Genomic DNA, 71,766 nt, shown 5'->3' with positions numbered 1-71,766 from the left:
GAATGTTCGGAATTCCGGAATGTTCAGAGTTCCGGAATGTTCAGAGTTCCGGAATGTACCAAGGTTCCGGAATGTTCAGAGTTCCGGAATGCACCAAGGTTCCGGAATGTTCGGAATTCCGGAATGTTCAGAGTTCCGGAATGCATCAAGGTTCCGGAATGTTCGGAATTCCGGAATGTTCAGAGTTCCGGAATGCACCAAGGTTCCGGAATGCACCAAGGTTCCGGAATGTTAAGAGTTCCGGAATGCACCAAGGTTCCGGAATGTTCAGAGTTCCGGAATGTTCAGAGTTCCGGAATGCACCAAGGTTCCGGAATGTTCAGAATTCCGGAATGCACCAAGGTTCTGGAATGTTCGGAATTCCGGAATGTTCAGAATTCCGGAATGCACCAAGGTTCCGGAATGTTCGGAATTCCGGAATGTACCAAGGTTCCGGAATGTTCAGAATTCCGGAATGCACCAAGGTTCCGGAATGTTCGGAATTCCGGAATGTTCAGAGTTCCGGAATGCACCAAGGTTCCGGAATGCACAAAGGTTCCGGAATGTTCGGAATTTCGGAATGTTCAGAGTTCCGGAATGCACCAAGGTTCCGGAATGTTAAGAGTTCCGGAATGCACCAAGGTTCCGGAATGTTCAGAGTTCCGGAATGTTCAGAGTTCCGGAATGCACCAAGGTTCCGGAATGTTCAGAATTCCGGAATGCACCAAGGTTCTGGAATGTTCGGAATTCCGGAATGTTCAGAGTTCCGGAATGTTCAGAGTTCCGGAATGCACCAAGGTTCCGGAATGTTCAGAGTTCCGGAATGCACCAAGGTTCCGGAATGTTCGGAATTCCGGAATGTTCAGAGTTCCGGAATGCATCAAGGTTCCGGAATGTTCGGAATTCCGGAATGTTCAGAGTTCCGGAATGCACCAAGGTTCCGGAATGCACCAAGGTTCCGGAATGTTAAGAGTTCCGGAATGCACCAAGGTTCCGGAATGTTCAGAGTTCCGGAATGTTCAGAGTTCCGGAATGCACCAAGGTTCCGGAATGTTCAGAATTCCGGAATGCACCAAGGTTCTGGAATGTTCGGAATTCCGGAATGTTCAGAATTCCGGAATGCACCAAGGTTCCGGAATGTTCGGAATTCCGGAATGTACCAAGGTTCCGGAATGTTCAGAATTCCGGAATGCACCAAGGTTCCGGAATGTTCGGAATTCCGGAATGTTCAGAGTTCCGGAATGCACCAAGGTTCCGGAATGCACAAAGGTTCCGGAATGTTCGGAATTTCGGAATGTTCAGAGTTCCGGAATGCACCAAGGTTCCGGAATGTTAAGAGTTCCGGAATGCACCAAGGTTCCGGAATGTTCAGAGTTCCGGAATGTTCAGAGTTCCGGAATGCACCAAGGTTCCGGAATGTTCAGAATTCCGGAATGCACCAAGGTTCTGGAATGTTCGGAATTCCGGAATGTTCAGAGTTCCGGAATGTTCAGAGTTCCGGAATGCACCAAGGTTCCGGAATGTTCGGAGTTCCGGAATGTTCAGAGTTCCGGAATGCACCAAGGCTCCGGAATGTTCGGAATTCCGGAATGTTCAGAATTCCGGAATGCACCAAGGTTCCGGAATGTTCGGAATTCCGGAATGTTCAGAATTCCGGAATGCACCAAGGTTCCGGAAGGTTCGGAATTCCGGAATGTTCAGAGTTCCGGAATGTTCAGAGTTCCGGAATGCACCAAGGTTCCGGAATGTTCGGAATTCCGGAATGTACCAAGGTTCCGGAATGTTCAGAGTTCCGGAATGCACCAAGGTTCCGGAATGTTCGGTATTCCGGAATGTTCAGAGTTCCGGAATGCACCAAGGTTCCGGAATGTTCGGAATTCCGGAATGTTCAGAGTTCCGGAATGCATCAAGGTTCCGGAATGTTCGGAATTCCGGAATGTTCAGAGTTCCGGAATGCACCAAGGTTCCGGAATGCACAAAGGTTCCGGAATGTTCGGAATTCCGGAATGTACCAAGGTTCCGGAATGTTCAGAGTTCCGGAATGCACCAAGGTTCCGGAATGTTCGGTATTCCGGAATGTTCAGAGTTCCGGAATGCACCAAGGTTCCGGAATGTTCGGAATTCCGGAATGTTCAGAGTTCCGGAATGCATCAAGGTTCCGGAATGTTCGGAATTCCGGAATGTTCAGAGTTCCGGAATGCACCAAGGTTCCGGAATGCACAAAGGTTCCGGAATGTTCGGAATTCCAGAATGTTCAGAGTTCCGGAATGCACCAAGGTTCCGTAATGTTAAGAGTTCCGGAATGCACCAAGGTTCCGGAATGTTCAGAGTTCCGGAATGTTCAGAGTTCCGGAATGCACCAAGGTTCCGGAATGTTCAGAATTCCGGAATGCACCAAGGTTCCGGAATGTTCAGAATTCCGGAATCCACCAAGGTTCTGGAATGTTCGGAATTCCGGAATGTTCAGAGTTCCGGAATGTTCAGAGTTCCGGAATGTACCAAGGTTCCGGAATGTTCAGAGTTCCGGAATGCACCAAGGTTCCGGAATGTTCGGAATTCCGGAATGTTCAGAGTTCCGGAATGCATCAAGGTTCCGGAATGTTCGGAATTCCGGAATGTTCAGAGTTCCGGAATGCACCAAGGTTCCGGAATGCACAAAAGTTCCGGAATGTTCGGAATTCCGGAATGTTCAGAGTTCCGGAATGCACCAAGGTTACGGAATGTTAAGAGTTCCGGAATGCATCAAGGTTCCGGAATGTTTGGAATTCCGGAATGTTCAGAGTTCCGGAATGCACCAAGGTTCCGGAATGCACAAAGGTTCCGGAATGTTCGGAATTCCGGAATGTTCAGAGTTCCGGAATGCACCAAGGTTCCGGAATGTTCAGAATTCCGGAATGTTCAGAGTTCCGGAATGCACCAAGGTTCCGGAATGTTCGGAATTCCGGAATGTTCAGAGTTCCGGAATGCACCAAGGTTCCGGAATGTTCGGAATTCCGGAATGTTCAGAGTTCCGGAATGCATCAAGGTTCCGGAATGTTCAGAGTTCCGGAATGTTCAGAGTTCCGGAATGCACCAAGGTTCCGGAATGTTCAGAATTCCGGAATGCACCAAGGTTCCGGAATGTTCAGAATTCCGGAATGCACCAAGGTTCTGGAATGTTCGGAATTCCGGAATGTTCAGAGTTCCGGAATGTTCAGAGTTCCGGAATGTACCAAGGTTCCGGAATGTTCAGAGTTCCGGAATGCACCAAGGTTCCGGAATGTTCGGAATTCCGGAATGTTCAGAGTTCCGGAATGCATCAAGGTTCCGGAATGTTCGGAATTCCGGAATGTTCAGAGTTCCGGAATGCACCAAGGTTCCGGAATGCACCAAGGTTCCGGAATGTTAAGAGTTCCGGAATGCACCAAGGTTCCGGAATGTTCAGAGTTCCGGAATGTTCAGAGTTCCGGAATGCACCAAGGTTCCGGAATGTTCAGAATTCCGGAATGCACCAAGGTTCTGGAATGTTCGGAATTCCGGAATGTTCAGAATTCCGGAATGCACCAAGGTTCCGGAATGTTCGGAATTCCGGAATGTACCAAGGTTCCGGAATGTTCAGAATTCCGGAATGCACCAAGGTTCCGGAATGTTCAGAATTCCGGAATGCACCAAGGTTCTGGAATGTTCGGAATTCCGGAATGTTCAGAGTTCAGGAATGTTCAGAGTTCCGGAATGTACCAAGGTTCCGGAATGTTCAGAGTTCCGGAATGCATCAAGGTTCCGGAATGTTCGGAATTCCGGAATGTTCAGAGTTCCGGAATGCACCAAGGTTCCGGAATGCACAAAGGTTCCGGAATGTTCGGAATTCCAGAATGTTCAGAGTTCCGGAATGCACCAAGGTTCCGGAATGCACAAAGGTTCCGGAATGTTCGGAATTCCGGAATGTTCAGAGTTCTGGAATGCACCAAGGTTCCGGAATGTTAAGAGTTCCGGAATGCACCAAGGTTCCGGAATGTTCAGAGTTCCGGAATGCACCAAGGTTCCGGAATGTTCAGAATTCCGGAATGCACCAAGGTTCTGGAATGTTCGGAATTCCGGAATGTTCAGAGTTCCGGAATGTTCAGAGTTCCGGAATGCACCAAGGTTCCGGAATGTTCGGAGTTCCGGAATGCACCAAGGTTCCGGAATGTTCGGAATTCCTGAATGTTCAGAATTCCGGAATGCATCAAGGTTCCGGAATGTTCGGAATTCCGGAATGTTCAGAGTTCCGGAATGCACCAAGGTTCCGGAATGCACAAAAGTTCCGGAATGTTCGGAATTCCGGAATGTTCAGAGTTCCGGAATGCACCAAGGTTACGGAATGTTAAGAGTTCCGGAATGCATCAAGGTTCCGGAATGTTCGGAATTCCGGAATGTTCAGAGTTCCGGAATGCACCAAGGTTCCGGAATGCACAAAGGTTCCGGAATGTTCGGAATTCCGGAATGTTCAGAGTTCCGGAATGCACCAAGGTTCCGGAATGTTCAGAATTCCGGAATGTTCAGAGTTCCGGAATGCACCAAGGTTCCGGAATGTTCGGAATTCCGGAATGTTCAGAGTTCCGGAATGCATCAAGGTTCCGGAATGTTCAGAGTTCCGGAATGTTCAGAGTTCCGGAATGCACCAAGGTTCCGGAATGTTCAGAATTCCGGAATGCACCAAGGTTCCGGAATGTTCAGAATTCCGGAATGCACCAAGGTTCTGGAATGTTCGGAATTCCGGAATGTTCAGAGTTCCGGAATGTTCAGAGTTCCGGAATGTACCAAGGTTCCGGAATGTTCAGAGTTCCGGAATGCACCAAGGTTCCGGAATGTTCGGAATTCCGGAATGTTCAGAGTTCCGGAATGCATCAAGGTTCCGGAATGTTCGGAATTCCGGAATGTTCAGAGTTCCGGAATGCACCAAGGTTCCGGAATGCACCAAGGTTCCGGAATGTTAAGAGTTCCGGAATGCACCAAGGTTCCGGAATGTTCAGAGTTCCGGAATGTTCAGAGTTCCGGAATGCACCAAGGTTCCGGAATGTTCAGAATTCCGGAATGCACCAAGGTTCTGGAATGTTCGGAATTCCGGAATGTTCAGAATTCCGGAATGCACCAAGGTTCCGGAATGTTCGGAATTCCGGAATGTACCAAGGTTCCGGAATGTTCAGAATTCCGGAATGCACCAAGGTTCCGGAATGTTCGGAATTCCGGAATGTTCAGAGTTCCGGAATGCACCAAGGTTCCGGAATGCACAAAGGTTCCGGAATGTTCGGAATTTCGGAATGTTCAGAGTTCCGGAATGCACCAAGGTTCCGGAATGTTAAGAGTTCCGGAATGCACCAAGGTTCCGGAATGTTCAGAGTTCCGGAATGTTCAGAGTTCCGGAATGCACCAAGGTTCCGGAATGTTCAGAATTCCGGAATGCACCAAGGTTCTGGAATGTTCGGAATTCCGGAATGTTCAGAGTTCCGGAATGTTCAGAGTTCCGGAATGCACCAAGGTTCCGGAATGTTCGGAGTTCAGGAATGTTCAGAGTTCCGGAATGCACCAAGGCTCCGGAATGTTCGGAATTCCGGAATGTTCAGAATTCCGGAATGCACCAAGGTTCCGGAATGTTCGGAATTCCGGAATGTTCAGAATTCCGGAATGCACCAAGGTTCCGGAAGGTTCGGAATTCCGGAATGTTCAGAGTTCCGGAATGTTCAGAGTTCCGGAATGCACCAAGGTTCCGGAATGTTCGGAATTCCGGAATGTACCAAGGTTCCGGAATGTTCAGAGTTCCGGAATGCACCAAGGTTCCGGAATGTTCGGTATTCCGGAATGTTCAGAGTTCCGGAATGCACCAAGGTTCCGGAATGTTCGGAATTCCGGAATGTTCAGAGTTCCGGAATGCATCAAGGTTCCGGAATGTTCGGAATTCCGGAATGTTCAGAGTTCCGGAATGCACCAAGGTTCCGGAATGCACAAAGGTTCCGGAATGTTCGGAATTCCGGAATGTACCAAGGTTCCGGAATGTTCAGAGTTCCGGAATGCACCAAGGTTCCGGAATGTTCGGTATTCCGGAATGTTCAGAGTTCCGGAATGCACCAAGGTTCCGGAATGTTCGGAATTCCGGAATGTTCAGAGTTCCGGAATGCATCAAGGTTCCGGAATGTTCGGAATTCCGGAATGTTCAGAGTTCCGGAATGCACCAAGGTTCCGGAATGCACAAAGGTTCCGGAATGTTCGGAATTCCAGAATGTTCAGAGTTCCGGAATGCACCAAGGTTCCGTAATGTTAAGAGTTCCGGAATGCACCAAGGTTCCGGAATGTTCAGAGTTCCGGAATGTTCAGAGTTCCGGAATGCACCAAGGTTCCGGAATGTTCAGAATTCCGGAATGCACCAAGGTTCCGGAATGTTCAGAATTCCGGAATCCACCAAGGTTCTGGAATGTTCGGAATTCCGGAATGTTCAGAGTTCCGGAATGTTCAGAGTTCCGGAATGTACCAAGGTTCCGGAATGTTCAGAGTTCCGGAATGCACCAAGGTTCCGGAATGTTCGGAATTCCGGAATGTTCAGAGTTCCGGAATGCATCAAGGTTCCGGAATGTTCGGAATTCCGGAATGTTCAGAGTTCCGGAATGCACCAAGGTTCCGGAATGCACAAAAGTTCCGGAATGTTCGGAATTCCGGAATGTTCAGAGTTCCGGAATGCACCAAGGTTACGGAATGTTAAGAGTTCCGGAATGCATCAAGGTTCCGGAATGTTCGGAATTCCGGAATGTTCAGAGTTCCGGAATGCACCAAGGTTCCGGAATGCACAAAGGTTCCGGAATGTTCGGAATTCCGGAATGTTCAGAGTTCCGGAATGCACCAAGGTTCCGGAATGTTCAGAATTCCGGAATGTTCAGAGTTCCGGAATGCACCAAGGTTCCGGAATGTTCGGAATTCCGGAATGTTCAGAGTTCCGGAATGCACCAAGGTTCCGGAATGTTCGGAATTCCGGAATGTTCAGAGTTCCGGAATGCATCAAGGTTCCGGAATGTTCAGAGTTCCGGAATGTTCAGAGTTCCGGAATGCACCAAGGTTCCGGAATGTTCAGAATTCCGGAATGCACCAAGGTTCCGGAATGTTCAGAATTCCGGAATGCACCAAGGTTCTGGAATGTTCGGAATTCCGGAATGTTCAGAGTTCCGGAATGTTCAGAGTTCCGGAATGTACCAAGGTTCCGGAATGTTCAGAGTTCCGGAATGCACCAAGGTTCCGGAATGTTCGGAATTCCGGAATGTTCAGAGTTCCGGAATGCATCAAGGTTCCGGAATGTTCGGAATTCCGGAATGTTCAGAGTTCCGGAATGCATCAAGGTTCCGGAATGTTCGGAATTCCGGAATGTTCAGAGTTCCGGAATGCACCAAGGTTCCGGAATGCACCAAGGTTCCGGAATGTTAAGAGTTCCGGAATGCACCAAGGTTCCGGAATGTTCAGAGTTCCGGAATGTTCAGAGTTCCGGAATGCACCAAGGTTCCGGAATGTTCAGAATTCCGGAATGCACCAAGGTTCTGGAATGTTCGGAATTCCGGAATGTTCAGAATTCCGGAATGCACCAAGGTTCCGGAATGTTCGGAATTCCGGAATGTACCAAGGTTCCGGAATGTTCAGAATTCCGGAATGCACCAAGGTTCCGGAATGTTCAGAATTCCGGAATGCACCAAGGTTCTGGAATGTTCGGAATTCCGGAATGTTCAGAGTTCCGGAATGTTCAGAGTTCCGGAATGTACCAAGGTTCCGGAATGTTCAGAGTTCCGGAATGCATCAAGGTTCCGGAATGTTCGGAATTCCGGAATGTTCAGAGTTCCGGAATGCACCAAGGTTCCGGAATGCACAAAGGTTCCGGAATGTTCGGAATTCCAGAATGTTCAGAGTTCCGGAATGCACCAAGGTTCCGGAATGCACAAAGGTTCCGGAATGTTCGGAATTCCGGAATGTTCAGAGTTCTGGAATGCACCAAGGTTCCGGAATGTTAAGAGTTCCGGAATGCACCAAGGTTCCGGAATGTTCAGAGTTCCGGAATGCACCAAGGTTCCGGAATGTTCAGAATTCCGGAATGCACCAAGGTTCTGGAATGTTCGGAATTCCGGAATGTTCAGAGTTCCGGAATGTTCAGAGTTCCGGAATGCACCAAGGTTCCGGAATGTTCGGAGTTCCGGAATGCACCAAGGTTCCGGAATGTTCGGAATTCCTGAATGTTCAGAATTCCGGAATGCACCAAGGTTCCGGAATGTTCGGAATTCCGGAATGTACCAAGGTTCCGGAATGTTCAGAGTTCCGGAATGCACCAAGGTTCCGGAATGTTCGGTATTCCGGAATGTTCAGAGTTCCGGAATGCACAAAGGTTCCGGAATGTTCGGAATTCCGGAATGTTCAGAGTTCCGGAATGCACCAAGGTTCCGGAATGTTAAGAGTTCCGGAATGCACCAAGGTTCCGGAATGTTCAGAGTTCCGGAATGTTCAGAGTTCCGGAATGCACCAAGGTTCCGGAATGTTCAGAATTCCGGAATGCACCAAGGTTCCGGAATGTTCAGAGTTCCGGAATGTTCAGAGTTCCGGAATGCACCAAGGTTCCGGAATGTTCAGAATTCCGGAATGCACCAAGGTTCTGGAATGTTCGGAATTCCGGAATGTTCAGAGTTCCGGAATGTTCAGAGTTCCGGAATGTACCAAGGTTCCGGAATGTTCAGAGTTCCGGAATGCACCAAGGTTCCGGAATGTTCGGAATTCCGGAATGTTCAGAGTTCCGGAATGCATCAAGGTTCCGGAATGTTCGGAATTTCAGAATGTTCAGAGTTCCGGAATGCACCAAGGTTCCGGAATGCAGCAAGGTTCCGGAATGTTCGGAATTCCGGAATGTTCAGAGTTCCGGAATGCACCAAGGTTCCAGAATGTTCGGAATTCCGGAATGTTCAGACTTCCGGAATGCACCAAGGTTCCGGAATGTTCGGAATTCCGGAATGTTCAGAGTTCCGGAATGCATCAAGGTTCCGGAATGTTCGGAATTCCGGAATGTTCAGAGTTCCGGAATGCACCAAGGTTCCGGAATGCACAAAGGTTCCGGAATGTTCGGAATTCCAGAATGTTCAGAGTTCCGGAATGCACCAAGGTTCCGTAATGTTAAGAGTTCCGGAATGCACCAAGGTTCCGGAATGTTCAGAGTTCCGGAATGTTCAGAGTTCCGGAATGCACCAAGGTTCCGGAATGTTCAGAATTCCGGAATGCACCAAGGTTCCGGAATGTTCAGAATTCCGGAATGCACCAAGGTTCCGGAATGTTCGGAGTTCCGGAATGTTCAGAGTTCCGGAATGCACCAAGGTTCCGGAATGTTCGGAATTCCGGAATGTTCAGAGTTCCGGAATGCACCAAGGTTCCGGAATGTTCGGAATTCCAGAATGTTCAGAGTTCCGGAATGCACCAAGGTTCCGGAATGCACCAAGGTTCCGGAATGTTCAGAATTCCGGAATGTTCAGAGTTCCGGAATGCACCAAGGTTCCGGAATGTTCGGAATTCCGGAATGTTCAGAGTTCCGGAATGCACCAAGGTTCCGGAATGTTCGGAATTCCGGAATGTTCAGAGTTCCGGAATGCACCAAGGTTCCGGAATGCACAAAGGTTCCGGAATGTTCGGAATTCCAGAATGTTCAGAGTTCCGGAATGCACCAAGGTTCCGTAATGTTAAGAGTTCCGGAACGCACCAAGGTTCCGGAATGTTCAGAGTTCCGGAATGTTCAGAGTTCCGGAATGCACCAAGGTTCCGGAATGTTCAGAATTCCGGAATGCACCAAGGTTCCGGAATGTTCAGAATTCCGGAATCCACCAAGGTTCTGGAATGTTCGGAATTCCGGAATGTTCAGAGTTCCGGAATGTTCAGAGTTCCGGAATGTACCAAGGTTCCGGAATGTTCAGAGTTCCGGAATGCACCAAGGTTCCGGAATGTTCGGAATTCCGGAATGTTCAGAGTTCCGGAATGCATCAAGGTTCCGGAATGTTCGGAATTCCGGAATGTTCAGAGTTCCGGAATGCACCAAAGTTCCGGAATGCACAAAAGTTCCGGAATGTTCGGAATTCCGGAATGTTCAGAGTTCCGGAATGCACCAAGGTTACGGAATGTTAAGAGTTCCGGAATGCATCAAGGTTCCGGAATGTTCGGAATTCCGGAATGTTCAGAGTTCCGGAATGCACCAAGGTTCCGGAATGCACAAAGGTTCCGGAATGTTCGGAATTCCGGAATGTTCAGAGTTCCGGAATGCACCAAGGTTCCGGAATGTTCAGAATTCCGGAATGTTCAGAGTTCCGGAATGCACCAAGGTTCCGGAATGTTCGGAATTCCGGAATGTTCAGAGTTCCGGAATGCACCAAGGTTCCGGAATGTTCGGAATTCCGGAATGTTCAGAGTTCCGGAATGCATCAAGGTTCCGGAATGTTCAGAGTTCCGGAATGTTCAGAGTTCCGGAATGCACCAAGGTTCCGGAATGTTCAGAATTCCGGAATGCACCAAGGTTCCGGAATGTTCAGAATTCCGGAATGCACCAAGGTTCTGGAATGTTCGGAATTCCGGAATGTTCAGAGTTCCGGAATGTTCAGAGTTCCGGAATGTACCAAGGTTCCGGAATGTTCAGAGTTCCGGAATGCACCAAGGTTCCGGAATGTTCGGAATTCCGGAATGTTCAGAGTTCCGGAATGCATCAAGGTTCCGGAATGTTCGGAATTCCGGAATGTTCAGAGTTCCGGAATGCACCAAGGTTCCGGAATGCACCAAGGTTCCGGAATGTTAAGAGTTCCGGAATCCACCAAGGTTCCGGAATGTTCAGAGTTCCGGAATGTTCAGAGTTCCGGAATGCACCAAGGTTCCGGAATGTTCAGAATTCCGGAATGCACCAAGGTTCTGGAATGTTCGGAATTCCGGAATGTTCAGAATTCCGGAATGCACCAAGGTTCCGGAATGTTCGGAATTCCGGAATGTACCAAGGTTCCGGAATGTTCAGAATTCCGGAATGCACCAAGGTTCCGGAATGTTCAGAATTCCGGAATGCACCAAGGTTCTGGAATGTTCGGAATTCCGGAATGTTCAGAGTTCCGGAATGTTCAGAGTTCCGAAATGTACCAAGGTTCCGGAATGTTCAGAGTTCCGGAATGCACCAAGGTTCTGGAATGTTCGGAATTCCGGAATGTTCAGAGTTCCGGAATGCATCAAGGTTCCGGAATGTTCGGAATTCCGGAATGTTCAGAGTTCCGGAATGCACCAAGGTTCCGGAATGCACAAAGGTTCCGGAATGTTCGGAATTTCGGAATGTTCAGAGTTCCGGAATGCACCAAGGTTCCGGAATGTTAAGAGTTCCGGAATGCACCAAGGTTCCGGAATGTTCAGAGTTCCGGAATGTTCAGAGTTCCGGAATGCACCAAGGTTCCGGAATGTTCAGAATTCCGGAATGCACCAAGGTTCTGGAATGTTCGGAATTCCGGAATGTTCAGAGTTCCGGAATGTTCAGAGTTCCGGAATGCACCAAGGTTCCGGAATGTTCGGAGTTCCGGAATGTTCAGAGTTCCGGAATGCACCAAGGCTCCGGAATGTTCGGAATTCCGGAATGTTCAGAATTCCGGAATGCACCAAGGTTCCGGAATGTTCGGAATTCCGGAATGTTCAGAATTCCGGAATGCACCAAGGTTCCGGAAGGTTCGGAATTCCGGAATGTTCAGAGTTCCGGAATGTTCAGAGTTCCGGAATGCACCAAGGTTCCGGAATGTTCAGAGTTCCGGAATGCACAAAGGTTCCGGAATGTTCAGAGTTCCGGAATGCACAAAGGTTCCGGAATGTTCGGAATTCCGGAATGTTCAGAGTTCCGGAATGCACAAAGGTTCCGGAATGTTCGGAATTCCGGAATGTTCAGAGTTCCGGAATGCAAAAAAGGTTCCGGAATGTTCGGAATTCCGGAATGTTCAGAGTTCCGGAATGCACCAAGGTTCCGGAATGTTAAGAGTTCCGGAATGCACCAAGGTTCCGGAATGTTCGGAATTCCGGAATGTACCAAGGTTCCGGAATGTTCAGAGTTCCGGAATGTTCAGAGATCCGGAATGCACCAAGGTTCCGGAATGTTCGGAATTCCGGAATGTACCAAGGTTCCGGAATGTTCAGAGTTCCGGAATGTTCAGAGTTCCGGAATGCACCAAGGTTCCGGAATGTTCGGAATTCCGGAATGTACCAAGGTTCCGGAATGTTCAGAGTTCCGGAATGCACCAAGGTTCCGGAATGTTCGGTATTCCGGAATGTTCAGAGTTCCGGAATGCACCAAGGTTCCGGAATGTTCGGAATTCCGGAATGTTCAGAGTTCCGGAATGCATCAAGGTTCCGGAATGTTCGGAATTCCGGAATGTTCAGAGTTCCGGAATGCACCAAGGTTCCGGAATGCACAAAGGTTCCGGAATGTTCGGAATTCCGGAATGTTCAGAGTTCCGGAATGCACAAAGGTTCCGGAATGTTCAGAGTTCCGGAATGCACAAAGGTTCCGGAATGTTCGGAATTCCGGAATGTTCAGAGTTCCGGAATGCACCAAGGTTCCGGAATGTTCAGAGTTTCGGAATGCACCAGGGTTCCGGAATGTTAAGAGTTCCGGAATGCACCAAGGTTCCGGAATGTTAAGAGTTCCGGAATGCACCAAGGTTCCGGAATGTTCGGAATTCCGGAATGTACCAAGGTTCCGGAATGTTCAGAGTTCCGGAATGTTAAGAGTTCCGGAATGCACCAAGGTTCCGGAATGTTCGGAATTCCGGAATGTACCAAGGTTCCGGAATGTTCAGAGTTCCGGAATGTTCAGAGTTCCGGAATGCACCAAGGTTCCGGAATGTTCGGAATTCCGGAATGTACCAAGGTTCCGGAATGTTCAGAGTTCCGGAATGCACCAAGGTTCCGGAATGTTCGGAATTCCGGAATGTTCAGAGTTCCGGAATGTACCAAGGTTCCGGAATGTTCAGAGTTCCGGAATGCACAAAGGTTCCGGAATGTTCGGAATTCCGGAATGTACCAAGGTTCCGGAATGTTCAGAGTTCCGGAATGCACCAAGGTTCCGGAATGTTCGGAATTCCGGAATGTTCAGAGTTCCGGAGTGCACCAAGATTCCGGAATGTTCGGAATTCTGGAATGTTCAGAGTTCCGGAATGTACCAAGGTTCCGGAATGTTCAGAGTTCCGGAATGCACCAAGGTTCCGGAATGCACAAAGGTTCCGGAATGTTCGGAATTCCGGAATGCACCAAGGTTCCGGAATGTTAAGAGTTCCGGAATGCACCAAGGTTCCGGAATGTTCAGAGTTCTGGAATGCACCAAGGTTCCGGAATGCACCAAGGTTCCGGAATGTTAAGAGTTCCGGAATGCACCAAGGTTCCGGAATGTTCGGAATTCCGGAATGTTCAGAATTCCGGAATGCACCAAGGTTCCGGAATGCACCAAGGTTCCGGAATGTTCGGAATTCCGGAATGTTCAGAGTTCCGGAATGTACCAAGGTTCCGGAATGTTCAGAGTTCCGGAATGCACAAAGGTTCCGGAATATTCGGAATTCCGGAATGTACCAAGGTTCCGGAATGTTCAGAGTTCCGGAATGTTCAGAGTTCCGGAATGCACCAAGGTTCCGGAATGTTCGGAATTCCGGAATGTACCAAGGTTCCGGAATGTTCAGTGTTCCGGAATGCACAAAGGTTCCGGAATGTTCAGAGTTCCGGAATGCACAAAGGTTCCGGAATGTTCGGAATTCCGGAATGTTCAGAGTTCCGGAATGCAAAAAAGGTTCCGGAATGTTCGGAATTCCGGAATGTTCAGAGTTCCGGAATGCACCAAGGTTCCGGAATGTTCAGAGTTTCGGAATGCACCAAGGTTCCGGAATGTTAAGAGTTCCGGAATGTACCAAGGTTCCGGAATGTTCAGAGTTCCGGAATGTTCAGAGTTCCGGAATGCACCAAGGTTCCGGAATGTTCGGAATTCCGGAATGTACCAAGTTTCCGGAATGTTCAGAGTTCCGGAATGTTCAGAGTTCCGGAATGCACCAAGGTTCCGGAATGTTCGGAATTCCGGAATGTACCAAGGTTCCGGAATGTTCGGAATTCCGGAATGTTCAGAGTTCCGGAATGCAAAAAAGGTTCCGGAATGTTCAGAGTTTCGGAATGCACCAAGGTTCCGGAATGTTAAGAGTTCCGGAATGCATCAAGGTTCCGGAATGTTCGGAATTCCGGAATGTTCAGAGTTCCGGAATGCACCAAGGTTCCGGAATGCACCAAGGTTCCGGAATGTTAAGAGTTCCGGAATGCACCAAGGTTCCGGAATGTTCGGAATTCCGGAATGTACCAAGGTTCCGGAATGTTCAGAGTTCCGGAATGTTCAGAGTTCCGGAATGCACCAAGGTTCCGGAATGTTCGGAATTCCGGAATGTTCAGAGTTCCGGAATGCACAAAGGTTCCGGAATGTTCAGAGTTCCGGAATGCACAAAGGTTCCGGAATGTTCGGAATTCCGGAATGTTCAGAGTTCCGGAATGCACAAAGGTTCCGGAATGTTCGGAATTCCGGAATGTTCAGAGTTCCGGAATGCACCAAGGTTCCGGAATGTTCAGAGTTTCGGAATGCACAAAGGTTCCGGAATGTTCGGAATTCCGGAATGTTCAGAGTTCCGGAATGCAAAAAAGGTTCCGGAATGTTCGGAATTCTGGAATGTTCAGAGTTCCGGAATGCACCAAGGTTCCGGAATGTTCAGAGTTTCGGAATGCACCAAGGTTCCGGAATGTTAAGAGTTCCGGAATGTACCAAGGTTCCGGAATGTTCAGAGTTCCGGAATGTTCAGAGTTCCGGAATGCACCAAGGTTCCGGAATGTTCGGAATTCCGGAATGTACCAAGGTTCCGGAATGTTCAGAGTTCCGGAATGTTTAGAGTTCCGGAATGCACCAAGGTTCCGGAATGTTCGGAATTCCGGAATGTACCAAGGTTCCGGAATGTTCAGAGTTCCGGAATGTTCAGAGTTCCGGAATGCACCAAGGTTCCGGAATGTTCGGAATTCCGGAATGTTCAGAGTTCCGGAATGCACCAAGGTTCCGGAATGTTCGGAATTCCGGAATGTTCAGAGTTCCGGAATGCACCAAGGTTCCGGAATGTTCGGAATTCTGGAATGTTCAGAGTTCCGGAATGCACAAAGGTTCCGGAATGTTCAGAGTTCCGGAATGCACAAAGGTTCCGGAATGTTCGGAATTCCGGAATGTTCAGAGTTCCGGAATGCACAAAGGTTCCGGAATGTTCGGAATTCCGGAATGTTCAGAGTTCCGGAATGCACCAAGGTTCCGGAATGTTCAGAGTTTCGGAATGCACAAAGGTTCCGGAATGTTCGGAATTCCGGAATGTTCAGAGTTCCGGAATGCAAAAAAGGTTCCGGAATGTTCGGAATTCCGGAATGTTCAGAGTTCCGGAATGCACCAAGGTTCCGGAATGTTCAGAGTTTCGGAATGCACCAAGGTTCCGGAATGTTAAGAGTTCCGGAATGTACCAAGGTTCCGGAATGTTCAGAGTTCCGGAATGCACCAAGGTTCCGGAATGTTCGGAATTCCGGAATGTACCAAGGTTCCGGAATGTTCAGAGTTCCGGAATGTTTAGAGTTCCGGAATGCACCAAGGTTCCGGAATGTTCGGAATTCCGGAATGTACCAAGGTTCCGGAATGTTCAGAGTTCCGGAATGTTCAGAGTTCCGGAATGCACCAAGGTTCCGGAATGTTCGGAATTCCGGAATGTTCAGAGTTCCGGAATGTACCAAGGTTCCGGAATGTTCAGAGTTCCGGAATGTTCAGAGTTCCGGAATGCACCAAGGTTCCGGAATGTTCGGAATTCCGGAATGTACCAAGGTTCCGGAATGTTCAGAGTTCCGGAATGTTTAGAGTTCCGGAATGCACCAAGGTTCCGGAATGTTCGGAATTCCGGAATGTACCAAGGTTCCGGAATGTTCAGAGTTCCGGAATGTTCAGAGTTCCGGAATGCACCAAGGTTCCGGAATGTTCGGAATTCCGGAATGTTCAGAGTTCCGGAATGCACCAAGGTTCCGGAATGTTCGGAATTCCGGAATGTTCAGAGTTCCGGAATGCACCAAGGTTCCGGAATGTTCGGAATTCTGGAATGTTCAGAGTTCCGGAATGTACCAAGGTTCCGGAATGTTCAGAGTTCCGGAATGCACCAAGGTTCCGGAATGCACCAAGGTTCCGGAATGTTCAGAGTTCCGGAATGCACAAAGGTTCCGGAATGTTTGGAATTCCGGAATGTTCAGAGTTCCGGAATGCACCAAGGTTCCGGAATGCACCAAGGTTCCGGAATGTTAAGAGTTCCGGAATGCACCAAGGTTCCGGAATGTTCGGAATTCCGGAATGTTCACAGTTCCGGAATGCACCAAGGTTCCGGAATGCACCAAGGTTCCGGAATGTTCGGAATTCCGGAATGTTCAGAGTTCCGGAATGTACCAAGGTTCCGGAATGTTCGGAATTCCGGAATGTTCAGAGTTCCGGAATGCACCAAGGTTCCGGAATGTTCGGAATTCCGGAATGTACCAAGGTTCCGGAATGTTCAGAATTCCGGAATGTTCAGAGTTCCGGAATGCACCAAGGTTCCGGAATGTTCGGAATTCCGGAATGTACCAAGGTTCCGGAATGTTCAGAGTTCCGGAATGCACAAAGGTTCCGGAATGTTCGGAATTCCGGAATGTTCAGAGTTCCGGAATGCACCAAGGTTCCGGAATGCACCAAGGTTCCGGGATGTTAAGAGTTCCGGAATGCACCAAGGTTCCGGAATGTTCGAAATTCCGGAATGTTCAGAGTTCCGGAATGCACAAAGGTTCCGGAATGTTCAGAGTTCCGGAATGCACAAAGGTTCCGGAATGTTCGGAATTCCGGAATGTTCAGAGTTCCGGAATGCACAAAGGTTCCGGAATGTTCGGAATTCCGGAATGTTCAGAGTTCCGGAATGCAAAAAAGGTTCCGGAATGTTCGGAATTCCGGAATGTTCAGAGTTCCGGAATGCACCAAGGTTCCGGAATGTTCAGAGTTTCGGAATGCACCAGGGTTCCGGAATGTTAAGAGTTCCGGAATGCACCAAGGTTCCGGAATGTTAAGAGTTCCGGAATGCACCAAGGTTCCGGAATGTTCGGAATTCCGGAATGTACCAAGGTTCCGGAATGTTCAGAGTTCCGGAATGTTCAGAGTTCCGGAATGCACCAAGGTTCCGGAATGTTCGGAATTCCGGAATGTACCAAGGTTCCGGAATGTTCAGAGTTCCGGAATGTTCAGAGTTCCGGAATGCACCAAGGTTCCGGAATGTTCGGAATTCCGGAATGTACCAAGGTTCCGGAATGTTCAGAGTTCCGGAATGCACCAAGGTTCCGGAATGTTCGGAATTCCGGAATGTTCAGAGTTCCGGAATGTACCAAGGTTCCGGAATGTTCAGAGTTCCGGAATGCACAAAGGTTCCGGAATGTTCGGAATTCCGGAATGTACCAAGGTTCCGGAATGTTCAGAGTTCCGGAATGCACCAAGGTTCCGGAATGTTCGGAATTCCGGAATGTTCAGAGTTCCGGAGTGCACCAAGGTTCCGGAATGTTCGGAATTCTGGAATGTTCAGAGTTCCGGAATGTACCAAGGTTCCGGAATGTTCAGAGTTCCGGAATGCACCAAGGTTCCGGAATGCACAAAGGTTCCGGAATGTTCGGAATTCCGGAATGCACCAAGGTTCCGGAATGTTAAGAGTTCCGGAATGCACCAAGGTTCCGGAATGTTCAGAGTTCCGGAATGCACCAAGGTTCCGGAATGCACCAAGGTTCCGGAATGTTAAGAGTTCCGGAATGCACCAAGGTTCCGGAATGTTCGGAATTCCGGAATGTTCAGAATTCCGGAATGCACCAAGGTTCCGGAATGCACCAAGGTTCCGGAATGTTCGGAATTCCGGAATGTTCAGAGTTCCGGAATGTACCAAGGTTCCGGAATGTTCAGAGTTCCGGAATGCACAAAGGTTCCGGAATGTTCGGAATTCCGGAATGTACCAAGGTTCCGGAATGTTCAGAGTTCCGGAATGTTCAGAGTTCCGGAATGCACCAAGGTTCCGGAATGTTCGGAATTCCGGAATGTACCAAGGTTCCGGAATGTTCAGTGTTCCGGAATGCACAAAGGTTCCGGAATGTTCAGAGTTCCGGAATGCACAAAGGTTCCGGAATGTTCGGAATTCCGGAATGTTCAGAGTTCCGGAATGCAAAAAAGGTTCCGGAATGTTCGGAATTCCGGAATGTACCAAGGTTCCGGAATGTTCAGAATTCCGGAATGTTCAGAGTTCCGGAATGCACCAAGGTTCCGGAATGTTCGGAATTCCGGAATGTACCAAGGTTCCGGAATGTTCAGAGTTCCGGAATGCACAAAGGTTCCGGAATGTTCGGAATTCCGGAATGTTCAGAGTTCCGGAATGCACCAAGGTTCCGGAATGCACCAAGGTTCCGGGATGTTAAGAGTTCCGGAATGCACCAAGGTTCCGGAATGTTCGAAATTCCGGAATGTTCAGAGTTCCGGAATGCACAAAGGTTCCGGAATGTTCAGAGTTCCGGAATGCACAAAGGTTCCGGAATGTTCGGAATTCCGGAATGTTCAGAGTTCCGGAATGCACAAAGGTTCCGGAATGTTCGGAATTCCGGAATGTTCAGAGTTCCGGAATGCAAAAAAGGTTCCGGAATGTTCGGAATTCCGGAATGTTCAGAGTTCCGGAATGCACCAAGGTTCCGGAATGTTCAGAGTTTCGGAATGCACCAGGGTTCCGGAATGTTAAGAGTTCCGGAATGCACCAAGGTTCCGGAATGTTAAGAGTTCCGGAATGCACCAAGGTTCCGGAATGTTCGGAATTCCGGAATGTACCAAGGTTCCGGAATGTTCAGAGTTCCGGAATGTTCAGAGTTCCGGAATGCACCAAGGTTCCGGAATGTTCGGAATTCCGGAATGTACCAAGGTTCCGGAATGTTCAGAGTTCCGGAATGTTCAGAGTTCCGGAATGCACCAAGGTTCCGGAATGTTCGGAATTCCGGAATGTACCAAGGTTCCGGAATGTTCAGAGTTCCGGAATGCACCAAGGTTCCGGAATGTTCGGAATTCCGGAATGTTCAGAGTTCCGGAATGTACCAAGGTTCCGGAATGTTCAGAGTTCCGGAATGCACAAAGGTTCCGGAATGTTCGGAATTCCGGAATGTACCAAGGTTCCGGAATGTTCAGAGTTCCGGAATGCACCAAGGTTCCGGAATGTTCGGAATTCCGGAATGTTCAGAGTTCCGGAGTGCACCAAGGTTCCGGAATGTTCGGAATTCTGGAATGTTCAGAGTTCCGGAATGTACCAAGGTTCCGGAATGTTCAGAGTTCCGGAATGCACCAAGGTTCCGGAATGCACAAAGGTTCCGGAATGTTCGGAATTCCGGAATGCACCAAGGTTCCGGAATGTTAAGAGTTCCGGAATGCACCAAGGTTCCGGAATGTTCAGAGTTCCGGAATGCACCAAGGTTCCGGAATGCACCAAGGTTCCGGAATGTTAAGAGTTCCGGAATGCACCAAGGTTCCGGAATGTTCGGAATTCCGGAATGTTCAGAATTCCGGAATGCACCAAGGTTCCGGAATGCACCAAGGTTCCGGAATGTTCGGAATTCCGGAATGTTCAGAGTTCCGGAATGTACCAAGGTTCCGGAATGTTCAGAGTTCCGGAATGCACAAAGGTTCCGGAATGTTCGGAATTCCGGAATGTACCAAGGTTCCGGAATGTTCAGAGTTCCGGAATGTTCAGAGTTCCGGAATGCACCAAGGTTCCGGAATGTTCGGAATTCCGGAATGTACCAAGGTTCCGGAATGTTCAGTGTTCCGGAATGCACAAAGGTTCCGGAATGTTCAGAGTTCCGGAATGCACAAAGGTTCCGGAATGTTCGGAATTCCGGAATGTTCAGAGTTCCGGAATGCAAAAAAGGTTCCGGAATGTTCGGAATTCCGGAATGTTCAGAGTTCCGGAATGCACCAAGGTTCCGGAATGTTCAGAGTTTCGGAATGCACCAAGGTTCCGGAATGTTAAGAGTTCCGGAATGTACCAAGGTTCCGGAATGTTCAGAGTTCCGGAATGTTCAGAGTTCCGGAATGCACCAAGGTTCCGGAATGTTCGGAATTCCGGAATGTACCAAGGTTCCGGAATGTTCAGAGTTCCGGAATGTTCAGAGTTCCGGAATGCACCAAGGTTCCGGAATGTTCGGAATTCCGGAATGTTCAGAGTTCCGGAATGTACCAAGGTTCCGGAATGTTCAGAGTTCCGGAATGCACAAAGGTTCCGGAATGTTCGGAATTCCGGAATGTACCAAGGTTCCGGAATGTTCAGAGTTCCGGAATGTTCAGAGTTCCGGAATGCACCAAGGTTCCGGAATGTTCGGAATTCCGGAATGTACCAAGGTTCCGGAATGTTCAGTGTTCCGGAATGCACAAAGGTTCCGGAATGTTCAGAGTTCCGGAATGCACAAAGGTTCCGGAATGTTCGGAATTCCGGAATGTTCAGAGTTCCGGAATGCAAAAAAGGTTCCGGAATGTTCGGAATTCCGGAATGTTCAGAGTTCCGGAATGCACCAAGGTTCCGGAATGTTCAGAGTTTCGGAATGCACCAAGGTTCCGGAATGTTAAGAGTTCCGGAATGTACCAAGGTTCCGGAATGTTCAGAGTTCCGGAATGCACCAAGGTTCCGGAATGTTCGGAATTCCGGAATGTACCAAGGTTCCGGAATGTTCAGAGTTCCGGAATGTTCAGAGTTCCGGAATGCACCAAGGTTCCGGAATGTTCGGAATTCCGGAATGCACCAAGGTTCCGGAATGTTCGGAATTCCGGAATGTACCAAGGTTCCGGAATGTTCAGAGTTCTGGAATGTTCAGAATTCCGGAATGTACCAAGGTTCCGGAATGTTCAGAGTTCCGGAATGCACCAAGGTTCCGGAATGCACCAAGGTTCCGGAATGTTCAGAGTTCCGGAATGCACAAAGGTTCCGGAATGTTCGGAATTCCGGAATGTTCAGAGTTCCGGAATGCACCAAGGTTCCGGAATGCACCAAGGTTCCGGAATGTTAAGAGTTCCGGAATGCACCAAGGTTCCGGAATGTTCGGAATTCCGGAATGTTCAGAGTTCCGGAATGCACAAAGGTTCCGGAATGTTCAGAGTTCCGGAATGCACAAAGGTTCCGGAATGTTCGGAATTCCGGAATGTTCAGAGTTCCGGAATGCACAAAGGTTCCGGAATGTTCGGAATTCCGGAATGTTCAGAGTTCCGGAATGCAAAAAAGGTTCCGGAATGTTCAGAGTTTCGGAATGCACCAAGGTTCCGGAATGTTAAGAGTTCCGGAATGCACCAAGGTTCCGGAATGTTAAGAGTTCCGGAATGCACCAAGGTTCCGGAATGTTCGGAATTCCGGAATGTACCAAGGTTCCGGAATGTTCAGAGTTCCGGAATGTTCAGAGTTCCGGAATGCACCAAGGTTCCGGAATGTTCGGAATTCCGGAATGTTCAGAGTTCCGGAATGCACAAAGGTTCCGGAATGTTCAGAGTTCCGGAATGCACAAAGGTTCCGGAATGTTCGGAATTCCGGAATGTTCAGAGTTCCGGAATGCACAAAGGTTCCGGAATGTTCGGAATTCCGGAATGTTCAGAGTTCCGGAATGCACCAAGGTTCCGGAATGTTCAGAGTTTCGGAATGCACAAAGGTTCCGGAATGTTCGGAATTCCGGAATGTTCAGAGTTCCGGAATGCAAAAAAGGTTCCGGAATGTTCGGAATTCCGGAATGTTCAGAGTTCTGGAATGCACCAAGGTTCCGGAATGTTCAGAGTTTCGGAATGCACCAAGGTTCCGGAATGTTAAGAGTTCCGGAATGTACCAAGGTTCCGGAATGTTCAGAGTTCCGGAATGTTCAGAGTTCCGGAATGCACCAAGGTTCCGGAATGTTCGGAATTCCGGAATGTACCAAGGTTCCGGAATGTTCAGAGTTCCGGAATGTTCAGAGTTCCGGAATGCACCAAGGTTCCGGAATGTTCGGAATTCCGGAATGTACCAAGGTTCCGGAATGTTCAGAGTTCCGGAATGTTCAGAGTTCCGGAATGCACCAAGGTTCCGGAATGTTCAGAGTTCCGGAATGTTCAGAGTTCCGGAATGCACCAAGGTTCCGGAATGTTCGGAATTGCGGAATGTTCAGAGTTCCGGAATGCACCAAGGTTCCGGAATGTTCGGAATTCTGGAATGTTCAGAGTTCCGGAATGTACCAAGGTTCCGGAATGTTCAGAGTTCCGGAATGCACCAAGGTTCCGGAATGCACCAAGGTTCCGGAATGTTCAGAGTTCCGGAATGCACAAAGGTTCCGGAATGTTCGGAATTCCGGAATGTTCAGAGTTCCGGAATGCACCAAGGTTCCGGAATGCACCAAGGTTCCGGAATGTTAAGAGTTCCGGAATGCACCAAGGTTCCGGAATGTTAAGAGTTCCGGAATGCACCAAGGTTCCGGAATGTTCGGAATTCCGGAATGTTCACAGTTCCGGAATGCACCAAGGTTCCGGAATGCACCAAGGTTCCGGAATGTTCGGAATTCCGGAATGTTCAGAGTTCCGGAATGTACCAAGGTTCCGGAATGTTCGGAATTCCGGAATGTTCAGAGTTCCGGAATGCACCAAGGTTCCGGAATGTTCGGAATTCCGGAATGTACCAAGGTTCCGGAATGTTCAGAATTCCGGAATGTTCAGAGTTCCGGAATGCACCAAGGTTCCGGAATGTTCGGAATTCCGGAATGTACCAAGGTTCCGGAATGTTCAGAGTTCCGGAATGCACAAAGGTTCCGGAATGTTCGGAATTCCGGAATGTACCAAGGTTCCGGATTGTTCAGAGTTCCGGAATGTTCAGAGTTCCGGAATGCACCAAGGTTCCGGAATGTTCGGAATTCCGGAATGTACCAAGGTTCCGGAATGTTCAGAGTTCCGGAATGCACCAAGGTTCCGGAATGTTCGGAATTCCGGAATGTTCAGAGTTCCGGAATGCACCAAGATTCCGGAATGCACAAAGGTTCCGGAATGTTCGGAATTCCGGAATGTACCAAGGTTCCGGAATGTTCAGAGTTCCGGAATGCACCAAGGTTCCGGAATGTTCGGAATTCTGGAATGTACCAAGGTTCCGGAATGTTCGGAGTTCCGGAATGTTCAGAGTTCCGGAATGCACCAAGGTTCCGGAATGTTCGGAATTCCGGAATGTACCAAGGTTCCGGAATGTTCAGAGTTCCGGAATGCACCAAGGTTCCGGAATGTTCAGAATTCTGGAATGTTCAGAATTCCGGAATGCACCAAGGTTCCGGAATGCACCAAGGTTCCGGAATGTTCGGAATTCTGGAATGTACCAAGGTTCCGGAATGTTCGGAGTTCCGGAATGTTCAGAGTTCCGGAATGCACCAAGGTTCCGGAATGTTCGGAATTCCGGAATGTACCAAGGTTCCGGAATGTTCAGAGTTCCGGAATGCACCAAGGTTCCGGAATGTTCGGAATTCCGGAATGTTCAGAATTCCGGAATGCACCAAGGTTCCGGAATGTTCGGAATTCCGGAGTGTTCAGAGTTCCGGAATGCACCAAGGTTCCGGAATGCACCAAGGTTCCGGAATGCACCAAGGTTCCGGAATGTTAAGAGTTCCGAAATGCACCAAGGTTCCGGAATGTTCGGAATTCCAGAATGTTCAGAGTTCCGGAATGCACAAAGGTTCCGGAATGTTCAGAGTTCCGGAATGCACAAAGGTTCCGGAATGTTCGGAATTCCGGAATGTTCAGAGTTCCGGAATGCACCAAGGTTCCAGAATGTTAAGAGTTCCGGAATGCACCAAGGTTCCGGAATGTTAAGAGTTCCGGAATGCACCAAGGTTCCGGAATGTTCGGAATTCCGGAATGTACCAAGGTTCCGGAATGTTCAGAGTTCCGGAATGTTCAGAGTTCCGGAATGCACCAAGGTTCCGGAATGTTCGGAATTCCGGAATGTTCAGAGTTCCGGAATGTACCAAGGTTCCGGAATGTTCAGAGTTCCGGAATGCACCAAGGTTCCGGAATGTTCAGAGTTCCGGAATGCACAAAGGTTCCGGAATGTTCGGAATTCCGGAATGTTCAGAGTTCCGGAATGCACCAAGGTTCCGGAATGTTAAGAGTTCCGGAATGCACCAAGGTTCCGGAATGTTAAGAGTTCCGGAATGCACCAAGGTTCCGGAATGTTCAGAGTTCCGGAATGCACCAAGGTTCCGGAATGTTCGGAATTCCGGAATGTTCAGAGTTCCGGAATGCACCAAGGTTCCGGAATGTTCAGAGTTCCGGAATGCACCAAGGTTCCGGAATGTTCGGAATTCTGGAATGTTCAGAGTTCCGGAATGCACCAAGGTTCCGGAATGCACCAAGGTTCCGGAATGTTTGGAATTCCGGAATGTACCAAGGTTCCGGAATGTTCAGAGTTCCGGAATGCACCAAGGTTCCGGAATGTTCGGAATTCTGGAATGTACCAAGGTTCCGGAATGTTCGGAGTTCCGGAATGTTCAGAGTTCCGGAATGCACCAAGGTTCCGGAATGTTGGGAATTCCGGAATGTACCAAGGTTCCGGAATGTTCAGAGTTCCGGAATGCACCAAGGTTCCGGAATGTTCGGAATTCTGGAATGTTCAGAATTCCGGAATGCACCAAGGTTCCGGAATGCACCAAGGTTCCGGAATGTTCGGAATTCTGGAATGTACCAAGGTTCCGGAATGTTCGGAGTTCCGGAATGTTCAGAGTTCCGGAATGCACCAAGGTTCCGGAATGCACCAAGGTTCCGGAATGTTCAGAATTCCGGAATGTTCAGAGTTCCGGAATGCACCAAGGTTCCGGAATGTTCGGAATTCCGGAATGTTCAGAATTCCGGAATGCACCAAGGTTCCGGAATGTTCGGAATTCCGGAGTGTTCAGAGTTCCGGAATGCACCAAGGTTCCGGAATGCACCAAGGTTCCGGAATGCACCAAGGTTCCGGAATGTTCAGAGTTCCGAAATGCACCAAGGTTCCGGAATGTTCGGAATTCCGGAATGTTCAGAGTTCCGGAATGCACAAAGGTTCCGGAATGTTCAGAGTTCCGGAATGCACAAAGGTTCCGGAATGTTCGGAATTCCGGAATGTTCAGAGTTCCGGAATGCACCAAGGTTCCAGAATGTTAAGAGTTCCGGAATGCACCAAGTTTCCGGAATGTTAAGAGTTCCGGAATGCACCAAGGTTCCGGAATGTTCGGAATTCCGGAATGTACCAAGGTTCCGGAATGTTCAGAGTTCCGGAATGTTCAGAGTTCCGGAATGCACCAAGGTTCCGGAATGTTCGGAATTCCGGAATGTACCAAGGTTCCGGAATGTTCGGAGTTCCGGAATGTTCAGAGTTCCGGAATGCACCAAGGTTCCGGAATGTTCAGAGTTCCGGAATGCACAAAGGTTCCGGAATGTTCGGAATTCCGGAATGTTCAGAGTTCCGGAATGCACCAAGGTTCCGGAATGCACCAAGGTTCCGGAATGTTCAGAGTTCCGGAATGTTCAGAGTTCCGGAATGCACCAAGGTTCCGGAATGTTCGGAATTCCGGAATGTTCAGAGTTCCGGAATGCACCAAGGTTCCGGAATGTTAAGAGTTCCGGAATGCACCAAGGTTCCGGAATTCCGAGTTCCGGAATGCACCAAGGTTCCGGAATGTTCGGAATTCCGGAATGTACCAAGGTTCTGGAATGTTCAGAGTTCCGGAATGCACCAAGGTTCCGGAATGTTCGGAATTCCGGAATGTTCAGTGTTCCGGAATGCACCAAGGTTCCGGAATGTTCAGAGTTCCGGAATGCACCAAGGTTCCGGAATTCAGAGTTTCGGAATGCACCAAGGTTCCGGAATGTTCAGAGTTCCGGAATGCACCAAGGTTCCGGAATGTTCAGAGTTCCGGAATGCACCAAGGTTCCGGAATGTTCAGAATTCCGGAATGCACCAAGGTTCCGGAATGTTAAGAGTTCCGGAATGCACCAAGGTTCCGGAATGTTAAGAGTTCCGGAATGAACCAAGGTTCCGGAATTCAGAGTTCTGGAATGCACCAAGGTTCCGGAATTTTCGGAATTCCGGAATGTTCGGAATTCCGGAATGTTCAGAGTTCCGGAATGCACCAAGGTTCCGGAATGTTAAGAGTTCCGGAATGCACCAAGGTTCCGGAATGTTCAGAGTTCCGGAATGCACCAAGGTTCCAGAATGTTCGGAATTCCGGAATGTTCAGAGTTCCGGAATGTACCAAGGTTCCGGAATGTTCAGAGTTCCGGAATGCACAAAGGTTCCGGAATGTTCGGAATTCCGGAATGTTCAGAGTTCCGGAATGCACCAAGGTTCCGGAATGTTAAGAGTTCCGGAATGCACCAAGGTTCCGGAATTCAGAGTTCCGGAATGCACCAAGGTTCCCGAATGTTCGGAATTCCGGAATGCACAAAGGTTCCGGAATGTTCGGAATTCCGGAATGTTCAGAGTTCCGGAATGCACCAAGGTTCCGGAATGTTAAGAGTTCCGGAATGCACCAAGGTTCCGGAATTCAGAGTTCCGGAATGCACCAAGGTTCCGGAATGTTCGGAATTCCGGAATGTTCAGAGTTCCGGAATGCACCAAGGTTCCGGAATGTTCGGAATTCCGGAATGTTCAGACTTCCGGAATTTTCAGAGTTCCGGAATGCACCAAGGTTCCGGAATGCACAAAGGTTCCGGAATGTTCGGAATTCCGGAATGTTCAGAGTTCCGGAATGCACCAAGGTTCCGGAATGTTCAGAGTTTCGGAATGCACAAAGGTTCTGGAATGTTCAGAGTTCCGGAATGCACCAAGGTTCCGGAATGTTCGGAATTCCGGAATGTTCAGAATTCCGGAATGCACCAAGGTTCCGGAATGCACCAAGGTTCCGGAATGTTCGGAATTCCGGAATGTTCAGAGTTCCGGAATGTACCAAGGTTCCGGAATGTTCAGAGTTCCGGAATGCACCAAGGTTCCGGAATGTTAAGAGTTCCGGAATGCACCAAGGTTCCGACATTCAGAGTTCCGGAATGCACCAAGGTTCCGGAATGCACCAAGGTTCCCGAATGTTCGGAATTCCGGAATGCACAAAGGTTCCGGAATGTTCGGAATTCCGGAATGTTCAGAGTTCCGGAATGCACCAAGGTTCCGGAATGTTAAGAGTTCCGGAATGCACCAAGGTTCCGGAATGTTCGGAATTCCGGAATGTTCAGAGTTCCGGAATGTTCAGAGTTCCGGAATGCACCAAGGTTCCGGAATGTTCGGAATTCCGGAATGTTCAGAATTCCGGAATGCACCAAGGTTCCGGAATGCACCAAGGTTCCGGAATGTTCGGAATTCCGGAATGTTCAGAGTTCCGGAATGTACCAAGGTTCCGGAATGTTCAGAGCTCCGGAATGCACCAAGGTTCCGGAATTTTAAGAGTTCCGGAATGCACCAAGGTTCCGGAATTCAGAGTTCCGGAATGCACCAAGGTTCCGGAATTTTCGGAATTCCGGAATGTTCAGACTTCCGGAATTTTCAGAGTTCCGGAATGCACCAAGGTTCCGGAATGCACAAAGGTTCCGGAATGTTCGGAATTCCGGAATGTTCAGAGTTCCGGAATGCACCAAGGTTCCGGAATGTTCAGAGTTTCGGAATGCACAAAGGTTCTGGAATGTTCAGAGTTCCGGAATGCACCAAGGTTCCGGAATGTTCGGAATTCCGGAATGTTCAGAATTCCGGAATGCACCAAGGTTCCGGAATGCACCAAGGTTCCGGAATGTTCGGAATTCCGGAATGTTCAGAGTTCCGGAATGTACCAAGGTTCCGGAATGTTCAGAGCTCCGGAATGCACCAAGGTTCCGGAATTTTAAGAGTTCCGGAATGCACCAAGGTTCCGGAATTCAGAGTTCCGGAATGCACCAAGGTTCCGGAATGTTCGGAATTCCGGAATGCACAATGACTTTGGCGCCATCGTGTGGCCGAATAAAATTACTACATAATGGCGGCGACCAGCGGCACATGCTTCGAGTCACGAGATGAAAAAATGCGGTGCTACAATGTGGTAGAATGTAACTAAAGCCGCGGCCAACATCAGAATCAGAAAATAAACATATTCAAGGAAACTTACTTCCAGTCATGAACTTAACACTCGGAGCATCACTGTGAAGGATGGCAACCAGGAACACAGCTTACGAGGTAAACAGAACTAACACGGAAAACAATCTCCCCTTCTCGAGTAGCCTCGCGTTACCCCCAACTTCTGCCTACGTCATTTCCTAAGACTCCACCCCACACAATATTGCAGAACATAGACATAAAATCCCAGAGCCTTTTATACATATATATTACGTTTAACCCAAGCAGCGAAAGTCCGCGGTGATCTGAAAATTATGTGCCGGGAGTTGTGCCGTTCTCAGCCGCATCAGTAACCCTCGAGCTCCCGGCTAGCTATCGAGCTGGTGGGTAGCAGACGCCTCCGAAAACGTCGAAGAACTTTTGCAAATATGCGATATCCTGATAAAACGAGCAGATATTTGATGTTTACACGGCTACTTTCTCGCCTGAAAATATGTTAAAAGTTTATTTTGTGACCCAGAAAGAATAATAAGAGTAATTTTAAAACTTAGTAGCGGCCGCCATTGTTGGAAACTGGAGTTTGGCTGGGCCGCGCTATGAATTCTGGGATATGGTAGGCCACGAAGGACACACCCGACCCATCCTTCAAATTCGGGGAAAAGGAGGACTGATTTGTCGGCTACATTCGGAGGAGTCTACGAATTTGGACAGCCTTCGGCGCGTCGCTGTGACGTAATCGGTCTACAAATGCGGCCTCAGGAGGATGCAGCCCATGAATTTGGACATGTCCATTTAGTCAGACAGGCAGCATGAACTAGTACAAACAATTACAGCAACAAATGCCGGATCATTGTTCAGGCGTGTGCATGACTGAGGTTTCATAACAGTTTTTAACAATAGTTATTAAGAAACACATCATCAGAAACTAAATGGATTTAAATCAGATTACTATGTGATGCATCATGATGGTGGTGGGAATATTCAAGTCTGTGGGTGTTTTAATCTTCTCAATCTAAACACTTGCACTGAACTGACTCCACTCTAATCTTGAGAGACATGATCCACTCTCTGGTTTCAGTTTTCTAATGGTTTGGTAGGATTTTAAATGCAGAACATGTATTTATGTAGTAGTATTTGTGCATTTGTTAAATTTGTTGCATATTAAAAAAGGCACCTGTAACATTCTGTCCAACTTTAAGCAAAACACATATTTCTAAAATAACTTAAAATATAATAATGAAACAATACTGCCCCCTGCTGCTTGAAATATGGAATTTTATTTGATAGCACTTCTTACAGAAAGAGACAACAAACCAAAGATAAAACCCCTCGAAAAACAAAAGCAACAAAAATTAGAAGACATTGTCAGAAAAATCGATTTTTAAAATATCAGAAGATTCTTCTTACACTTGTGACACTGGACTATATACTATAGTGATTCAAGATGGCGCCGATGTGTATGGCTTGCCGTCTGTTCCTCCACGTTTCTGTTTTAATGTTTTTATTTTGTTATGATGTCGACTCCCTGCTGGTCTATGATCGCCAAGTTTTACTTGATCTCCGACTATCTCCCAATACGCCGGTGTGTAGACTGGGAAATGCACACAAAATACCGCCTCCACTCCTGTCGTTGGTTCCTACTCACCTGCTCCGTGTACCTGTGCCGTCTCCGCAGAAGCGGGGCCGCCGTCACAGCAAAAGGAGTGGGAGATTGGTGAAACTGAAGGCCTGTCTGGCGTTTGGTTGTGCTGTCCCTGGCGTTGCCTATCGTGCCCCTTTCCCTGGCATCTTCGTAGGCCATCCTATGCGTGTCTGGTGCCGCTCGCTGGCTCTGGGCTGTTCCCGCCCGGCCGCTCCCTGCCTCCCTGTCCACGGCGGCGCGGAGTGAGTATGCAAAACCTGCATTACGTTGCACGAGCTTCAAAGTCTAGTGATTATTCAACTCCGGCCAAATTTGGCCTGGTAAACGCCAGATCGGTATCAAATAAGACTTTTATCCTTAAGGAATATTTTTTGTCACACTACTTGGACTTTCTCTGCTTAACTGAGACGTGGATAACTACTGGTGATTCCAGCGCCTTTGCAGAACTTTTGCCTTCGGACTGCTGCTATTTTAATGTCCCACGCAGATCTGGTCGAGGTGGAGGAGTAGCTACTATCTTCAGAGATCGCTACAAGTGCAAGCAGGTTTCATTGGAATTTTATTTTTCCAGTTTTGAACTGTTACTGTTTGAAATAGCCTGTTCTACCCCTGTATTGTGCACAATAATATACAGGGCCCCAAAATACAGTAAAGACTTTATAGAGGAATTTGCTGCATTTCTAACTGAAGTCATGATAAAATATGACTCCTTTCTTATTGTTGGGGATTTTAATATTCATGTGTGCTGTCCAGATAAGCCCATGGTTAAAGACTTTTTGAATCTTACTGATTCTTTTAATTTAGTTCGATGTGTGTCTGCACCCACGCAACAGTGTGGCCACACTCTCGATCTGGTTTTAGCCTACTCATTGCCTGTTTTTAATCTGAAAGTCTCCGATCCTGTTTTCTCTGATCATATGCCGGTTCTGTTTGACATCTCTTTATCTAGAAATGAATTCAGGGGGCTTGTCCCTGCAAAGACATCTCGTTTGTTAAATTCTTCCACGGCAGCACGGTTCTCCACCTACTATAATCAGTTCTCCATTCCTGAGGCACTCCAATACGTAGAGGAACTCAGTTTTTGGTTTCATACCACTTGTCAGACTGTCTTGGATATTGTTGCTCCTCTAAAAATTAAGCATCCTAAGACAAAGCTTAAACCCTGGTTGAACGATGAAACCCGTGCTGCGAGGCGTGAATGTCGTAGGGCTGAGCGGAGATGGAAAAAAGATAACTTACAGGTCTCTTTACAAAGTTTAAGAGAGTGCTGGGCCTTATATCAGCTTACAATAAAAGAAGCAAAGCGGAAACACTTTGCAAATATTATTATGGTGAATTATCAGAAACCACACATATTGTTTAAGTCAATTGAGACTATTTTAAGCCCTCCCTCTGCTCTTAGTTTTGAGCCTTCACTTGAAATGTGTGAAAGGTTTCTGCACTTCTTTATAAACAAGGTAGCCTCGGCTAGGGCGCAGATTATTTTGCCCACATCTGACCCCTCTGATCTTCCAGTTTGCTCAGCTGTCTTTCAACAGTTTGAGTCGGTTACTCTTGCTCAGCTACAGGAGGTGGTAGTTCATTTAAAGCCTGTAGGCTCACCTTATGATCCTATCCCTCCCCTTTTTCTGAAAGAAGTTTTTTCTACCATAGGTCCAACTATTTTAACCATTTTAAATAGCAGCCTTACTTCAGGTGTGGTTCCAAAGAATTTCAAAGATGCAATTGTGCAACCACTTCTTAAGAAACCTGGGCTAGATACAAACGCTGTTGAGAATTTTAGACCAATATCTAAGCTGCCCTTTTTATCTAAAGTCTTGGAAAAAAAATTCTATATGACCAATTGATCTCATACTTGAATGCACAAAATGTTCAGGAGATTTTTCAATCTGGTTTTAAAGCAATGCATAGCACTGAATCAGCACTTTTAAGAATTTTTAATGATATATTTTTATCATGTGATTCTGGTGAAAGTGTCATTCTTATTTTACTCGATTTAACTGCTGCATTTGACACTGTAGACCATGAAATTTTAATCTCACGTTTGGAGCAGTGTGTCGGTATAACAGGTGTGGCTCTGAAATGGTTCAGGTCTTACTTAACAAACTGAACCTTTTCAGTTCGCTTAGGAAACTGAGTCCTCCCGAGCTCCGTTGTCTCATGGAGTACCACAGGGTTCCATTCTGGGCCCTATCCTGTTGTCACTTTATTTACTTCCATTGGGCTCAATTTTTAGAAAACACAGACTCTCGTTTCACTGTTATGCAGATGACTGCCAGATTTATGTTCTTCTTAAAAAGAAAGATGGGTCGTCTGTAAATTGTTTACAAACATGTCTGGAGGACGTCAAGTCGTGGTTGGCGCTAAACTTTCTTTGTTTTAATGGTTCTAAAACTGAAGTAATGGTGTTCAGACCTGCCTCCACTGCTGTTCCGTGTGTTGATTTGCAATCCCTGAAATCATTCTGTAAACCAGAGATTGTTAATCTGGGTTTTAAAATGGATCCTGAGCTTAAGCTTGAAAGCCAGATTGGGTTGGTTGTAAGGTCTAGTTTCTTTCATCTGAGGCAACTGGCCAAAATTAAGCACTTTCTTACGAGACAGCAATTTGAAACAGTAATCCACGCTTTTGTAACCGTTCGGCTGGATTACTGTAATTCTCTTTATTTTGGGGTGAGTCGATCTTCTGTTTTTCGACTGCAGTTAGTCCAGAATGCTGCTGCACGCCTTTTAACTGGCACTCATAGATACGAGCATATCACCCCAGTTTTATATTCACTTCATTGGCTGCCCGTGCATTTTAGGATCCATTTTAAGATGCTTTTATTTGTTTTTAAATGTTTGTCCAATGCTGCCCCTGTGTACCTCTCTGAGCTTCTTCATCCATACATACCTTCCCGGTGCCTCAGGTCGGCAGACCAGCTCCTCCTGAGTGTGCCCAGGACTAATCGTAAGCTCAGAGGGGATCGGGCGTTTGCTGTGGCAGCACCAAAATTGTGGAATGAGTTGCCTTTACATGTTAGACAGGCACCTTCCTTATCTGTTTTTAAATCACGTCTTAAAACATATTTATTTACCTTGGCTTTTAGCACAGCAGGACTTGTTGATGTCTCTTAATACGTTTCTTATTAATTATATTACTTTTAATTTTAAGATATTTTATATGTAATTTAAACTGTTTCCTCTCTGTTTTATATTTGTAGCACTTTGGTCAACATAGTTGGATGTAAAGTGCGTTATAAATAAAGATGCTATGCTATGCTATGCTATGCTATATCTACACACTATATCTTGTTGATGCATGTTGGTCATGTATAAGACAACAGTCATGATCATTCCATGAAAGATTTGACTTTTTGTTTTGTTCACATATTTTTTCACTTTACTGTTTTGCCAAACAAAAATCTTTGAGAGATGTCGCAGTCACAAGGTTTGGTTCTATGTCTGCATCATTTACAGTTACAAAGTTAATTATCAAACTGCACAGATTGAGAAATCCATTAATTATAGTTTATAGTCTAACAAAAGGGGAGAAAACCTCAACAGAAAGCAAGATAACACCATCACCCTCTGGTATATAAGCCTGCCGTTTAGCTCATAAAACAAAGACCCAGAACTTCAACTCCCTAAATGTGATATTTGCAGCACATTTTGTTTCTTTTATCATTTTTAAGTATAGTGGATCCAATCCCTTGGTGTAATGCTGGTGTTTGAGCATCTGAAGAATCTGGATGCAAAGTTGAAGGTTCTTGCTGAATTTCTGGTTAGAAAAAAAAAATCAACTCCGATCAGTACTGGCTTTGTACAAAAAGATAGCAAATTTCTTTTTTGTGGGTGTGTCTTAATTACTCACAGCATTCATAAAGCCTGTTTACACGAGCAATGTCATTGGCACTCATTTGGAAAGCATTTCCAAAATTAAGATTAGGATTGGACTTGGCAACAATCGTTGGCTTCCTATTCTTGGAGAAGTGGAATCTAAAAGAACAAACAACAGCACACGAACACACATACGCTGTTATATTAAGAAAACAGAGGAGATAATGGGCCCATAAAGTATTTAACATTAAAAATCCATTCCCCACTGAGTGTGTGCATGTTTTTGTTAGTCTGGATTACATTTTCTTGCAGAAAATGCAAAACATGTAAGGGAATATAAAACCTTACAAAGTCCATATCTCACACAGCAACTCACCTGCCATAGTGCATGACAGAGTTGAAGTCATAGGGAGTCTGCAAATTGTTGGTCTGCACTTTCACAAAGTTGTGCTCTTTTCCTAAACAGAAATTTCCAGAAAATATTACATGTTTTTATATGCTTCCACTTCAAAATCCGTCTTCAGTCTCAGCTCTTTGAAGATGTATAGATCGAAATGCTAGCTAATCTCTTCTGTGGTCATTTGTTTGATAGTCTTGGGACTAAAGAAATACAAACAAAATCTTCTATGCAGTTCTCGCTTGAACTGCAGTGCACTGCTGTCAGACTCCATAATAAAGACTTTAACTGATCAAGCACACACATCCATACATATGCAATAATACTAAGTGCAATAATCCTTTCTGTCATCGTTGTATTTTTACTCAGTTGTATATAGTATTTGTATTTGTATTCTATTTTTATCTTATTGTATATTTATTTTATTTTATTCTACTGTATATAGTATTTTATTTTATTCTATTCTGTACAGTTGTGTACTGTATTTATTCTTATTGTATTCTAATTTTTGCCTCATAACTTTTGCACTGTCCACTTCCTGCTGTGACAAAACAAATTTCCCACGTGTGGGACTAATAAAGGTTATCTTATCTTATCTTATCTTTATGTGCTGAGTTTGGAAAAGCACAGATTACTTGTAATATGTACACTGCTGTGAAACAGGAGGATGTCCCATTGTGTACTAAGTTAACTGTAACCAACGTTTTGGGTAGTTCAGCTGACCTGGGATGATGTTCCCGGTAAGGATCCTCACATGCAGATCTCTGTCAGAGCGGACATGCTCGTGGTGGAAGCCCAGAGCATGAAGAACCTCATGTTGAACCGTCGACTGAAACAAGCAACCATTTCTCTGTAGGGAGATTGGCTGTCCTCCACTCTGACGGCCCAGGTATGAATAACACCTGATATACACAATGACATCACTTAAAAAATAGATGGACTATTCTATAGCCTAGCACTGTGCATCCTCCTCCTTCAGCTAGTCATGCTAAGGCTAAAGTACCAAAAAAAAGCAATGACAGTAATCATGTGACCGACTTTGACACTGTGGCTCTATAGACACTGCTTGAACCACACTTTAGCTTTTGTACTTTAATATCTTAAATAATATTTTAAAATAAAAAACACACATATCCATTATCAACTAAAGTAAATAAACAGATACTGGTCAAATCAACCTCAGAAGATTTTTAAACATCTGTCATCCCTTATTAATCATCTAATAACCCACCAGATTCATCTTCTCGCCTTACAAGGTGCCAGTCTCTACTTTTGGAACTAGTGGACCAAATAGTATGTGAAATAATTAAGAGCAGATGGTCTCAGGAGGGGAAAGCGGTGCTCTACCTGCACTGTGTATAGTGCTGGCGGAGCGCTGCTGACGTCGACTGAGAAAATTGTCAGGCGGTGGAAGGAATACTTCGAGGACCTCCTTAATCCCACTGACACATCTTCAGAGGAGGAAGCAGAGTCTGGGGATGAGGGGAATGACCCGCCAATTTCCGGGGGCGAGGTCACTGAGGCAGTTAAACAACTCCTTGGTGGCAGAGCCCCTGGTGTTGATGAGGTCCGCCCCGAGTTCCTGAAGGCTCTGGACGATGTAGGGCTGTCCTGGTTGACACGCCTCTGCAATGTTGCGTGGAGATCAGGGGCAGTACCCCTGGACTGGCAGACCGGGGTGGTGGTCCCCATCTTTAAGAAGGGGGACCGGAGGGTGTGTTCTAACTACAGGGGGATCACACTCCTCAGCCTCCCTGGGAAAGTCTATGCCAGGGTGCTGGAAAGGAGAGTTCATCCGCTAGTCGAACCTCGGATACAGGAGGAACAATGCGGTTTTCGTCCTGGTCGCAGAACACTGGACCAGCTCTTTATCCTCTCGAGGATACTTGAGGGTGCATGGGAGTTTGCCCAACCAGTCTACATGTGTTTTGTGGACTTGAAGAAGGCATTCGACCGTGTCCCTCGGGGTGTCCTGTGGGAGGTGTTGTTGGAGTATGGGGTGTCTGGCCCATTGCTACGGGCCATTCGATCCCCATACAACCGTTGCAAGAGCTTGGTTCGCATTGCTGGCAATAAGTCAGACTCGTTCCCGGTGGGACATGTCCTTCAATGCACATATTAAACAAATATGTAAGACTGCGTTCTTCCATTTGCGCAACATCTCTAAAGTTAGAAACATCCTGTCTCAGAGTGACGCTGAAAAACTAGTTCATGCATTTATTACTTCCAGGCTGGACGACTGTAATTCATTATTATCAGGATGTCCAAAAAACTCACTGAAAAGCCTTCAGCTAATCCAAAATGCTGCAGCAAGAGTCCTGACAGGGACTAGAAAGAGAGAGCATATTTCTCCTGTTTTGGCTTCCCTTCATTGGCTTCCTGTTAAATCCAGAATTGAATTCAAAATCCTGCTCCTCACATACAAGGTCTTAAATAATCAGGCCCCATCTTATCTTAATGACCTTGTAGTACCATATCACCCTATTAGAGCACTTCGCTCTCACTCTGCAGGCCTACTTGTTGTTCCTAGAGTATTTAAAAGTAGAATGGGAGGCAGAGCCTTCAGTTTTCAGGCCCCTCTTCTGTGGAACCAGCTTCCAGTTTGGATTCAGGAGACAGACACTATCTCTACTTTTAAGATTAGGCTTCAAACTTTTCTTTTTGCTAAAGCATATAGTTAGGGCTGGACCAGATGACCATGAATCCTCCCTCAGTTATGCTGCAATAGACGTAGACTGCCGGGGATTCCCATGATGCATTGAGTTTTTCCTTTCCAGTCACCTTTCTCACTCACTATGTATTAACAGACCTCTCTGCATTGAATCATATCTGTTATTAACCTCTGTCTCTCTTCCACAGCATGTATTTTATCCTGTCTTCCTTCTCTCACCCCAACCGGTCGCAGCAGATGTCCGCCCCTCCCTGAGCCTGGTTCTGCCGGAGGTTTCTTCCTGTTAAAAGGGAGTTTTTCCTTCCCACTGTTGCCAAAGTGCTTGCTCATAGGGGTCATATGATTGTTGGGTTTTTTTCTCTGTATCTATGAAGCGCCTTGAGGCGACTTATGTTGTGATTTGGCGCTATATAAATAAAATTGAATTGAATTGAATTGAATTGAATTGGGTGATGGGCTCCGCCAGGGCTGCCCTTTGTCTCCGGTTCTGTTCATAATTTTTATGGACAGGATTTCTAGGCGCAGCCAAGTGGCGGAGGGCTTTTGCTTTGGTGGCCTCAGAATCTCATCTCTGATTTTTGCAGATGATGTGGTTCTGTTGGCTTCATCGGGTGAGGGCCTCCAGCTCGCACAGGAACGCTTCGCAGCCGAGTGTGAAGCAGCGGGAATGAGGATCAGCACCTCCAAATCTGAGGCCATGGTTCTCAGCCGGAAAAGGGTGGAGTGCCCACTCCGGGTCGGGGATGAGTTCCTGCCCCAAGTGGAGGAGTTCAAGTATCTCGGGGTCTTGTTCGCGAGTGATGGAAGAAGGGAGCCGGAGATCGACAGACGGATTGGGGCTGCAGCTGCAGTAATGCAGACGCTGCACCGGTCCGTCGTGGTGAAGAGGGAGCTGAGTGTAAAAGCGAAGCTCTCAATTTACCGGTCGATCTACGTCCCTACCCTCACCTATGGCCACGAGCTGTGGGTAGTGACCGAAAGAACGAGATCGCGGATACAAGCGGCAGAAATGAGCTTCCTCCGAAGGGTGGCTGGCCTCTCCCTTAGAGATAGGGTGAGAAGTTCGGCCATCCGGGAGGGGCTCAGAGTAGAGCAGCTGCTGCTCCACATCGAAAGGAGCCAGCTGAGGTGGTTCGGGCATCTGACAAGGATGCCCCCTGGGCGCCTCCTGGGTGAGGTGTTCCAGGCATGTCCCACCGGGAGGAGGCCCCGGGGCAGACCCAGGACACGCTGGAGAGATTATATCTCTCGGCTGGCCTGGGAACGCCTTGGTGTTCCCCCGGATAAGCTGGAGGAGGTGGCTGGGGAGAGGGATGTCTGGGCCTCTTTGCTTAGGCTGCTGCCCCGGTGACCCGGCCTCGGATAAAGCGGATGAAGATGGATGGATGAATAAAATGCTCTTTACACTCCTATGCAACAGTATAAATTTCATCTAGTAGCAAACAAAAATAAAACTGGACATTTTACAGTACAAGGTCAATGCAGAATGGTCCTTCAAGAACCTGTTTTGATGACACATACAGAATATTTGTAATGCAATCATTTTCAGAATTGCATTTTTGAAGGGTTTTGAGGGTGTGGGTGTATCCGTCCTGTCCTGCCATATAAATACAAGTACAGTCTAAGTACAGCAAGTGCATTCTCACCCTTGTCCAGAGAAGAAGTGAATGAAATCTGTCTGGCTTGTATGCCAGACAAACCGGATGCAGGTGGGAGCATGGAAGGTGACTAGGGCACTGATGATGATGTTGCGCTCTTGGTTGCCTGCAGATTCAAATATGAGTCTGATGAGGAGCGTCTATGTGTCTGTCTGTCTGTCTGTCTGTCTGTCTGTCTGTCTGTCTATCTATCTATCTATCTATCTATCTATCTATCTATCTATCTATCTATCTATCTATCTATCTGTCTGTCTGTCTGTCTGTCTGTCTGTCTGTCTGTCTATCTATCTATCTATCTATCTATCTATCTACAGTTGTGGTCAAAAGTTTACATACACTTGTAAAGAATAGAATATAATGGCTCTACCGAGTGTCCCGTTATTTCTAAAACTCTGATTTTTTTTCTCTGATAGAGTGATTGGAACAGATACTTCTTTGTCACAAAAAACGTTCATGAAGTTTGGTTCTTTAATGACTTTACTATGAGTTAACAGAAAAAAGTGATCACATTTGCTGGGTCAAAATTATACATACAGCAACATGAATTAGCAATTTTGGTGACTTAGAAAGTTGTCAGTGAACTGAGCTTCATAGCATGGCCTCTTAACTTCTTGTGAGTGATTATGAGTGACTACAGCTGGTGACTTCTCTTAGGCCAGTTAAATAGGGCTCATTGGATAGAAACGCCCACAAACGCTACAATGGGAAAGTCAAAGGAGCTCAGCATGGATCTGAAAAAGCGAATTATTAACTTGAACAAGTCAGGAAAGTCACTTGGGGCCATTTCAAAGCAGCTGCATGTCCCAAGAGCAACAGTGTAAACAATTGTTTGTAAGTATAAAGTGCATGACACTGTTTCGTCACTGCCAAGATCAGGAAGAAAACGCAAGCTATCACCTGCTGCTGAGAAAAAATTGGTCAGGAGGGTGAAGAGTCAACCAAGAATCACCAAAAAGCAGATCTGCCAAGAATTTGAAGCTGCTGAAACACAGGTGTCATTGTCTACAGTCAAACGTGTTTTGCATCTCAATGGACTGAGAGGCTGCCGTGCAAGAAGGAAGCCCTTGCTCCAAAAGCGGCACCTTAAGGCTCGACTGAAGTTTGCTGCTGATCACATGGACAAAGATAAGACCTTCTGGAGGAAAATTCTGTGGTCAGACGAAACAAAAATCGAGCTTTTTGGCCACAATGCCCAGCAATATGTTTGGAGGAGAAAAGGTGAGGCCTTCAACCCCAAGAACACCATGCCTACAATCAAGCATGGTGGTGGGAGTATTATGCTGTGGGGCTGTTTTGCTGCCAATGGAACTGGTGCTTTACAGAGAGTAAATGGGACAATGAAGAAGGAGGATTACCTTCACATTCTTCAACATAAACTAAAATCATCAGCACGAAGGTTGGGTCTTGGGCACAGTTGGGTGTTCCAACAGGACAATGACCCCAAACAGACATCAAAAGTGGTAAAGGAATGGCTAAGTCAGGCTAGAATAAAGGTTTTAGAATGGCCTTCCAAAAGTCCTGACTTAAACCCCATTGAAAACATGTGGACAATGCTGAAGAAACAAGTCCATGTCAGAAAGCTATCAAATTTAACTGAACTGCACCAATTCTGTCAAGAGGAGTGGTCAAAGATTCAACCAGAAGCTTGCCAGAAGCTTGTAGATGGCTACCAAAAGCGCCTAATTGAAGTGAAAATGGCTAAAGGACATGTAACCAAATATTAGCACTGCTGTATGTATATTTTTGACCCAGCAGATGTGATCACTTTTTTCTGTTAACCCATAATAAAGTCATAAAAGAACCAAACTTCATGAATGTTTTTTGTGACAAAGAAGTATCTGTTCCAATCACTCTATCAGAGAAAAATCAGAGTTTTAGAAATAACAGGACACTCGGTAGAGCCATTATATTCTATTCTTTACAAGTGTATGTAAACCTTTGACCACAACTGTATCTATCTATCTGTCTGTCTGTCTGTCTGTCTGTCTGTCTGTGTGTCTTGAAATAGAAAAATTGAGAAAGTGACATTAAATGAAAACATAATTTGAAAATTGTGTGCATCTGTGTATGATATCAATTCAGCATACTTATACAAATATGACTTTTCAGTTTAAATGCTTTTTAGTTAATCCGACAATAAAACAGCATAGTTAACAAAGCAGTATTTTTGGAAACCACTTGAAATATATATTATATATATTTATATAATAATGGGTTTTATTTAACTATTTTTATTCATCTCTCCTTTTCACAAAGTCTGTGTTTAATGGTTAAAGTTTGTACTGCTTACTGTATTCAGTGCCAATGGAGACAGGTACATAGACAAAGGGTCCAGTTTTAGGCCACTTGCAGCCAATGGCTGTGCATGGAACAGCATTCCTGGTAGCAGTGGGCACAATGTCACCATGAACCAACACTTTTGCTGCAGAACAACAAACAGAGAGTGGTTAAATGCTCGATACTTAGGCTGCCATTTGCTCAGTTATATCAAAACAAAGAGGTAAATGCTTACAGCATTTACTTTATTTATCGCACAATTACAATGTTTGATAATAACACAAATAAAACAGCTGACTAAGACAAGCCAGTAAATGACCAAAAGGTTGATTGATCATTGTGTCTGTTGGGAGTCTATTGTATGTTAACATGTCAGTTCTCAGGGATCTTTCATTTTCATCCAGAATTTATATGTTAACTCATTCACTGCCAGCCATTGGCAGTGAATGAGTTAAACCCATTGACTCATTCACTGCAATTGACGGCTATAGACGTCAATGGCAGTGAATGAGTTAACAAAAAAGAGTTTTATTTTGTAAATCTTCACTTACTTGAGTTAGCATTGACTTTTTCAATGATCGCTGGGGCACCCAGAGACTCATCTGTGGATACAAGAGGAAACCAGCAGATTAACTTTGAGCTCTTATATTAAAAACACCTCAATATGCTGGAAGTATTTCATCACTGAACGCACCAGTTATATTTCTAATGACAGCAGCCCTCTGCAATAAAAAACAAGACATTTCCAACTTACTCTTAATCACATTTGAAATCACACTGACAAATGTTATTGTTGGCAAACAAAAACTATTATGTGAAAATACTTCAACTGCGTCACGCTTAAACGCTCATAACAAGCAGCCATGTCTGTTAAGCAGACACGGTTAGAATTACATGACTTTCACAGAACAGCCGGCAGTGTTGAACAACATTTAATGCCTTTGCTGGAAGAGTCAAGCTTACCAGACAAACCGCTGTCATTGACAGGCAGACGGAGAAGAAAAAGGCTGGAGTCATGATGTTGGTCCTCTGCAGTTAACCTACACTCACAATCTGAACAGCACTGTTTAAAAAAGAACTTCAATGAATGTAACTGCTGGAATAGAAATGCAAATAAGTGGGATACGGGCAGCCCAACAGCTGATTCTGTTCATCTGGATGTTAACTTTTCTCCCAATGAAAATGCTGAGCAGACAACATCCACATAAAGGGAATCAGATATCTGGGATTTCCCTACGTAGAGGATTCAGCATGCAAGGAGATGATATGAGGAGGCTTACCTGTTGTACCAGGTGTTTGCTGGATGCAGCAGGTGTTCGGCTGCTCCATCTTTATAGATAGCTCACACAGGGTGTGGCTGAGGTTTAGGGGCGGTCTTTTTAGTTATCAATCCATTAGTTTCTTATTGCTGATGCCAAAACACTAAAGCAGCAACAAATTTCCAGGAAGGAAACTGTTTCAGTCAGCCTCAAACATTTTTTGAGGCTGACTGAAACATTCAGAGCATTAAATAATTGCAATTAAAAGTTGCAAAGTACAAAGAAATTCTGATGGAAATAAAATTTCAATCAGACTGGAATGAAATTCTTTTAACAACATAATTACCTTTGGGCAAAATAGTCAATAAAAACAACATTTTATTTCCTCACATGTACTCAATTTGCACCTTTGCCTCAGTTTGTAAAACATATCATTGTTAGCTTAGAAAATAAAGTTCTTCCTTCTGAAATTCAGTCAAGTATCACATAAAATGCAAACACTGAATATGTGATCTGAATGAACAAAGATATGAAGTAAGGCGCTAGAGAAGGAAAACCAAACCAAACAATTCATCAGACCTTCTGGGATAAATGTGCTATAAATTAATTAATAATCATTTTAAAATCCTGTAACATTAGACAAATGGCAAACTATGCGTGATTTGTTGTGGGTTGCTGCGATGTCTTATATAATATTTAGAGTTTAATATTTTGTGTTGATCGAGGTATGAAAAATAGCTTTTTGGCTATTTTTAATCCTTTGGCTCCTGAGTAAGGAGAACTGTCTCTATCAAATCTCAGTAAGCAAGACACACATGAAAGAAGATTATATGAATAGATGAGAAATTTCAAGTGACAAAAGACTCAGTGCTATGTGAGACAAAGGGCTGGGATGGAAACCAGGAAACAGGTTTTTAAGATTAGTTTTTCTAAATAAAGCACCCTTGCGTGCAACCTGATCAAACCACAAGCTGTGCTTAAAATGTTTACATAAAAGATAAGATATAAATCAGTAAATGGAGAAACAGAGTTTAAATGTTCATTTTATTTCTTAAAAAACTATTTATTTAGTTATCTGTTCATTACAATTGATCCACTTTTTTCTTGGAATTCTTATTTTTACTTATACATAGAAAACAGTTGCAGGTGGATGATTCAGAAAATGAGGAAGTAAAGCTGTCAACAACAAAAGTAGGCTCACGTGTAAGAAGAAGAAAAAAAAACAGCTCTAAGCTGGCTCACCAGAGAATACAAATAACAATGGACAGCATATTTCAGTAAGGAGGTCTATTTTTGAATTCCTGATAGTCCCTGGGAATAGAAGCAAAGGCACGTGTTACCGTACCTGCTAGTCTGGTTCATGAACAGAAAGTTTCAGTTTGTGAAGTGTGATCTAAATAGGAGTGTTTACTGGAAGCTTTTGGCAGCACCACAGTCACACTGGCGTTGAGATAGGGACGTGCTATGCGATGTGCTATGAGGCCAGAGTGATACCCAATTCAACACTGTGCAGCAAATCACGAGCTTGTGATATCCCAATATGTAGAGCTGGTACACTTTACAAGTGTCAAAAACCTTTCCTTTCTTTCTTATTCTCGCCTCTGTCAGTGCGCCCCAGGGCAGCTGTGGCTACAATGTAGCTGCCAACACCAGTGTGTGAATGTGTGAATGACTGAATGTAGTGTGAAGCGCTTTGGGGTCCTTAGGGACTAGAAAAGCGCTATACAAATGCAGGCCATTTACCATTTACCATTCTTTTTCTTAGAAAGTGGAGTTCCAAAGATCACTCTTAAACTCAGAGACGGAGAAAAATAAATGCTAAAGATTTGAAAATCAAAACCATATGCAAAAGTCCAATTCGATCAGATTAGAAATACAAATTAACAAACTAATAGTGATTTAAGCTACATTAGCTAATGTTTTTGACGCTATTGGAAGAAAAAAAAATAAGCAGACACTTTATAAGTCACAGCAATGTAGACACGTTATGGCAACAGTTTGAACTTTTGACATATTTCATGAATTGTGTTTTAAATCTGTGTCACTGATTTGTGTCATGAAATTATGCCTCCATCTTTCTGTTGCAGCAAGAAAAGTCTTATTTACGCCAATAGTGGCAAACCACGCAACTGAAGCAGCAACACCTCTGTGTGAGCGCACTGTCACATCATAGTATTGTGGGACGCCACTTGGTGTTCGCTCGCTCTGTGGTAGAGTATCATTTCCTGTTCCTGCTCAAACACAGTGGTATTTCTGAGTAGCTTATCTGCTTAGCAATTTAATTAAAACTTTAAAATCCATACTTTTTTCATAGTATAATATTCACGTGCTTGATCAGAAGCACAATCTCTGTGTACTCACGACCTAATTTATAGCCAAAGTATTCACTCACTGTATCTGTACTGTTTTGCTGATGTAACCCACATAAAAACAAAAAGAACTGCATCTATAACTAAATCGGAATCTTAAATTCCAACCGGAGCGTGTCCATGAAGGCATCGTGACGCGTCATGACGCACGCCACGCCGCGAGGCTGCACGTGCCTGTTGTGACCAATCCTATTCGCGAGGCACTATTATATGCCTTCCGGGTTGTCGCCTCGAAACGACGCGGGGGAGAGGTGTTAACGGATGGAAGCAACAGTATTTTGATACCGCCGCGGGTAGATGCGTGGGGCTCGTATGTGACATCGCACGTAGTGAATGTGCAGGCTAGTGGTGCCCTGGAGAGACCACAGCGACACCACTACTTTGGATGGCGAGCTAGGCCCAACGAGCCAAAACCCCAGCTACAACTTCCTGCGGTCTGGTAGGAGGCTGCTGCGGCCTACACTCTCCCCTCTTGGTTTTCAGTCCCCTAAATCTCACTTCCGAGATTTCAGTCTTGGAATCTTAGTGCTGATCATCATACTTCCAATTTCAACCTGTCTAGACTGTCATACGCGTTGGACTTATATCAATCATGAAATAAACTTTATGGACATTGTTTGCCAGAGGTTGGACGAGGTTGCTGCACCACAAGCTTGAATTATGTTTTATCTTTTTCCTGTCTGCAGAATTTGTAAATATTGGTATTTGGTAATTGCACTTTATTTTCACTATAAATAATAACTGTAATCACAATATCTGTGGTTGTATGTTTATTGTACTTCACTCACCTCCTAGAGCCGAATCTGATATCTTCTGAATTAGCCCAACTACTCATAACCAACTTAAATTATTTTAGCTTATGTACTTGCGAGCCAGCCAGGAGGTTGTGTCAAGTATAATATTGTTGTGTACATTCAGTTTCACTATCTCACCATATTACTATGAACATGGACTTGTTGGAGTCATTAGGTGTTAAAATACCAAACGCGGTATTGGTCAGTGGCGTCCCCGCATATGAGGTTGAGGAGGTTGAAGATTTTCTTCTCCAGTATGGTGCTATTGAATGCTCCGTGCCAATAAACTCACCCGGTTCCGAGTTTAATCATATGCTCGTCGTTGAGTTTAAAACGGGGTCTGCTTTTGATTTATTGGGTCCGATTCTGCCGTATACATTTAAGCCCTTAAATAATGAATATCATATAAGAAGCTTGTCTAAAATCTATGCGGCTACTGTCGGGTGCACAAAGACTAAGACTTATTTAGCTGACTTAAAACAAGTAGCAAAACTGTCTGGTCAGGATTTTGCTGAAGTTCTCCAAGAACTAATGACCCAAATAAATGGAGCTGTTTCAGAACTGCGCCCAGGAAAACCAGAAGGGCTCAAGCAGGAATGCACTGCCGCATCTGAACACAAAACGGCTGCCACTCTGGATCAACAAACCCACAACATGGCTATTCCTGTCACTTCTTCAGCTGCCCTACATCCTACAACAACAGAAGGACATTCTATCAGTATGTCTGCAGCTGAGTTGAATCCACCTGAAGTACAGAGGTATGTTGTGGAGCATATAGTAAAGAGCGAAGATGTAAACACACGTTCATCCCATAGGCTGCGCGTGTTTTCTGGGAGACTGCCACACCCACAGCATGAGGTGGACTATGATACATGGCGCTCTGGAGTGGATCTCATCTTAAAGGATCCAGCCATTTCAGAACTGCGAAGATCCAGACACATCCTTGATAGTCTTTTACCACCTGCAGCGGACATAATCAAGCACCTTAACCCTGACCTACCAGCAGAGACTTATATTCAACATCTTGATTCTGCTTATGGAATTGTACAGGACGGGGAAGAACTTTATGCGAAGTTCATGGACACGCTGCAGAACTCGGGTGAGAAACCATCCGGCTACCTACAGCGACTTCAGGTGGCCCTGAGTTTAGCTGTTAAGCGGGGAGGGGTCAAGCAGGGTGAAGTGAACAGGCACCTGCTCAGCCAATTCTGTAGGGGATGTTGGGATAGTAACCTTATCTCTGAGCTCCAGCTGAAGCAGAGAAAATCCAACCCACCTTCTTTTGCAGAACTGTTACTCCTATTAAGAACTGAAGAAGACAGAGAAGCTAGCAAAACTCTGAGGATGAAGCAACATCTGGGAACACCAAGACACAGAGTTGCAGCTCAAGCTCAGTTCGCAGTAGAAGAAGAAAGGGGGGTCTGTGCTGCGTTGTCCACTCTCACCCAGCAGATGGCGGAGATACAAAAGCAACTTGCCGCCTTAACTGCTTCCCAGTCTCATCAGTCCTGTACTCCTGTTCCAAAGCAGCACCAGAAGCAAAGAGCGGATACACAGGGAACTATATCACCTAACCCCAAGCCTGGTTTCTGTTTCAGGTGTGGGGAAGATGGACACATTAGACCACAGTGTGAGAACAGACCCAATCCCGCATTGGTCAATGCAAAACGCAAACAGTTCAGTGAAAGGAAACCAAAATGGCAGAAGCGGAATTCATCAACTGGACATTTAAACTAGATACAGTTCCCGTAATGGGACGTACAGGAACTGTGCAGGACCCACATTGTCCCGCAAAGGAGGAAAGGAACAAGGAGGAAATTGTTCACTGTGTAGACCTACACACTTGTCCGAAGGCAACCACAATGCTACCTCATGGGTTGGTTGGGTCAAGATGCACAACAGAGGTGACCCTAGCAGGCCATCCACAGAAATGCCTGCTTGATACAGGATCACAGGTTACTACAATACCTGTATCCTTTTACAACAATCATCTTCATGAACAACAAATTCAACCACTCCATGACCTTCTCCAGGTGGAAGGTGCTGCGGGTCAAACCATTCCATATCTTGGATACATTGAGATTTCCGTCAAGTTCCCCAGAGATTTTGTTGGTGAAGAATATGAAGTAACAACATTGGCTCTAGTTGTTCCGGACGTACACCCTGACGTCCCCGCTACTGTGCTAATTGGGATGAACACCCTGGAACCCCTGTATGAACAGCATCTTAACCAGCATCCGAGCTATCAACCTAGCACTCATGGGTACAGAGCGGTGTTGAAAACACTACAGCTGTCACACAAGCAGAAGGAGAATGGCAGCATTGGGAATGTGAGGCTACTAAGCAAAGCTCCAGTGCGTGTTCCGGCCGGCCGCACTATTGTCATCCAGGGCTCTGCCAAAGTTTCCACCCCATTGTTTAGCCAGAGTGTTCTCCTACAGCATCCTGCTTCCACCTTACCTGGGGGTTTGTGCGTCAGCAGTTGTCTCATCAACTTCTCAGTTCTTTCTCCATACAAGGTTCCTGTGGTTATTACGAATGAGTCGGAGCAAGATACCTTCATTCCACCTCACAGTGTCATTGCGGATTTGGAAACCTACCACTGCATCTTGTCTGAACATCGCGTGACCCATCTTCCAGTCAGGAACACTATCACCAGCCTGAATTTTGATTTTGGTGATTCCCCACTGTCACCTGAATGGAGGACGCGAGACATAGGCAAGCTGAATGACATCTCGGAGGTCTTTTTGCATCATGACTTGGATTTTGGATGTACATCAGCTGTCAAACATCATATTCCACTCCATGACAATACACCGTTCAAGCAACGTGCCCGGCCAATCCATCCACAAGATTTCGAAGCTTCTGGAAGCCGGCATTATAAGGGAATCATCGTCTCCTTTTGCTTCGCCTATCGTGGTGGTCAGGAAGAAGAACGGTGAGGTCCGGCTGTGCATAGACTACCGGAAACTAAACCTTCAAACCATCAAGGATGCATACCCCTTACCTAATTTGGAGGAATCCTTTTCAGCACTCACTGGTTCTAAGTGGTTTTCAATACTCGACCTGAAGTCCGGTTACTACCAGATCCAGATGGAGGAGGAAGACAAGGCAAAGACTGCTTTTGTGACTCCTCTTGGGTTGTGGGAGTTTAACCAAATGCCTCAAGGTGTTACCAACGCCCCAAGCACCTTTCAGCGCTTGATGGAGCGATGCATGGGGGACCTTCACCTAAAGGAAGTGCTCGTTTTCCTGGATGACTTAATCATCTATTCGGACACTCTTGAGGAACACGAACGAAGGCTGCTGAGAGTCCTGAACCGGTTGAAGGAATATGGGCTGAAACTGGCACCGGAGAAATGTCGATTCTTCCAAAAGTCTGTAAAGTACTTGGGTCATATTGTCTCTGAGGAAGGAGTTCAAACAGACCCCGAGAAGATAGAGACCATCAAGACATGGCCAGTCCCACAGACTTTGAAACAATTGAGGTCTTTTCTGGGCTTTGCTGGCTATTACCGCCGGTTTATAAAAGACTATTCCGTCATTGCCAAACCACTCAATGACCTGACTCGTGGATATTCTCCGGTTCAAAGATCAAAGACTCTGAAAGCTCGCAAGACATCCACCTACAGGCCAGATCAACCCTTTGGTGAGAGGTGGAATACCAACTGTCAGGTTGCATTTGAAACCCTGATTGAGAAGCTTACAACTGCCCCGGTCCTTGGGTTTGCAGACCCGTCTCGTTCATACATTCTGCACACCGATGCGAGTGTGACCGGACTTGGAGCTGTGTTGTATCAAGAGCAAGAGGAGAAACTCCTGGTCATAGCTTATGCTAGCCGCGGATTGTCGCAGAGTGAGAGCCGTTATGCAGCCCACAAGTTGGAATTCCTCGCCCTTAAGTGGAGTGTGACAGAGAAATTCCAAGATTACCTGTACGGGGCAGATTTTACAGTGGTGACGGACAGTAATCCACTGACCTACGTTTTGACAACAGCTAAACTGGACGCTACTGGACACCGTTGGTTGGCTGCATTGTCAACGTACTCCTTTAAACTTCTGTACAGAGCTGGCAAACAGAATTGTGACGCTGATGCGCTCTCACGACGACCTTACTCCTGCTCCAATGATGAAGTTTCTAATGACCATGAACTCATTTGTCAGTTCATTTCTCAACACACAGCTGATTCTGATGTCCTCCCAGAAGAGACTGTGAGAGCAATCTGCCAAAGTCATTTGGTCAGAGCCACACGGCCGGGTGACTGCGGTGAGGTTGGCTTCACACTTGTCGAGTCTTTGTCAGTTCAAATGGATACCATCCCTGACAGTTATTGTTCCGAGGACTGTCATCAGCTGCCTGTCGTTTCTACTCTTAACATCAAAGAGAAACAACACTCAGATCCCTGCATTCGAGAGCTTATTCACCAGCTTGAGACGGGGGAGAGGGTTCCACCAACAGCTAGAGCTGAGCTCCCTGAACTTCCGTTCCTGCTCAGAGAATGGTCCAGGTTGGAGCTGGTGGATGGAGTCCTGTACAGGAGGAGACGGGACAATGGAGACCTTTCATACCAGCTTGTCCTTCCAGAGGAGTTGCGACCATCAGTCCTGAAAAGCCTCCATGAGGATATGGGCCATATGGGGATTGAACGTACACTTGACCTTGTCCATACGAGATTCTACTGGCCCAAAATGGCAAAGGATGTTGAGCAGAAGATTAAGACTTGTGGCCGCTGTGTGCGCCGAAAAGCCCTGCCGGAAAAAGCTGCTCCACTTGTCAGCATAAAAACATCTCGACCCCTTGAGCTTTTGTGTATGGATTTTCTTGCTCTTGAGCCTGATACTAGTGGCACTCGTGATATCTTAGTCCTGACTGACCATTTCACTAAATTCGCTGTTGCCATTCCAACACCCAATCAAAAGGCAAGAACTGTGGCGAAGTGTCTATGGGAGAATTATATCATTTATTATGGCATTCCTGAGCGAATCCATACTGACCAAGGGCAAGATTTTGAGTCAAGACTAATAAAAGAATTGTGTGAGTTTGCAGGCATTCAGAAGAGCCGTACAACCCCTTACCATCCGAGGGGAAATCCAGTGGAGCGATTCAACAGGACGTTGCTGGCAATGTTGGGGACCTTGGAGACAAAACAAAAAACAAGGTGGAAAGAGCATGTGAAACCGCTGGTTCACGCCTATAATTGTACCACAAACGAGGTTACAGGGTTTACTCCTTATGAACTCATGTTCGGTAGAACACCTCGTCTACCTGTGGACCTGGCGTTCAATCTGCCACTGCGGGAATCCAAGCAAAAGAGTCACTCACAGTACATTAAGTCACTCAAATCGAGATTGGAGGAAAGTTTCAGTATTGCCTCCAGTAACGCTACAAAGGCTGCTGACCGAAATAAGAAACGCTTTGACAACCGTGTGATACCATCAGCATTGGAACCAGGTGATCGTGTGCTTGTGAGGAATGTCCGCCTTCGAGGGAAGCATAAACTTTCAGATAAATGGGAGGAAGAAGTTTATGTGGTTGTCCATCGGGCTGGGACCTCCCGGTCTATAAGGTAAAACCTGAGAACAGCGATGGACCTATGCGGACCCTTCACCGCGACCTCCTCCTTCCATGCGGCTTCCTCACGGGCAGTGAGGTTAACTTGGAATTACTAGAGCAATCACTTCCTCATAGACCAAGAACTCGGCAGCAGAACCCGGATTTAAATTCCCTCACAGAACCTCTGGTTGAGGATGAAGACACAGGAAGCTTGGTTTCATTGTATGTTAATCCTCCAACGTTGCACTTCACTGTGGAAAAACAGAATCAATTTCCAGATTCATCTGACAGTGGGAGCCTAGGACCACTGATTTTGGATCCTTCAGTTGAAGTGGAAGTGCAAGGAGAACCAGCCTCTGTGTCTAGTGTTCTTCCTCCAGCAGTGGAGTCTGGTGGTGAGCAATCTGACTCTGATGTGGGAGACATCCTACTTGAACTTGTTGAAAGTCACCCTGAAAACAGAGATAGTTTACCTGAAAGCTTACCTGGAAATGGAGACATACTTGTCAACATTCCTGTCGTTGCTGTTGAAGATTCTCCTGAAGAGTCTAGTGTTATTGAGCAGGACACTGACATAGGTGACGGGCTAAGACGTTCACAACGACGAAGAGCACCACCTGATCGACTTCACTATTTCACTCGTGGTAATCCTCTGATTTCCGTTGTCCAAACGATGTTGCATAGTCTTTCCAATGCATTGGGCCATGATGCTAGCCGTCCTTCGTCTGTTCACGTTGTCTAGCGGTTAACATGCGACGGGACGTGCATGGTTAAGGCACCATCCTTTTTTCATAGTATAATATTCACGTGCTTGATCAGAAGCACAATCTCTGTGTACTCACGACCTAATTTATAGCCAAAGTATTCACTCACTGTATCTGTACTGTTTTGCTGATGTAACCCACATAAAAATAAAAATAACTGCATCTATAACTAAATCGGAATCTTAAATTCCAACCGGAGCGTGTCCATGAAGGCATCGTGACGCGTCATGACGCACGCCACGCCGCGAGGCTGCACGTGCCTGTTGTGACCAATCCTATTCGCGAGGCACTATTATATGCCTTCCGGGTTGTCGCCTCGAAACGACGCGGGGGAGAGGTGTTAACGGATGGAAGCAACAGTATTTTGATACCGCCGCGGGTAGATGCGTGGGGCTCGTATGTGACATCGCACGTAGTGAATGTGCAGGCTAGTGGTGCCCTGGAGAGACCACAGCGACACCACTACTTTGGATGGCGAGCTAGGCCCAACGAGCCAAAACCCCAGCTACAACTTCCTGCGGTCTGGTAGGAGGCTGCTGCGGCCTACACTCTCCCCTCTTGGTTTTCAGTCCCCTAAATCTCACTTCCGAGATTTCAGTCTTGGAATCTTAGGGCTGATCATCATACTTCCAATTTCAACCTGTCTAGACTGTCATACGCGTTGGACTTATATCAATCATGAAATAAACTTTATGGACATTGTTTGCCAGAGGTTGGACGAGGTTGCTGCACCACTGTGCAGCGGATATTTTACAAGCTTGAATTATGTTTTATCTTTTTCCTGTCTGCAGAATTTGTAAATATTGGTATTTGGTAATTGCACTTTATTTTCACTATAAATAATAACTGTAATCACAATATCTGTGGTTGTATGTTTATTGTACTTCACTCACCTCCTAGAGCCGAATCTGATATCTTCTGAATTAGCCCAACTACTCATAACCAACTTAAATTATTTTAGCTTATGTACTTGCTACACTAGCTTAGCTTAGCTTGTAGCCAGCTCGCTAGCAGCATGGCCTCTTCACCTGTCCCTCCTACACTTTCTTGCTTATTGTGTCAGATGTTTAGTTACTCCTCGGCCTCCTTTAGCAGTAATGATATCTGTAACAAATGTAGCATATTTGCAGCTCTGGAGGCCAGGATTACTGAATTGGAGACTCGGCTTCGCACCCTTCATTCACCCGTAGCTAGCCAGGCCCCTGTAGCTGGTGCAGCCAAAGATAGCATAGGCCCCGCTAGCTGTTCCCCGGCAGACCCCAAGCAGCTGGGGAAAGAGGGCAGCTGGGTGACGGTGAGGAGGAAGCATAGTCCTAAACAGAAGCCCCAGGTACACCACCTGGGGCTTCTGTTTAGAAAAACGGTCATGTGTCTAACCGTTTTTCCCCACTCAGCGACACACCCGCCGAGGGTCAAACTCTGGTAATTGGTGATTCTGTTCTCAGACATATGAAGCTAGAGACACCGGCAACCATAGTCAATTGTCTTCCAGGGGCCAGAGCAGGCGACATTGAAGGAAATTTAAAACTGCTGGCTAAGGGTAAACGTAAATTCAGTAAGATCATAATTCACGTCGGCAGTAATGACACCCGGTTACGCCAATCGGAGGTCACTAAAATCAATATTGAATCGGTGTGTAACTTTGCCAAAACAATGTGGGACTCTGTAGTTTTCTCTGGTCCCCTCCCCAATCAGACCAGGAGTGACATGTTTAGCCGCATGTTCTCCTTAAATTGCTGGCTGTCTGAGTGGTGTCCCAGAAACGATGTGGGCTTCATAGATAATTGGCAAACCTTCTGGAGGAAACCTGGTCTTGTTAGGAGAGACGGCATCCATCCCACTTTGGATGGAGCAGCTCTCATTTCTAGAAATATGGACGAATTTATTAAACCCCTGTCAAAGGAATATTGTTTTTATATAATGGGATCAGCTTCATGAAATGTATTCTTTTATTGATCACTAAGCAAATGTCTACGTGACTTTTGACATGTACTTTTGTGTGATAAACAACTAATAGCTTCCTCTTTCTGTAAGAACATACAGAATTAGAAAAAGGGGAACCTCAGCTCAGTTCTTAGAATAAGAAGCTATTTACACACACACACACACACAAGTATAAATAAAGAACGCAGACAGTGATGAGACGCAGGTCGCAGATTGTGCGTTCATGACTGCCCTCGAGTAAAGACAACTGCAGTGTTTGTGTTTTCTAACTCAGGTGTCTTAGCTGAAGAACTACGGGGTGATTTAAAGAAATCCCCTGTCATTTAAATTGGTCCTTCGAGCTTAGCGATGGAAACAACAGACACGTTTCTGTGACTCCAATCCAAGGTCTGACTGCTGTATCCTGACGTCGTGGGAAGCCAGCACCGAAGTCTGTCGACAGCCCTCTTTAGGTAGAGGTGAAAGACCTGGGACGTTAATTCAGGTCCAGGCCGGTGAACTTGTCTGGTCCACGGCGTTGGGATCCAGCCAAGACAACTTGAACAACCAGCAAAAGACGACTGAGGGTGAGGAAACACTATTTGGGTCGAATCCGCTGCAAGGATTTGAAATAAATGCGTGAAATAAGGTTTAAGTTTGCCACAAGGAACTGTGTTTAGAGTGGTTCTAGAGGTAGCCATCAAATACTTCGTAACAAATAAGGTTTAAGTTCGCCACAAGGAACTGTGTTTAGAGTGGTTTTAGAAGTGGCCGTGAAATACTTCGTGACAAATTCGCACGCAAATGTCTATCTGTGTGTATGTATATGTGTTTTGGAAGTAAGTTGATTTTACAGCACAATACGCTGCTGAACTACTTCCATTGTTTTTATTGTTTTCTTTGTGTTCCTGCAAAAGCCCACGTACTGGTGACAAAGGGGAAAGGTTGAGCTCCGTCTCATAAAACTGACACCGCTCCGTGAATAGCGAAGAGTAGAAGGGCGTGTCAGCCACCACCCCCGAGTCTAGTACCGGAGAAGGCTCTGCAGTTCTGTGATAATGGGGAATCAGCCCACAAAACTCACTGCTGCCGAGCAGTGGCTAATAAAGAAATGTCCAGGCGCCGGACAAATCAGTGCTTGTAGATGGAGAAATCTAAGAAAACAAAATGTCCCGTTTAGGAAGGAATGCAGCCCCTCAGCATTAACACAACTCAAGGAGGCTCTTTAAAAGAAGCAGTTAGGCGTGACGACAACAAAAAGAAAATACAAGAAGAACAAAATAAAATAAACGAATGGCAAAATTACATTAGAACTTATCTTTAATGTATTGAAACTAATAATAGCAAGGATAACAACCTATATACTGGTATTAACAATGAAACATAGTTGGAATGATGACCATGTACAGAATGTATAGAATGAATGAAAGCAAATAATTCACACGAAAACCTATTAAATAAAATAGAGAGATGCATAAGGTACATTAAGGCTGTGTCATTGTTCAGCCAAGGAAAGTGTGTGAAAAGGTAAATGTCTCCAGCTTGGGAAATGGTGAAACTGCAGATCACCCGAAGCCCTTGATGGATACAAAATAAAATATAAATAATATATTATAATAAACTGCTTGGTTCACCATGCAACAGAGAAAGCGAATGTGACCGAAGGTTGGATCTGAGATGAGGCAAACAGAAGACCAGTCTAAAAAAGTAGGCACAAACCTGTTCAGAGAAAAAGCAAATCTGTGCAGATTGGATGAATTCTAAATTATCTGTTTGCTGAGTAAGATGATCCTAACTATCAAATTGGCTCAGTAGTAGTATAGTGGTATACACTAATAAATATTGTAATATACTATTGCTGTTATATATATATATATATATATATATATATATATATATATATATATATATATATATATATATATATATATATATAAAAAAGATGATAACATTAGTAATGACATAATATTAATAATAAGAGGCACCTTAGTCAGTTATGATGTGAGGTGGATAATTGTTAAGAAGTAGTCTGCATCAAGCTTAAGGTTTGCTCAAACTCAGTAGAACGACATGAGATGAGTGTAACGCTAAGTTATTTAAGGACTAGTTTATGTCAATGGATGAATTTACTGACTGACGCGCAGAAGAAATAGTTCTTTATGGAGCCCAGATGGTGTGAATGATGAGACCAAAAACTGCAATGTCTTGTACCAAAAATATATTGAATAAATAGGGGAAAGGGGAAATGGAACAAAATAATTAACACAACACACAACGTAAATGTCCACAATTAAATAATAAATCAGTGCTGTGATTTTTCTGTGCAAGAGTCCTTTTGCTAAGAGTCCTTTTTTTGGTCCTTTTCTTTTTAAAGTTCACTTTTAAGGTATTCCTCCTTAGGGTCCAGCTTCATACAAGGGGGAAATATGTCCGTAATCCAAAGACGGCTAAGTGGGGGAAAAGAAAGAATGGTCCTACCGGCTCGCCACTTCAATATGAAGAAGATCAATTCAAAGAGGGAAAAAAAACCTGACCGCTGAATTTAAAGTTTAAAGATGAATTGAGGGGAGAAAACGCTTTGTTTTCCAATACCGCTCTAAATGCCATAAGCTCACAGCCACAGCAGGAGTCGAACCCGGAAGTATCCCTCCACAGCCGGTTTTCAGAGTTGCCGCGACATGGAAGGAGCCAATCAGAAGAGGGACCTCAAATCAGCTGACGTGGGTCATGTGACAGGGAGTAGTTGATATGGGTTACAGGTTCCCCCCTCAATCTCATGTACGTCCCTGTACATTGTGGTTGGGTCCGGATGACAGGTTGTTCAGTGGCAGTAAGCAGATGGTCCTCTTCATCCTCCAGTGCATGAGTAAAGGCAGTGGTTAAGCCATGGACTAGTGCCTGAATACTCTTCAAGATGGGCTGACCAAGCGTAGAGTATTGTAACCGGTCCGGAGGTTTCCTGGTCCGAGTTGATGTTCTCAGAGGTTCTAGTTCAGAGCTGGAGGTGTCAGAGTTAGATGGTAGATCAGCAGCAGAGGACATACTGGACTCAGTCCGCAATTCAACATTGGTAGGTTCAGCAGAGGACAGACTGTCCTCTGATTCCACAGTATCAGGAGCTTCCTCCTTGACAGGGGTTTCTGAGTCAGGGGTTTCGCTCTCTGCTGGCTCAAGAGGAGGCAAAGGGAGCGTAGCAGGTTCACAGACTGGTGTATCAGATGGTAAAGGTTCAGTGGCTGGAACGGCGGATGACGGTTCTGGCAGATTGTGGACAGTGGTGAATTGCAGAGGCTCTGATACAGGATCATACCATTGATGCGGTATCATTTCATCCTCATCGTCTGACTGAGGTTGTGCACAGTCCTCATCAGAAGGGTTGAATGACTGCTTCCTGGTTGGTTTTACAGTTGTTCGGTTGGTTCGAGTGGAATGCGGCAAAAATCCACATGGTAATAGGAGATCTCTGTGTAGAGTACGAATCGGTTTGGGTTTGTTCTCCGGTCGGACAGTGTACACTGGAAGATTTTCTGCTCTTTTTACCACCACATAGATGTCTGGTTCCCATTTGTCTGCGATTTTGTGTTTGCCTCGGAGTTTCACATTACGTACCAGCACCCTGTCACCAACGTCCAGTTCAGAGGGGGTGATATGTTGGTCGAAACGGCTCTTGTTTCTTTCCATGAGCTTCTCCGCATTGCCAATGGCAATTTTGTAGCTCTTTTCTAGATTTGACTTCAGGTTCTGGACATATTGCGAATGAGTCAGTTGATTGCCGTCCACAGGCAGTCCAAAGACCAGGTCAATCGGGAGGCGAGGTTGTCGACCAAACATGAGCTCATAGGGTGAGTAGCCAGTAACATCACTCCGGGTGCAGTTGTATGCGTGGACCAAGGGCTTAACAAAATCTTTCCAGTGAGTTTTCTCTTCTGTGGTGAGTGTTCCGAGCATATTCAGGAGTGTTCTGTTAAAGCGCTCGACTGGATTTCCTCGTGGATGGTATGGTGTAGTTCTTATTTTGTGAATTCCAGCCATTTTGCAGAGTTCTTTTATTGTGCGTGACTCAAAGTCTGGTCCTTGATCACTATGGAGCTTTTCTGGGATACCATAATGAACCAGAAAACTGTCCCAGAGACATTTGGCGACAGTCTTTGCTTTTTGGTTTGGAGTGGGGACAGCGACAGCGTACTTGGTAAAGTGATCTGTTATTACCAGGATGTCTTTGGTTCTGCTCCTGTCGGGTTCCAGTGATAAAAAGTCCATGCAAACCAGTTCCAGAGGTCGATAACTTCGAATGTTCACCAGGGGTGCCGCTCTTTCAGGTAAGGCTTTTCGTTTGGTGCATCTCTCACATGTCTTCACTTTATTCCACACATCATTGGCCATTTTTGGCCAGTAGAATCTTCGACGTATGAGGTCAAGAGTACGTTCGATGCCCAAATGACCCATCTGGTCATGCAGTTCTGACAGTACTTCAGCCCGAAATTTCTGAGGTAACACTAACTGGTGATAGAGCTGGTCCCCAACTTGCCTCCTCCTCACGAGAATGGCGTTTTGGAGCTCCAGGCGATGTTGGTCTCGGAGTAGAAGGGGCAGTTCTGGGAGTTCATCCCGCAAGACGGGAGGTGGGCTTTCCCCAGTCTCTAGCAGCAATATGACATGCCTCAGGGTCTGGTCTTCCCTCTGTCTCTCAGCGATTTCAGCATTCGTCAGCTGAGGAACAACAGGAGGTGCAAACTGAGTGTCGTTGACGAAGCTGTCAGGCAAACTGTCGGCATGGGCAGTTAGTGACTGGATGAGTGCGGTGGTGGACATCTTTTCAGCCATACTATAAACGAGCTGCCGGTCACAAAGGGCCTTGACTGTGTGTTGATCGATGGAAATTGAGGAAGACTGATCCAGATGATGTTGGGCAAATCGGAGAATTCTCTCCCTCTCCTTTTGGGACATCTGGTCATTGGAGAGTTCTCCATGTGGCCTGCGAGAGAGAGCATCAGCATCTGGATTTTGCCTACCAGATCTGTACATGATTTTGAATGAAAATGTAGAAAGAGCAGAGAGCCAACGGTAACTGGTGGCATCTAATTTAGCAGAGGTAAGTAGATAGGTGAGTGGGTTGCTGTCAGTAATGACAGTGAAGTTGGTGCCGTAGAGATAGTCATGAAACTTCTCCGTAACAGCCCACTTGAGAGCCAGAAATTCCAGTTTGTGAGCTGGATATTTGGACTCACACCTCGACAGACCCCGACTCGCATAAGCAATCACCTGGTTTTGTCCTTGTTGCTCCTGGTACAGAATAGCTCCTAGCCCAGTAGAACTAGCATCTGTATGGAGAAGGTAAGGCTTCTGGGGATCGGCGAAAGCAAGTACTGGTGCTGTCGTGAGTTTTTTGATAATTGTGTCAAAGGCTTGTTGACATGCAGGAGTCCAGCGACTGGCAAGTGGTTCCTTAGGATCCAAATATTGCTCTCGCTTGAAGGTGGCTCTGAGTTTCCGCTGTGATGGAGGATATCCAGCAGTAAGGTCATGCAAAGGTTTAACGATGTTAGAGTAGCCTTGGATGAACCTACGGTAATATCCTGCGAAACCCAGGAAAGAGCGAAGTTCTTTAAGATTCTTTGGAATCGGCCAGGACTTAAGTGTCTCGATTTTATCTGGATCTGTCTGTACACCATCCTTTGACACAACATGCCCCAGGTATTTAACGGATTTCTGGAAAAACATGCACTTTTCAACTGAGAGCTTGAGTCCAAATTCCTTCAGACGGTGAAGGACTTTCAGTAGTCTCCTCTCATGCTCTTCAAGCGTTGGTGCAAAAATAATCAAGTCGTCAATGAAGACCAAGACTTCTTTCAAGTTCATTTCTCCCATGCACTTTTCCATTAGTCGTTGGAAGGTACTGGGTGCGTTTGTGACTCCCTGGGGCATTCTGTTGAACTCATAGAATCCAAGTGGACATACAAATGCTGTTTTGCTCTTGTCTTCCTCCTCCATTTCAATCTGATAATAACCAGATTTAAGGTCAAGGACTGAAAACCATTCTGATCCAGAGAGAGCTGTAAAAGTATCCTCCAACTTTGGCAATGCATATGCATCTTTGATGGTCTGCAGATTTAGTTTCCGGTAATCAATGCAGAGCCGCACACTCCCATTCTTCTTTCGCACCACGACAATGGGTGATGCAAAAGGTGACTCTGACTCGCTGATGACCCCAGAGTCAACCAGCTCCTTCAGGTGTTGGCGCACCGCATCCAGATCTTGAGGATGGATTGGTCTTGGGCGCTGTTTGAAGGGAGTAGGGTCAGAGAGCTTGATCTGATGTTTCACTTTGTTGGTTTTCCCAAAGTCAAGGTCGTGTTTTGCAAAGACATCATGGAGGGCGTTTAACATCTCAGTAATACGACTCTTCCATTCCGGTGTTAAGGGGGAGTTACCAAAGTTGAAGTTGAACCCAGAGGTCACAGGGTTAGGAGGCATACTGTCATGACTCCTTTCCTGACACTGAATAGACTGAATGGCACTGATCTCCGCAATGATGGCTTTGGCTGGGAGGGTTACATCATGATCAGACTGGTTGCAGATCACCACAGGTAAGTGGTATGGCTGGTGAGAAGGGAAATCCATGACACAAGACGGGACCATTAAGCCACCTGGCAGAGGTGACGAAGTCGGATGTTCCACCAACACAGCCTTCTCGGCCTGGAGGCAGCGTCCGCAAATTAACCCCTCCAAGGCAACAGTTTTTCCAGCTGGGATGGTCTGTGGTCCGTCAGTGTGCAGCTTGATGATTCCGTGATGGTTACTGTTGGCCAGTCTGTATCGTTGCTCAAGGATTTTCAGCACCGCTCTGTATCCATGTGGCGCTGGAATGGAGGGTTGTTGGTCTGAGAATGCTTTCTCATATGCCAAGTCCAGAGTATTCGTACCAATCAGTATTGACGGCTGTTGAGCTGATTGGACATCAGGAACTACCAGGGCAAGTGTGTCAACAGCTGTGGTGGAACCCAAGAAGTCGGGAGGGAAAGTGACGTTCAGCTCCACATAACCAAGGTATGGAACAGCTTGGCCATTTGCTCCTTCTATCTCCAGGAGATTTTTCAGAGGTTGTATTTCATGGTCAGAAAGATAATCATGGTGGAAGGAGTGAGAGATGGTGGTTACCTGAGACCCAGTGTCTAACAGGCAGTTGAATACAGTTCCTCCAATCGTGACCTGTGCTGTGCTTCTGGTTCCAATGAGTCCTTTAGGCAATGTGATGGAATGTCCATCCTGCTTGTAACTGGGACATGGGTCGACTGCAGCCTCCGTCTGTCCCTCCACAGAGACTGCCTCTAGTTTGACGATTTGTGATTGCTGTCCCAAGCCTGCTGTCTTTTTTCAAGTTGTTTCTTCTTTTTCAGAACCAGTGTCGGGTTCGGAGGGTTGGCGCATCCTGCTGACATGTGCCCATCCTCTCCACATTTAAAGCAGTAGCCTGCTCTAGGCCGGGAACTGGTTGCACTGCTGCAGGGTCTTGGTTGTGCTGATCTGAGTTGAGGTGGTGCTGGCTTGGAGAATTGAGATTTCTGTGAGAGAAGAGCAGCCATTTGACTCTGCAGTTTCTGCATCTGTTGCTTCAGCTCATTAATAGCCTTGGTGTCTGAATGGCTACAAGCACATGTGCTCTGCGAATGAACAGCGGCACGAGGCTTGGATGCAGTTAGGTGCTTCTTCATGAGATTCTCCTTGGCCAGCTGTCTACCCTCCTCAGTTCGAAGCAGTAGGAGGAGCTCTGCAAAATATGGGGGATCGCTCCTCAAGTTCTCCAACTGTAGTTTGTTTAGGATATCGCTATCCCAGCATCCTCGACAAAACTGCTTGAGTAAATGTTTGTTGAAGTCTGAAGACAAGATACCACCTCTTTTTATCACAGTGTTCAATGTGAGTTGTAAACGTTGCAAAAAAGCAGAGGGTTTCTCACCCGGGTCCTGTAACGTATTCAGGAATTGAGCAAACAACTCTTCACCATCTTGTACTAAAGCAAAAGCAGAATCCAACACTTTTAAATAGATGGATGGAATTGTGTTTGAGCCCAGCCCTTTCACAACATCTGCTGCTGGAGGTAGCAAACTTTCAAGGATGCGACGAGTGATCTGTAGAGGTGCCAAATTTGGATCTGCTAACAGCAGTTCAATGTGAGATCTCCAGGTCTCATAATCTGTTTCGTTGGCTGGTTTGGGGATCTTCCCAGAGAAAGGACGAAGTCTGAATGCAGGTACGGTGTCTGTTTTTACAACATGCTCCACCACTACTTTTTGTATTTCTGGGGGGTTCATTTCAGTCTGTGACAGTGAAAATCTTTGTGGATGTGGCAGTGACCCTTGTTGGTCAGGTGAGGGATTGCTGGTAGCTGTCTCAGGGATTGCGGAGTGTCCAGACAACGACCCCTGCTGGCCAGGCAGAGATGATGCAGGCTCCACAATTTGGACTGAGGCTCCCTCTAAGTCACTGTCTTGTTCGATTCCTTCCAGATGCTCACTAATTTGTCCCATCATTTCCCGCAGAATATCTGGAAAATCCCTGCCGCTGCGGCGTGCAAATTGCTTGAGCTCGCCGAGGTAATCTGCAGGGGTCCTGACTCCTCCTGTGGCTGTGCATTCTGCGGCAAGCGATCTTACACAAAAAGTCAAAGCCGAGTGATTCTTTGACTGATGAGTATATGGGAAAACCGTATTAAGAGCAGTTAACGCAGAACTATCACAATATTCAACGATCAGGTTTTTGTAAAAAACACTATTTGCGTCATCCACGAAAATAACCGTTTTTATACGACCGTATTGTTTCAAATAATCAAGAATTTCCTCATCTTTCTCAGTGTTCGTGGCACCAGAAACAATGACAGAATGTGCAACATTGACCCCACTTTCCTGAATAAACTTCATTTTTTCTTGTCGCAGACCTTATCAAAACCACAGAAAATACTGAATATCAAATTACATCAAATAACACAAAAAAACCCCACTCATTCACCCATCAGGCTCCTGGCTAGCTCGCCAAGTGTAACGCTAAGTTATTTAAGGACTAGTTTATGTCAATGGATGAATTTACTGACTGACGCGCAGAAGAAATAGTTCTTTATGGAGCCCAGATGGTGTGAATGATGAGACCAAAAACTGCAATGTCTTGTACCAAAAATATATTGAATAAATAGGGGAAAGGGGAAATGGAACAAAATAATTAACACAACACACAACGTAAATGTCCACAATTAAATAATAAATCAGTGCTGTGATTTTTCTGTGCAAGAGTCCTTTTGCTAAGAGTCCTTTTTTTGGTCCTTTTCTTTTTAAAGTTCACTTTTAAGGTATTCCTCCTTAGGGTCCAGCTTCATACAAGGGGGAAATATGTCCGTAATCCAAAGACGGCTAAGTGGGGGAAAAGAAAGAATGGTCCTACCGGCTCGCCACTTCAATATGAAGAAGATCAATTCAAAGAGGGAAAAAAAACCTGACCGCTGAATTTAAAGTTTAAAGATGAATTGAGGGGAGAAAACGCTTTGTTTTCCAATACCGCTCTAAATGCCATAAGCTCACAGCCACAGCAGGAGTCGAACCCGGAAGTATCCCTCCACAGCCGGTTTTCAGAGTTGCCGCGACATGGAAGGAGCCAATCAGAAGAGGGACCTCAAATCAGCTGACGTGGGTCATGTGACAGGGAGTAGTTGATATGGGTTACATGAAGATAACGAAGAAAATATCTAAACTAATTATGTCATGGTTGGCTGTGTGGCAGGCAAGCAGAAGTGGTGGACCCAAAATTGCAGGACTCTTGGAGATGGGAATAAACTAAAAACGCAGCTTTATTGCTGGAGGAATGCTTCACGAAATAAAACTTACAAAAACAAAACTCTAAACCGAGGTGCTGGAGGACAGGACATTACAAACACACAGCAAATTGAGGGTACGACGCGACACTGACACAGAGAAACACAGGGCTTAAATACACAGATGGCAGTAATCAAGGGATGAGAGACAGGAGGGGATCATGATAATAAATTGGAAAATGCTAATAATAAACTTAAAGCGCTGGGTCACCGACCCAGGACCATGACAAATTAAGTGCATAGAGGCACTTGACCTGCTTGAAAACCTGTCATCCTAGATGAGACATTGCTGAGATATAGAGCAAACCTATAGTAACAACTAATAAGCCAAACCCTGTAGACAACAGCTAAAGCTACAGGATTGAGAAGCTGAATTAAATATGTGGACACTGCTAAGCTGATGAGCATCTTACACATTTTCTTTTATTTTTTATTTATTTGTTTTTTAGAGCAGAAGCTGCATGCTATTAAAAGCTCACACATGCAGCAGTCTATGAGCTCAGTTTTTTTTTCCTCACACTTCTGCTTTGTTTCTTTTTCTTTTTGTGTCCTGACTCATGTATGTTTTTTGTTTGGTTATTTTGTTGGTTTGGAAACGAATTTGTGACCATACTTGTGGATCATAGTGACACATAGTGATTAGGCATATGATTTACAAATGCCTAGTTTTAGAGCTGTGAGGTATGTGCTGTGAGCAATGCGAAGTTTTTTTCCTAACTTAAAAGTTTGAAATATATAAGATGTGTGAGATGTGTGAATTCTTTGAAAAAAAAATAGAAATTATCTAAAATACCTTAAGTGAAAATGTAGTGTTGCATCTATAGAAAAAAAAGAAGAAGAAGCATTCAGTAACTTAAAAATAGACATTACAGACAAATACAGTTTTAGCATTGCCTGACTATGATAAGCCCTTCTACCTACATGTAGATGGAGGAGCAGGTTAAAGTAAAGACAACTGCAGTTTTTCTGTTTTCTAACTCAGGTGTCTTAGCTGAAGAACTGAAGGGTGATTTAAAGAAACCCCCTGTCAACCCCCCAAAATATGACTATCCAGAGTTGGGACCAGGAAGCAGAGTTGCAGTCTTACACGCCTCTCTGACGATAGATATAACAAGTAAGACTGGTTTCTGAGTTTTACAGAAACCAGGAGTGGCATGTTTACACGCATGTTCTCCTTAAATTACTGGCTGTCTGAGTGGTGTCTGTTGCAAAAGCAGTTTCACCCTGGTTCGTATATTCGTCAGGACTCCAGAAAGAACACCGGGACTCAGTAGTCAATTAACAACACTTTTATTAATACACACTTATTGATTACACCTAGAAGGGAGATGTACAGGACCCCGGACTTTCTCTGCAGATCTCAACTCCTTTGTCTGTTACATGCAGTTTTGTATCAGTGACCCCCCATCTAAACCCTCTACAAGGTGCCATAAAACTAAGTGCTATGTTTACATACTTTCACTTGTGTGTGTGCGAACCTGTGAATGCCTACATGTGCGCGTTCCCGCGTGCCTATATGAGTGCTCGTGTGTGACTGTGTACGCATACCTGTGTGTATGTGTGAGTGCACATAAGTGAGTGTGGATGTGTGTGCATGACAGTTAAAACACTGTGGGTTTAGGTGACTTCGTAGAGGTCATAAAACCCATCTCCCTTCCAGACCACAGTTATCCAGTTAGAAATGTTGAGACCCCCACCCCAAACATCCTCTGGGGAATTTCCACTCAGCATTAACTCTTCTCTGTTTTACTTTCACAGTTCAAGTGGGGGAGGGGTCTCCTACAATCTACTCCTAAGTTCATGACACAGTGAGGCCTTTATTATATTGAGGGCAGTGTCAGTGTCTCTACAATAATTCTAAATTCTATGTTAACACATTTCTAAACTCTAAAATAAGCTAAACATTCTACATGTCCCAGAAACGATGTGGGCTTCATAGATAACTGGCAAACCTTCTGGAGGAAACCTGGTCTTGTTAGAGACGGCATCCATCCCACTTTGGATGGAGCAGCTTTCATTTCTAGAAATATGGACGAATTTATTAAACCCCCCAAAATATGACTATCCAGCGTTGGGACCAGGAAGCAGAGTTGCAGTCTTACACGCCTCTCTGCAGCTTCTCTCCTCCTGCTACCCCCCAAAAACCCATCTCCATAGAGACTGTGTCAGCTCCCAAACAGACAAAAAACAAACTAAAAACCAGCAACAAACAACTTAAACATAAACAATCACAAAGAAAGAACAATACAGTATCCACATCTGTACCAAAGAGTAAAACAGTGAAATGTGGATTATTAAGTATTAGGTCTCTCTCCTCCAAGTCTCTGTTAGTACATGACTTAATAATTGATCAACAAATTGATTTACTCTGCCTTACAGAAACCTGGTTGCAGCAGGATGATTATGTTAGTTTAAATGAATCAACACCCCCGAGTCATTCTAACTACCAGAAATCTCGAAGCACAGGCCGAGGAGGCGGTGTGGCAGCAATTTTTCACACCAGCCTATTAATTAATGAAAGACCAAGACAGACTTTTAATTCATTTGAAAGCCTGATGCTTAGCCTCGTCCACCCCAGCTGTGAAACTCAGAAATCAGTCTTACTTGTTATCATCTATCGTCCACCTGGGCCTTACACAGAGTTTCTGTCTCATTTCTCAGACTTTATATCTAATTTAGTTCTGAGCTCAGATAAAATAATTATTGTGGGTGATTTTAACATCCATGTAGATGCTAAAAATGACAGCCTCAACATGGCATTTAATCTGTTATTAGACTCAATTGGTTTCTCTCAAAATGTAAAAGAACCCACCCACCACTTTAATCACACTCTAGATCTTGTTTTAACATATGGCATAGAAACTGAACATTTAACAGTGTTTCCTGAAAACCCTCTCCTGTCTGATCATTTCCTGATAACATTTACATTTACAATAATTGATTACACAGCAGTGGAGAGTAGACTTTATCACAGTAGATGTCTTTCTGAAAGCGCTGTAACTAAGTTTAAGAATATAATCCACCCACTGTTATCATCTTCAATGCCCTGTACCAACACAGAGCAGAGCAGCTATCTGAACACTACTCCAACAGAGGTCGATTATCTTGTTAATAATTTCACTTCCTCACTACGTACGACTCTGGATACTGTAGCTCCTGTGAAAACTAAGGTCTCTAATCAGAAGTACCTGACTCCATGGTATAATTCTCAAACACGTAGCCTAAAGCAGATGACTCGTAATCTGGAGAGGAAATGGCGTCTCACAAGTTTAGAGGATCATCATTTAGCCTGGAGAAATAGTTTGCTGCTTTATAAGAAAGCCCTCCGCAAAGCCAGAACATCTTACTATTCATCACTGATTGAAGAAAATAAGAACAACCCCAGGTTTCTCTTCAGCTCTGTAGCCAGGCTGACAAAAAGTCAGAGCTCTTTTGAGCCAACCATCCCTTTAACGTTAACTAGTAAAGACTTCATGAACTTCTTCACAAATAAAATTTTTATCATTAGAGAAAAAATTACCAATAATCATCCCACAGATGTAATATTATCTACAGCTACTCTTAGTACCATTGATGTTAAGTTAGACTCTTTTTCTCTAATTGATCTTTCTGAGTTAACTTCAATAATTACTTCCTCCAAACCATCAACGTGTCTTTTAGACCCCATTCCTACAAAACTGCTCAAAGAAGTCCTGCCATTAATTAATGCTTCAATCTTAAATATGATCAACCTATCTCTAATAATCGGCTATGTACCACAGGCCTTCAAGCTGGCTGTAGTTAAACCTTTACTCAAAAAGCATCTCTAGACCCAGCAGTCTTAGCTAATTATAGGCCAATCTTCAACCTTCCTTTCATATCGAACATCCTTGAAAGAGTAGTTGTCAAACAGCTAACAGATCATCTGCAGAGGAATGGTTTATTTGAAGAGTTTCAGTCAGGTTTCAGAGCTCATCACAGCACAGAAACAGCTTTAGTGAAGGTTACAAATGATCTTCTTATGGCCTCTGACAGTGGACTCATCTCTGTGCTTGTCCTGCTAGACCTCAATGCAGCGTTCGATACTGTCGAACGCTGAGCAGTTTTGTAGGAATGGGGTCTAAAACAGCGGTCCCCAACCCCCAAGCCTCAGACCGGTACCATGAGTCGTTTGGTACCAGGCTGCGAGAGTAGAGGCTCAGGTGTGAAATTTGTGGTTTTCAGGGTTTTTAAATCGGTTTTCAGTGTTATTTTGTTATTGTTTTTATCATTAACTCGGTTTTCCTGGGTCTTTTCACGTGTGTTATGAATAAATCTTTTTTTCGGTACCGGTTCTAGTTTTGGAGGCCAGGGTCAGGTCTGCTGCTGCTGTCAGTGGCTGCCCCGGGACAACTGCTGGTGGAGGGATTTTGAATGCGACCACATGATCGGCGGACCAATCGCCAGCCGTCAGCTCATCCACTCAGGGACCTGCAAAGACTTAAAGGCACAGACAAAGAAAATAACCACCAAAACAGATTATGGCCAGGGACATAACAGATGACAAGCAAGGTTCAGGCACTGTTAAAGGCACGGAACTCTGCATACAAATCTAGGGACCAGGACATGAACAGCAGAGCAAGAGCAGACCTTAAAAAAAAAGGCATCAGAGCAGCAAAACTGGACTATTCAAACAAGCTATCAGATCACCTCTCTGATAACAACTCCAGGAAGGTATTTGAGGGCCTGAAACACATCACCAATTACAAAGGCAAGGGGATAAATATAGATAATATGGACATCTTGTTAGCAGAGGAACTTAACCACTTTTTTTGCCCGCTTTGAGAAAACTACAGTTGCCCCCACCATGCACACCACCCTGCCCACAGCGTCCTCTGAAGACAGCCCCCACACATTTAGCCTCCAACAACATCAGGTCTGCAATGTGTTCAGAGCAGTAAATCAGAGGAAAGCTGCAGGCCCTGACGGAATACCTGGTAGAGTGCTCAAAGCCTGTGCCGACCAGCTGGCTCCTGTGTTCACCAGACTATTCAACCTCTCCCTGACACATGCCTCTGTCCCTCACTGCCTGAAATCATCAACAATAGTCCCAGTCCCCAAGTCCATCGCCATCAGTAGCCTCCGTGACTACAGACCCATCGCACTGACTCCAGTGGTTGCAAAGTGCTTTGAGAAGCCACCCACCAGTTTGCCTATAAGGCAAATAGGTCCACAGAGGATGTGATTTCCACCGCCCTCCACTCCGCTCTGCATCACCTGGATAATACTGGGACATCAGTAAGGATGCTCTTCATTGATTTCAGCTCGGCCTTCAATACCATCATCCCAGACATTCTTATAGACAAGCGGGGTGATCGTGGCTCAAGAGTTGGGAGTTCGCCTTGTAATCGTAAGGTTGCTGGTTCAAGCCCTGGCTCGGACAGTCTCGGTCGTTGTGTCCTTGGGCAAGACACTTCACCCGTTGCCTACTAAGCAGCGATTTTTGCATGAACACGCTTTTTAGCATTTCTTTATTGACCGCTTTTCACACATGGTTGCTGTACCCACGCAGCCGGCTGTAGTTTTTCAGCTCACAGCCCGACACACACACACACACACACACCATACTAGCGCTTCTATTTATTCCAAAGTGACACATGTATGTATACAAGAAAACAATACCCCATCATTATTATTGTAGCTGCGGACTGTCACAGCAACCTCTAGTGTTTTTTTGACAGTGTTTGGAAGAAATCTGATGACACCAACTCACAGAAAACTTCAAGTAATCCAAACACATAAAACTCTGAGTGTTTTTTCCAAGGCTGGCAGAAATCAAAACCTCAAAACAGCTGAAAACATGTGTGCTCATCATAACAAAAGCAGCTGTTTTCTCTCTTAGCGATTGCTACATCTATTTACTGAGCTCTCGGAGGAGGCAGACACATCTCTCACCCTCTCCTTCCCTTACCTTCCCTGCTTGCTGCTTCTATGTCCTTGTCTGGTCTCGTCTGACTCTAACCCTGAGAGAGCCTCTCATTCTCACTCTTGATCTCTAAAACCTTAAGAAGAATAACTATGGATTTGATCAACTGGTCTTTTAATGCAATTGACACTTCTCGATGAGAAGCCTGGGTTCGGGAGAGCCCGAGTGTCCTGGAGGGATGTTCCCTGCTGGATACACGATGGACAGGTGGCACTATACTGGTCATAGGATGTTCAAGATGGGCTATACGCCTTCCGACAACTGCTCACACTGCACAGCAAATACACCGGACAATTATATCCACGCTCTTTGGTTCTGTCCACCAGTTCAGGAATTCTGGCGTGAGATATGTGAAGACTTATCAAAGTGTCTGAAATGCAACATTCCAGCCTCCCCTTTAGTGTGCTTGCTGGGCAACTTGGATGAGGTCACTGCAGAGATAAACACAGCTCACGTTGTTTTTACGGCCCTATGCATTGCCAAGAAAATGGTCCTCATTAACTGGAAAAATAAAAATAATCTTAATTCTAACCAATATAAAAACCATCTAATAGATCACATTGATCTTGATACAGCCTCTCCCATCACATTTGATCAATCCCTTTGGGCTCCTTTGATCGGCTTCATCACCTAGTGGGGGTTGGGGGTCATGGTTTGGTCCTGCCTTCGCTATTGTGGTTGATATGGGGGTAGGGACGGCCTTAGGGCGTCTGGGGAGTCCCTAGGGATGTTTTCCCTGGAGGGCCTAACCCGGGGGATGTGGCCATGACCTGGTTAGGAGCTCCGGTGGCTCTTAGATGGTGTTTTCCTTGTGGCTGCGTACAGCGGAGATGGGGGAGGGTCTGTGCTGGCGGACGTTGGTTACTGGCCTGGTAGCCTGGCTGCCCCTGGGTGGGTCCGGGACGGGCATGGAGGCTTGGGGGTCTGGGGGTGCTCCGCCCCCCGGTCTGGGGTGCTGGCTGGGCCTTGGGTCCTGGCTGTTGTGTCGCCGGAGCTGTGGGAGGGTGGGTGCAGGGGGGCTCAGCCCCAGTGCAGGGGACCTCTGGTGCATCGGCCCAACTAGGGGGCTCTCTAAGTGGTGGGGAGGTTGTTGTATCTTTGCAGGAGGTCTCCTCTCTACAGGAGCTCACTCTGCAGGTGGGGGGAGAGATATAGGAGAGGTAGAGAATGAACTCAACCTGGGTGTCTATTGTCTTGTGTAGTTTGGGAGATGATTGGATGATGGGGTGGGTGCAGTTTTCTCTGGGGTGGAGTCGGGTGGGCTGCCCCAGACTGTGTGGGGCCAGGCGGTGCTGCTGCTGCGGGCCCTGGTCCGGATGGGCCTGGGCCCCCTTGCCCTGTTAGGTTCCAGAGTGTGGGGGTGCCTACTGGGGTCAGCGGGGGAGCTGGCCCCAGGGAGGGGCCGCTTGCCCCTCCTTTCTTCCCTCCCCATCCTCAGCTGCCTCCCTATTCCCGCTCTACCACACCCACCCACACACGCAGGGCTTGCGGTGCAGGTATGTCACCAGGGTGCAGGGGAGGCACGCCCCCTCTGTCCCCTTCTGGCCGCCTGTGCCTCAATTTTATTCTGCAACCTAGACATCCACATTACTCACTCTCACATAACACATACATATAGGGCCTTGGGGGTGGGCACGTTTTACAGCATCCAGAGGATGGTCGGTGTATTCCAACCCACCTCTGGCGCTGGTGCCCTACCCTCAATTTTAAATGCATATAGAGACTGAGGGTTTTCGGGAGGAGCCGTGCTGCTCTCTGATAGGAAGCAGGAACCATGCTCTCCTGAGTTTTAAATGCACTTTAGAACAGCACACAGCAACACTACATATGAGCGGGCGGAGGGAGGTTTGGGGACTTCACTCACCCCGGTTCTGTTAGCCGTCAGGGCTGGGGGGCCCGGAGGAGGTGCTGGCCGTCAGATTGGGGTCTGGGATGCGGGGCCTCCCTGCTACTGCAGATAAGGAGGTGGTCCGCTTGCCTCCACCCCAGAGAGAAGGGTTACATCTCCTGGGTCTAGGTGCGGCTTGCCCCTCTGGGGGTGGGGGTACCTGGACCTGGGATATAGAGTATGTTTGGGGAGTGCGACTGTCTGTGCAGTGTCTATTTGTGTCTGTCTACACGTTGGGTGAGTGCCGAGTATTTGGTTGTGCATATGGGGTGGGAATGCACGTTTGTGTCCGCGTGTGCCTGTTCGTCTGTGTCTATATGTCAGCTTGGGTCTTAGACTCCACCTCTCTGGGAACATCTCAGGCCCTCCAAAGTATGGAGGCCTATCTCCCCTCACCATACTCCCTGCCGGTGGCTGATGCCCTCAGACGTTGGTGTGTTGGTGGTTCTTGTCGACTGGGGCTGGACGCTCATGTATGTACCGGCTCACTCCTGGTGGCCGATTGGCGGGGCCTGACGCCTGTGGCCCGGCTGGGCCCCTTCCGGGGGTTGGGGTGCTCTCAGGCCTCTGGGCCTGAAGCTCGGTCCTCTCTGGCACAGCTGGCTGCCGGCAGAGCCCGCGGGCACGCCACTGCAACACCCTCTGGCCTCTGCTCTGTAGCTGCTGGGTGACCTCTCATTTGGGGCTCTACTCAGCTCTTCCCAGGAGGGTGGCACGGTTCCCCCCCTGTGGTGGTCCTCCTCGGGTCCTCGTACTCTGGGGCCTCTGGATGTCTGCGGCCTGGATCTCCTCCATACC

The 71,766-nt window shown here is 46.1% G+C and overlaps 1 protein-coding gene across 2 annotated transcripts; it reads right to left on the bottom strand.

Moving 5' to 3' along the window:
- Nucleotides 1-33,158: 33,158 nt before the first annotated feature.
- On the bottom strand, nucleotides 33,159-41,945 carry LOC106674745 (high choriolytic enzyme 1-like). 2 transcript variants are annotated; one of them, XM_014407861.2, is made up of 10 exons: nucleotides 41,895-41,945; nucleotides 41,578-41,677; nucleotides 41,309-41,336; nucleotides 41,166-41,216; nucleotides 40,628-40,759; nucleotides 38,326-38,443; nucleotides 34,732-34,910; nucleotides 33,988-34,069; nucleotides 33,646-33,770; nucleotides 33,159-33,552 (listed from the first exon to the last, which is right to left on the bottom strand). In XM_014407861.2, coding segments are annotated over exons 2-10 (771 nt in total). In that variant the 5' UTR covers nucleotides 41,632-41,677; nucleotides 41,895-41,945; the 3' UTR covers nucleotides 33,159-33,550. The 2 variants fall into 2 exon arrangements, with proteins under 2 accessions (XP_014263347.1, XP_076740604.1); XM_076884489.1 differs by lacking the exon at nucleotides 41,895-41,945 and having other exon boundaries at nucleotides 41,578-41,803.
- Nucleotides 41,946-71,766: the final 29,821 nt, after the last annotated feature.

This window comes from Maylandia zebra, linkage group LG6 (genome assembly GCF_041146795.1).
Source record: "Maylandia zebra isolate NMK-2024a linkage group LG6, Mzebra_GT3a, whole genome shotgun sequence".
Taxonomy (NCBI): domain Eukaryota; kingdom Metazoa; phylum Chordata; class Actinopteri; order Cichliformes; family Cichlidae; genus Maylandia; species Maylandia zebra.
Note: the sequence above shows the minus strand (reverse complement) of the source record. Positions and strands in the feature narration are given on the sequence as shown.

Bases quoted from the DNA above. Each gene is read 5' to 3' on its own strand.
- LOC106674745 (XM_014407861.2), bottom strand. From the start codon at position 41,631: ATGACTCCAGCCTTTTTCTTCTCCGTCTGCCTGTCAATGACAGCGGTT. The intron at 41,337-41,577 runs GTAAGCTTGACT...TTTTTATTGCAG, and splicing joins CAATGACAGCGGTTTGTCTG to AGGGCTGCTGTCATTAGAAA. The intron at 34,070-34,731 runs GTCAGCTGAACT...ATTTCTGTTTAG, and splicing joins TACCGGGAACATCATCCCAG to GAAAAGAGCACAACTTTGTG.